Source organism: Pithys albifrons, chromosome 1, assembly GCF_047495875.1.
Source record: "Pithys albifrons albifrons isolate INPA30051 chromosome 1, PitAlb_v1, whole genome shotgun sequence".
Classification (NCBI taxonomy): Eukaryota; Metazoa; Chordata; class Aves; order Passeriformes; family Thamnophilidae; genus Pithys; species Pithys albifrons.
This window is the reverse complement of record NC_092458.1, coordinates 121206784-121278329: the sequence shown is the minus strand read 5'-3', so window position 1 is coordinate 121278329 and position 71546 is coordinate 121206784. Positions and strand designations below refer to the sequence as shown.

Below are 71546 nucleotides of genomic sequence, written 5' to 3'. Positions count from 1 at the left end.
ATGGAGTGCCCAACACCTGGCATTACCTAACCCTGGCAGACTGCTGCAGCCCAGGATGGAGGGTGAAGTATCAGAAGACAGGTGAGGATGCCCCTTATACAGAGGATTTCCACATTCTGGCCATCCACATTTCCATTTGGAATGAACACTCAGAGGATACGTCCTTGAAACTGCATTGTTGTATCATCGTGTCCTGACAGAGGGACCAGCAGTACTGCACTGCCCTGGCAAATGTCACCAGGAAGGGCAGAGAAATTTTGCAGAAGTATCATCAGCATGGACTGCTGGCCTTTGCAGTCTCCTTGGTGAATGGTTTTACAGAAAAGTTATTAGTGAATACAGTAAAAACATAATGAGTTGTAAGCCAGTTGTCCTAATAAACTAAGACAAAAAGGTCTGGGTCCTATCCTGGAGCAATGGCAGCAACTTTGTGTCACTGGAGCAGCATGAGGAAGCTGGAGGTTTGTGCTGGATACACGGTGAGAAATAAGCTGGAGCAGGGAGCAGCCAAGCCCTCCTGGGGAGGGAGGACACAGCGGGGCCATGCCCTACTTCTGAAGTTGTAAATACCAGCCATCCTCTCATCAGATTGGACAGACCAAGGAGGGACAGGCTCAGGGATGCAAGGATGCTTTGCTGCTCTTCTTCCTGAGCTCTGGTCTGCCCTGCTTCAATGTCTGACTTACCTGACCCTGATCACAGCTGGTTTCGGCAGCAACACCTGGTGTTCATTATGCTAGCGATCACTAATGATCCCCTTGCCTGTATCTCTCCCAGACTGTGCTTGTTACCTGTCCAGGTAGGAAACAACACAGGTGCATCTCATCTATGCCACAGGCAGAAGGGAACTATGTATCCCCCCGAATTGGGATCACTTGAAGCCTGTTTGGCAGCCACAAATTTAGAGCAAATGCATGAGATCCTTCTTATATGTCTGCCACCTACAGTCTCATGAATGATAGCAGGAAAGCCTATGTTTGGTTTTTTGCTCTTGCCCCATCTGGGATATGAGTTGGCAGGAGAGCAAGGAAATCAAGTGCTCACACAAGCAGTGAAGAGCAAACCATTTGCACTGGTATGTCTTGTTTGATAGGACCTTCACAGCCAGAGCTGGTCCTCTGGCCACAAGCTTTGCTCTAGATGCTGTTCCAATGTAGTACAAGTGTGAGGGATGCTGCACCTGGTCAGGTTCTGCATCTGTCCCTCCAGTGCTGGACCACTGCTTGCAATTTGGCTCAAGGCATCCTTGCCTTAGTGAGGTGACACCTACTTGGCTCCAACAGTGCATTCCTACTTACAACATGGATGATTTCTTGGAATGGCACCCCCCCAAAAAAGATAGAAAGAAGGAAAAAGAAGCTTTAAAAGAAAGGAAATCGTCAGTGACCCCTGCTGGACACAGACACAGGTACTCCTCTTGGGCTTTCAAGTGCTCCTGGTATGTGTGCCTGGCTGAAGCCCTTGGGAGTGGAACAGTAGTAGTTAGACTAGAATAAAAATAATATATTTTAAAAAGTGAAAGAAAGTAAAAAATTACAAAGTTTTCCCTCTTTCTGTGTGTGTTTCAGAGCTTTATAGAAGCGTGCATTTTCCCATCCTCCTCAATTGTAAACTGTCCCTTGTTACAGGCTTTTCCCCTTCATCACCTCTTTATATCTGCCTTCGTTTCCTCATCTGCAAAGTGTGTCATGGATCTGATCCTCCTGTCAGGAACAGTGTGTCTGTATGGCACAGGGAAAAGCTTGGACACGTGTAAAGCACTACCACGTGCAGTTGGCACAGCACCTTATCACAGAGGTGAGGGGAAAGGCTCCTTGTCTGCTCAGGTTTGCTACACACAGCAGTTCTGCAGGCACAATGTAGCAAAATTACCTTCTGCTGTTTCCCAGCAAGTAGGTTCCTGCCTGCCCAGCAGCTCCAGAGTAACTTTCTCCTGGAATCCCGGCCCTTCCCTTGTTGCTTGCTTTCTCTGCAGGCTCCATTTAACTCTAGCCTCGACTAAGCATGGGAATTTCTATGCACCTTGCCAGCTCCTCCTTCCAGGAAAAGATCTCATCCTTTCTCTCCAGGATCTCCTGACAGTAGAAGCCTTTGGAGGCTGCATGTGTGAGCTGGGAGGGATCCTGAGCTTTCTTTCCCACCTTTTAAACCTGTCTCTGGATGTCCTGGCAGGAGCAAGTCATCCCCTCCTCCATCCTTCTTGGCCCTGAGGGTAGTCAAAGGGGAATTGTTCCTCCCAGAGTTCCCAAATGGCTCATCTTTGTCTCCTAGTGGCTCCCTGGCTGATCCAGTTGATTATCCTTGAAAGCCCTTGCAGCTGTCGAGCCTTTCATTGAGTCTGGAGCCAGGATGATTGGTTTGCTCTGGGTCCGAAATATTTTAAGACAACTGCATCCTGTCCACCCGAAAGCCAACCCGGCAGGTTCTCGGGGATGGCCCCCAGCAGCTGTGCAGGGTCTACGTGTCCAGTTTTAACAGCTGTATTTTGGAAAAGGAGAAGGTTCTCCTGTAACATGGACAAATTGTCTCAACTGCCTTGGAAAGAAACAGCGTGCTGTCTGTCCTGGCCTGACTGCAAATGCCCTCAGCCAGAGCTAACTGTGCCAAAACCATAATTACCTTGTCTTCCTTGTTCTTCTGGCATTACCGAGAGCTGGTTTTTATAGGCAATAATAGCAGTGCTGCTTCTTTCCTTAACAAGCTCGTGTGAGCTGCTTCTGACGTCTCCTTTTCTTCAATCCAAAGAAATCCCCTACCTGCTCTGTAATTGTGTGCTAATTGCCAGTCACAAAGGCAGAATATTCTGCCTCATTTGAGGCCAGTTGGCTTTTGGCTACAGCATCACTCAGTGTTCAGAGGTAATGGAAGAAGGTGCACATCACCACCAGAAAACAGATTGTGTTGGTGTGGTCTTCAGTTTCCAAAGCTGCAGTGCCTTTCTGCGTAAGCAGCCCCACGCAGTCAATGCATCAGTGCATCCTCATTATTCACCCTGTGAAAGATATGAAGTGTCTGCAAAATCTAGCTGAGTGTGTACAAAGGATTTGGGCAAACTCTGGTAGCGTTCTGGGTACCCCCACAGAGGGGATGTGAGGATTCTGGCAAGGGCTGACTGCCCACCCACTAGGTTAAATTTTCTGCTCAGTGACCAGCATTAAGTTTCGACTCCAACTAATCTATGCACAAAAAGAAAACAAAAATCTAAAAAAAAAAAGTCTTTGTATTATGGGCATCTTTTTTCTTTCTAACCGCTGTGATCCAGCATTCACCTCCCTCCCCTCCCAGCTCCTGAGGAAAGAGCCTTTATATCAAACGTTTGTGCCAGCAAATAGATGTGTTTGCCAGGTCAGTAAACAGCAGTGACATAAAAAGCTACAAACTGGCTGAACTTCTGTTTTAATGACTAGAGAGTTGGAACAAATACAGGTAAAGAAAAGCATGAGCCCTCTACTTCCATCATCATCTCCAACATCAAAGGCCCTGCTGGCTCAAAGGACTGACAAACATGTCTGTGGGTGCAGACATCCTTTTTTGCCTCTACTCCATGAAGGAATGTCATGAAGGAGACTGATTCATGAAGACTTCCCTGACGCATAGTCTTTGTAGAAGGAATAAGACCCTCAGTCGTAGGTTGTGTGAAGGGGCCCAATGCAGGAAATGAGGCCCAGATAGTCAGTACAGGTTATCTGCATTAATAAGTGGAGAAGGACATGCAGACCTGTCAATCCACACTGCTTAGCTGCTGGCTCACCCTGTGGGTGTGTTTTGGACTGAACCAGCCAGCTCTCTCCAGCACCAGTCTACTTGGAAGAGGCCTAATGCTGCACAGTGGAAAAATGAGTGAGCAAGGGCTGCATGAGATCCATTTGTGGCTCTTTTTTTATTATTTTTTTAAGCACTGAGCAATTACCCAGTTTTCAGGATCTGGCCTCCAGGATCTGATGTACAGCCCAGAGAACATCCATGTTGATTCAGCAGATCCAGGACAAACTTCCCCCCTCTGCACTCCAGACATGTTTAAGTTTTGCATTGTGTTAAACAGTGAAAATGAACTCTTCGCTGATAATTGCTCTCAGGAACGAGTAACATTATAGTCAAGGCATCCTGCAGAAACACCATCAGTCAAAGGAGACGTAATTCCAAGACAATCTTGCTGTTAGCTGGGGTCCAAGCTGTGAAGATTTTGCGCAGGTCTGACAATACAGAACCCAGTAAGACTGGAATTTTGAGTCTGTCATCCTTTCTATTCCCTTTTTTTCTGCAAAGGTGTTCCTGGTCTGAACCTCAGGCTAGGCTTATTGCATTGCCTGTGTTCACAAGGGTAGAAGTACCCTTTGGATACATGGCTTGCATCATTAATCAGACTTTGATCCTTCTGCTCCTATTTCCCCTGTGGCAAGAACCCAATGTCTTTCTTTCTGAAACCACTTGGCAGAACTCAGTCCTTTCACCACCACACTGAACAGCACTGCAATACTTTCAATAGCTCCTCAGGAATCCAGTGACCCAAGTGCAGTTGGTGATGCCCAAAATATCCCAGTATGTGTCTTAATAACATCCAAAGAGTGTTGAGCAATAAAACGCAGAAGGGCTGGTGCAATGCTCCTGGAGGACTGCAGAGCCCTATTTGTGGGCCAGTCACATGAGATGGCCAGGTCTGTACCCTGTGCAACCTTTACTGATGGGTTGGACATGTCAGACAGATGGGCTGGGCACAGAGCCTTGTGCATTTAGTATGTCTCTCAGACTAGAAACTTCCTGTGCCAGGGGTTGTGTCTCATAGGCAAAGAGTTAAGCTTGTCTTTGGTTCTTTGTAAATACCACATTAACAGCTGACATTTCCAGTGGCCAGAACTTCAAAAGCAAAAGCCAGGGAGCTGGAGTTCTTTGGGCATTGGCAGGAGGGCAGGGGAGGGTGTGTGATGGTGGAGATGCATAGGGACAGGACAGGAGGCAACAGAAATGAATTGCAAAAGGGAAATTCTGATTAACTACTATAAAAATTCTTTCTCTGTGAGGGTGGTCACAGATTGGACCAGGCTGACCAGAGATGCTGTGTAATCTGCAGCCTTGAAGATACTCGCTGGACAAGACCTTGAGATGTTTGATCTACGTCAGTCATGCTTTGAGCAGGACCTGGAACCAGATGTCACCCAAAGTCCTGCCTGACCTGCACAAGAAGTGATTTTATGACTCTGTGGCCAATGTGGTCTAGTTCACAGTGATTCAAGAAGGTGCCCGAAGGATGGAGACTGGGCTAACTTTTTTTCTGTTTTGTAATTCTTAAATGACAAGGTGCAACATTGCTCTTGCCCACCTCAGGAACTGTGGGGAGCTACTCAGTATCAGGCACCCTCAGAACTATATCTCCTATTATTCGTCTCTAAGCTACAACTTTATTAACTCAGGGTTTCTCTTCTGGCTAAGATCTTATTCTCAAAAAACACAGTTCCAATCAGCCGTGGAGCACAGTTCCTGTTCAGCAGCTGACATTTCAGGGGGGAGTCACAAAGCCACTGGGACCCAGCAGCAGCATTTTGTGGTCAGGGCACAGAGCTGAGCTGTGGGAAACCCATTTGCCTCTTTTAGACCAAGCAGTGGAAGCGAGATGTCCCACCACAGAAGGAAGCCTCTTAACTCCCAGGCCATCCTGTCTTTGGGTCCTGGCTATTTAAAGAGCCTGTGGAAAGTGGAACATCTCCAGCACAAGGGACTGAGAGCAAGACGCTCTCAGAGAGTGCAGAGACGTGGTCAGGACACTGCGGAGGAGGTTGGAGACGTGGGTTTCCCTCGAGGGGTGAAACACTTGGCTCTGCATCTCCCACATCCTGTGCCACAGCCCTCAGGCAGGCCATGGAGGCACCAGCACCTCCACTCCTCCTGTCCCATGTCCTGCCACATCTGCAGCAGGATCTTACTCTATTTTGCTGCCAGAAGGACAAAGCAATGGGCACCTCCATAAGGAAGGAAGCAGGGGCACAGGGATGCCTGACACACCTTAAAATGGGAGAGCAAGCAAGAGAGAGGGAGGTGAGCAGGATTTATGGCTGTGACCTTGAGGCTTTCAGCACATCTCACTCTATATAGAGGGTAGGTTTCTTTGACTGAATTGCAACACTGCAATAATCTCCTGCACTCAGAGGCAGAGGGTGGGGGTGTGCCAGTGTACTCCAAAATAAAAATCCAGCATTAAACTGGTGAGAATTATGTGTTTAAAAAAAACATGTTAAAGAAAAGCAATAAAGTGAGAACTGAACACGAGTGTTTTCACAGGAATTGTCTGCTCTTTTCCTTTGGGTCAGTATATTTGCCCAGCACATAAACATCATCACTCACACAACTCACAAGCAAATCTGACCGGCAGTACAGGCTGCCTGGGTGGGGAGATATTTTTGTCCTAAGGCCCAGAAGAGGAACAAACAATATTGAGCAGAGAGCATAGGTGAAACGCAAGCTGAAGGAAGCCAGCTCTGGGGCACTGTGGGGAAGATGGGCCAGTTACAAGATCTCTCCTGGTCAGAGGGAGCAGTCTGGAGAGATGGAGAGCAGGAGCAGGAGCCAAAGATGACAAGAGAGGATGAAGAGATGAGCCTGTAGTGCTACCATGAGGAGAGGAAGAGCAGGACGAAAACTGAGCTGCGGTGTGGGCAGAGGCTGCTCAGACCAGTTTCAAATGTCAGGATGAAAAGCTTGACCAGATGTGGAAGGGAAGAGAGTGGGATGACAGTGAAGGGAAGGGGCAGCCCCACAGTCAGGGTGGGCATTGGCACTGCTGGGTGTTGTGGGGGGAACTGCTGTGCCCAGGCAGATTGAGAGGGGCAGGGAGGTGGCACTGCAGGGCCCCCAGGGTGGTGGGAGACATCCTGACACCCCTGAGAGGTGCTGGGTGCTGTGACAGTGGGAACAAGTGGCCCTTTCAGGGACCTCTGCAGTAAACAGGAAGAAGACAAAGCTGCAGCCAGAGAGGCCACTTGGTTTTAAGGCAGATTTCCTGTCTTAGAAAGACCAGGGTGTGCTTGCAGCTGAACAGCCAAGCCTGAGGGAAATGCAGCCCATGGATGGAGGGGAGATCCGCTGGCCCCTTGCAGGCAGGCCTGTTCCAGGGAGCATCAGGGTAGAGTGATGTGGAGGAGTGGGGACGAAGATCCTCACCCCATGTTGGCACCTTCTCCATCCTCTGATCTTACAAGCCTCTCTGAACTCACCTTGCTGCAGGAGGAGGACCCCTCTCAGCATTTTGAGATCCCAGCCACCAGAGGAGAAGGTTTCCCGGTGATGGGCTCTTCCAGGGAGCTACCACCATGATGCTGTGGCAATGCCACTCACACCTTGGGCTGGCTTCCTCTGCTTGCTCAGCCTTCATTCCATCCCACCCTATCCCACTTCATTCAAGCCCATCTCTAGGAAGAGCTGGCTGTACTGAAGCAGGAGCAAATGCAAAGATGATGCTGGAAAACACAAATTGAAGGTGCACCATGAAAGCATCAACAGATGGGGTTGCAAACTCCTGACCCCAGTGTGCACATCTCCATTGGGCCACATCTCCAATCCTGTCTCCCAGTGCCTCTGTGTGTGGGGCTTGGCGAGGCGTGGTAAAGAGTACCACATGGAAAACACACTTTAAATGATTTTGAAGAACTGTTACACAGGGGCTTCATTTGAGTTCTCATCCGAATTTGTTCTCTGACACTGACAGCTGTCTGTCCTGGGCAGCACTGGCAGGGCAGACAGGGCTGCAGGTGCCCCACAATGTAACCTGACCCAGTGTGCGTAGGAGAAGTCCTTGTCTGGCTCTATTGCTCTCACCCCTGCTGTCAGCAAGCACAGATAGTGAAGGGGAAGTGTTGGTTTTCCAGCACGGATTATTTTCCTAAGGGTTCCTATCCCTGGTGAGTCACTGGAGGTTTTTCCGCTGACAGCAAGGAATGAAATCCTATCGCTGAGATATTCAAAAAATGTGTGCAGTGGTCAGGAATGCCGCTTTATCACCTCTTAGGATACCATTTAGTTATAAGATAACTTTGATTGGAGTGAAGATACAGCTAATTACACTTTAAAGGCCACATCTTCAAGTGAAACACACAGGAATAGCTTTCTCTGTCGAAAAGATATGCAGCAACCCAAAACAAAGTGGTAACTTGGTACTTGTTTAGCCCACTGTGGGTTTAGTTAGATCCTTTGGTCCATGAGAAGCACTTGAAGTTGAGTTTCAGTGCTAGATGGTCACCATTCCACTATGAATTTCTGTACACAGTTGCTTTGTCCGTTCCCAGAGCTCATGTTGGGGTAACATCAGCCACAGCACCACAGGCAGCACCGTCTGGGAGCAGAGTCCCTTCTTCCCAGCTTCCCAGAATTCAGCAGCCAATCTCTTCCATCTCACACTGCCAGAATAGCAGGTCAAGACATTTTCAAACAAATAGACACCAAGTAAAAGCAAAGTTCAGGGCTTTAAAGACCAGCACTGTTCATGCAGCTGAAGAAATTCTCTGGGTGGTTACTGCACAGCTTTAAAATAGCTGTGGGGAAAGGGCTGCATTTACCCACAAATTTCCCTGCAAATAGAGTGCATTTTCTGGGCTTTCTTGGAAAGAGCCCTCCAGCCAGGCTCCTCTGAACCATCACACGGGAAGGATTTTCAAACTGCACTAATGTGCAGTGAGATGGAGACACTAAGTGCTGGTTTAGACATTCTAGTGAAGGTCAAAACCCTGTTTAACTTCCATTAATGTCACTCCAGTCACTTTTGATGGTACTGAATAGCAAAGGGAAAAAGAGAAAGATACAAACAATCTTAAAAGCTTTTTGAAAATACCACATTCCTAAAGAAGATGACATTTACTACAGAGTGGCTTTCAAGGGGAAGAAAGCATGAAAGAGCAAGTGTTTCTTCACTGATTGCCAAATTATGGGCTGGGCATGGGGACGACTGAGATGTGATTCAGGACACTGATACCAACCGAGTGCCCTTAGTACCACTCATGTGGGCAAAGAGATGGTCATACACCAGTGTGTGGGATGGGAGACGACCCCTGGTCCCCTTGCACCACAGGAGCAGCACAGGGTAAGCAGACAGAAAGTCAGGATCTGTGTTGCATAGCAAAGCAAAGACTCGGAGAGAAACGCCATAAGATCCTGTCCAAATGGAAGAGAAGCAGGAGCCACAAGCTCAGAGAGACCACAACTGCTTTCTGTGATGCATAAATGTCACCCTGCATTTAAAATACTTGATCAACTTCGTCCAGCCAGCTTGGCTCTGGCAATAAATACACTGTTCTGCTTTTAAATGTGACTCTCTCAAACGATGCTCTAGCAACAAACTGTCATCAGAAAAGCTCTGCAGTTTCAGTTCAAGATTTATTTTAACTTTTCAGAAAAACAAAACCTTAGAATCAAAACAAAAAGAGCCAGAAGGGACTGTGGGAAACTTTTTCCTAGATAAACGCGGAGTTAGATTATTTTGCTCTTTCTACCCTGCCAGGGCTGTCAAGATGCCACCCTGAGAGAATGGAGGATGTGTGGTCTAATGACTAACAGGGCCAGAGGAGTCTGAGTCCAGACATTACCAACAAAGAGAAGCACCTCAGGCAAATCGCTAATCGCCTGTGACTTATTCCCATTTATCCCGGGGGCAGCAGCTCACTCCCGGGAATGCGGTGAGCAATTAATCAATTAGGGCTTGATTGCTCCTTTGAAATCCTGGCTTCCAAAACATGCCGGGTAATTGCAGAAAGTCCCTTATTATTCCCAGCAGCAGTGACTATGACATGTTTGCACACACGGAGGAGACCCTTCCCAAGCCTGGTTAGTTCTCCCTGACCGTCTGGGTAACCTGCTGATGTGGCTCTTGGCTAGAACAGGATGCAGCCCACCACTGGCTGGAGCTTGCTTTGATCCCCACCACATGGAGCTGTGTGAGGTGGATCGCAGGCACGCTGGGGACAGGAAACCACAGAACTGTGACAGTTGCTACACTGATGACAGGGCAGCCAGTTTGTAACCTCATCCCTGAGGTATGACACTGGAAGGGAGCAGGGGAAATGGCTGTGTTCCTGGGAGGAAGAAAGGGACTTGGTTTGGAAATGGAGAGAGAAGGAGATGGAGATGAAGATGGAGATGGAGATGATGGAGATGGAGCAGGCTGAGGTGAATATGAGTCAACGGTCTTAAACTAAAGCCCCTCTTCACACACAGCTGTAGAGTGAACCAGAGACAGCAGGGAGCTCTGAGCTTCCCTGTGCCCCTGGCAGCACCCATCCCCTCAGCTTGGCAGTGGGAGAAGCAGGACCACCCTCAGGGACCCTGGCTGCTGTCCACAGAGGAGTGAGCCCATGTCCCCTGCACAGCAGCTGTGATGGGACACAGTGCAGCCACTGTGCAGCTGTGGGGCTGGAATGGGGTTGTCCATCAGCTGTGTGGAAGGAAGCCAAGTGAAATTTTCTCAGGCATCTCAGACAAGAAGGAGGTTAACTTTCTTTACTAGATAAGGCATTTTCCAGGGAAATAGGACATTTCAAAATGGCCCATTCCCAAACAAGCCTTTCTGAGAAGACAAAGTGTCAGAAGCCATTGGTTTGAGCTCCTCCTGTCTCTGTTTTGACTGCCCCCAGCCTTGCTTCCCCCTTTGCCTTCTTTCAAGGAAGACAGAAAAAATGTTGAAATTGGAAGGCTGCCAGCAGGACTGAAATTTCATTTTTCAGCAACCTCATTGGCCACACCAAACCTTGTGGAGCCCCGTGAGAGGGTGTGGCCCATGGGGACAGTCCTGTGGCACCAGAGGGCTGGGGACTGCAGGGGGTATGCAGAGGAAAGAGAAGCACCTGGAGGTGGCACCAAGTGGGGTGGCTTTTCTACCCACTCATGGCCAGGGGAGTTGTGGAGACTGGGAACACCATGGTGGGCACCCTCATCTTCCTCTGGGGTTTGCCCAGTCTCGAGGGTATTAGAAGAGAGCCGATGGCTCCAGAGGGACTTGGTCCTTTTTTCCCATTGGCTTCTTGTCATTTGCTGTTGAAATCAATGACTTTGGCTACGTGGAACTGTCACCCACTTTCAAGTGCCCTGTCTGCCTGGGTCAGCTTCATTTCAGAAAGTCCCCAAGGAGGATGACCCCTCTATGTACTGTGAAGTATCCTACATGACATTTTGCCATGGCCTGCTGTGTCTGAAGGAGATAGCTGAGTCCAGAGCCAATGCTGGTGACTCAGCTAGAGTCAACATGCCTTTGAAGCAAGGAGCTGAACTTGTGACAGAGGTTTTCAGGTCCAATAGCATCCATGCTCCACCACACATGGCTGGGATCTGTGAAAATCAACCTTTTCCAGGAAGCTGTTGAGCCAGGAGAAAATTGTGCCTCCCAAGAGGAGTAAAACCTCACTCTTTAAAGGCAAGGTGAGGTGATGTGGTAGAGCTGAGGTGAAGCAAACACCCTGCTGCTGCCAGTGGTTTTATGGCAGTGGTGCCTCTTAGGCTGTCAGGAGGTGCCAAAACTGTGTGTGCCTTTGAAACACCACAAACGTCAGGGCTGGGCAAGATGCACAAACGCAGCGACTTCCCGTATTGAAGTGCTCTCTTCCTGCCAATCCTTGGTCCTGCTGACGTCTGGCAGAGGCCTTGTCAGATAACCTCAGGGCTCAGCCTATGGCTGGGGGGAAAGCACTTGCAGGGTGAGTGCTTGGTCGCTGTATCACTGTGGTCCTTGGCATGTGCAAGTGCAGGAGCAGGGAGAAGTCAGTTGAGGTCTCATGGAGAATGGCAACAGCTCTCTGGGGAGCACACAGCAGGGAAATGCCATTGATTCATGTTTCCTAATGAATGGCATTGCCACACGACTGAAAAAAGGAGAAGTGGAACCCTGTAGAACTCATCTCAATACTTTCTCCCCATCTCTCCTCTTCCCTTGTTCTTTCCAGCTCACCCCAGGTCCTGTCTGTTTGGATTCACTTATTTCTCCCTCTTACCAGACTGTGGCTGCTGCTGTTTCTCATGATAGAAGAGATATGTTTTAGGATGCTGTTTGCTCCCTGTTAGCTTTAGTAATGACTCCCCAAGGTACAGAGGAACTTTCTCCAGTAATGCTCTTTATTCCATCAGCTGAGTCAGGACACCTTCACAGCCATGTGCCAGGACCCACCTGAAGGCATCTCTCTGCCGTGACCATTTTGTGCCATTCCCTCCCTCTCAATAGACCTGTGTCTTGACAGAGCCCAGTACCCAGGCCTGGAGGTGCCTGGGAGGGGACTGTGTTGCACTGCCCTGGGGACAGGCACAGCTGCTGTGTGAGGGTGGAGGTAGATGGATTGCCTGAAAACAGATGAGGGTTTTGAACTTCTTCAAAAGGCTGAATTCTTCTGAGAGCTCTAGGCAGCCTCTACATGCTTCAAAGCCTCTCCAATGCTATCTTGCCAAGGGGGGTGATGCAACCTGGGGGAAAACAGTGGCAGTTATTGCTATGAGGACCTGTGACAAAAACGTCCCAGTGTGACTGCAGGTCTTTGTTTCTCAGTCTCTTCTCTCTCTTGCAGCTCTGCTCTAGAAAACTAGCCCACCTTTTCTGTTTCCTCTGAAAAGATTGCTAGCTGCCCCAGTGGAGAGAGGATTTTGGAGATTCTTCTGATAGAAGAATGCTTTCCCTTTTAGAGGCATACGAGGAGCACAAACAGACATGCCATGTGTATGTGTATAAGATAGTTGTGCACTCAGCTACCATTTTCTTTCACCTGTAAGCTCAGTTTTTTCACACAGTGCCTCCTCCTACAGCTCTTCCCACATCCTTTAACCCAGCTCACTGTCTCCATGGGGCTCCTCTTACCCCTTTCTTATCCTCAGACTTGAATCCATAGGACCTCCCCCACACCTCCTGTCCCCTCCATAGTCTGCACAGGCCACCATGTACACTGTCCCATAGCTTTGTATCTGCACTTATGTGCTCTAAGATGTTCTCTAGGATACAGTGAGACTGAATGGAAACACCTTTAAAAGCCTTTAAGGAGTATCACTGCAGTCTGTGGGGTAAAAGAGCCCAAGTCCTGGCTTGTCATACTCCCACGTAGGTAGCAGACAGCAGAGATTCAAAAAAGTGGTAATGAAAAGCTCCCTCACAAACCCCAAGGCAGTAAATAATGTTATTTTCCATCAGGAAAGGTACTGCTAGCCTGCTATTCATGGGAGAAGACATTTACTACCCACAGGACCACCCATGGGGCTGCCACCCTGTGCTGGAGGCATCCTCTCCCAGCACTGAAAGTCATGTCCTGCCCCCTCAGATAACCTGCCTGGGATGGGCAGAGTTCCACTGTGATCCCACCAGGAGATATTGCAGGGAGGAGCCCACCACCCTCTCTGGGAAGAGGCCCTGTTCCCACAGTGCCCAAGTCAGCACTATAAAGCCACTCCTCAGGGAAGATTAATAATTTAGGAATAAACTCGAGCCTCTATTGTGTTCTGAGTAGGCTGTTGTGTTTATTTATCATGACAATGCCTGAGCCCCTTCCGGTAATGCACTCGGATATCTGATGAATGTTTGGCATGTTCTCTTGTCCTGTCCCCAAAAAGAGAAACCCAATTGCTTGGACAGCAGAAGGCACTTCCTCGGGTGCTGGACACTGTGACTCAGACAATGAGTTAATCCCATTACAGGCATTCAGAGTAGGGTCTAATGTAGTCATGAACAAGGGCCACTCATGGTCCATTGAAAGCTTAGAAATACAAACCTGGAAGAAAGAAGCCTTGTCAGGTGATTTGTTATCTCTGCAAGCTGAGATTTGTTGAACCCACATAGACAACTACAACCGATTTATCCTCTTCAGTTTTCCTCAGTAATTCCTGGAACTGTTCTTGGATAGCTTTTCCTGGACAAGCCTGTGTGCCACCATCCCTGTCTCAGAGTACACCTGTGACTCAGTTCATCCATTTTGGCTGAGGCACCCAGGAGTAGATACTGTGCTTTAAGTTCAGAGCTGTCACTAACACCAGACAGACTTTCTGTCAAAACTGAAGAGTGTCCTGAAAATGCTGATGGCCATCTCATGCTGCAGCAAAGAGGTAATAACACAGAGCACAGTTCAGGAGCATGACCCAAGCTATGAACACAGGTACAGAGAGGGATTAAGAGTGAGATGTGTGTACTTTCCTGTCAGTTAAACTGAGGGGCTGCAACTCCTGCGGGAAGTGTTTAACAAGAAAGGGAAGAGTGATTGATATCCAATTTAAACTGAATGCAGCATCTTTCACGAGACCAGTACACTGAGAGATCCCTTCTGAAAAGCCTTGAAATGGCATGAGCCAAAGCTGGATGGTTTACAGGAATACGCAGCACGTAGCAGTCTCTGCATTAGCTGGATGGAGGGAACAGCTTAGTCACCATTTAGGGGAACCATTCATGGAGAGATGAAACCTTCACCTCCTGTTGCAACAGAGGAGTTTTTTCCTTGCCCACCTCTTATGTCACCACCTGTGTGTGGCAGGCAATTCTCCCCCACTTCCCAGCAATCTTTCCATGCCACTGAATTACACGGTTCATATTCCTGTGGGGAGGTGCCCAAAAATTAATATCTCACAGGGAATGTTGCGAATACTTCAGCTGAGCAGCCGCTGCAGCACATGGGAGTAAGGTATTCATGGGGAATGATATCTGGGCAGAGCTGAAATCTCTTACTGAAACTGCAGCTCTTTACAAGAAGCACAAAAGTCCTCCAGGGGCTTGACTCAGTGGCCATGAGGTAAATGCCTTTCATCAGAGGCCAGCTGAAAAATTCCCCAAAATCAAAGGATACTCATGCTGATTTCAGTGAGTTTTTACTCAGGGGTTAAGGGTTTGGGGTTAGGTTTGCAGAGGGGTTAAGTTGTTGCTTCCATGCAGGAGTTAAGGGTGGGCTCATCCTGTCAGAGTCTTCCTGGCAGCACCCTTGTGTCCAAGGTCTTGAGAATTAAGATGTCTGAGTGAAGGGATTTAAACCCACATTTCCCACTCCATGTGACAAGGCATAGCACACCAGGGTTGGAAGAGATGATCTCATTCCCTCCCGCTGAAGCTGTTCCACTTGACATAGATGAATTAAGTATTGATGCAAGTATTGATTACTGTTGTGCTACGTATTGGAAAACTTATCCTCATCCTCTTGTGGTCGTTTTTCCATCTCACTATAATTAGATGCCCAGGCGGATATTCTTCCTCCTGAGGAGGCAAGGCTGGGTTTTCACCATATTCTGTATGTCTGGCCTAGAGCTGGTGGGTCAGGTAGCAGGAGAAAGCCCCATTGCCTTGGGGAGCAGAGGGACAGCACTGCCCAGGACAAGCTGCCTTGTGTTTAGGGTTTGTGTTTGAAGAGCACAGTGAATGCAAGGGTGAGGAGATCCTCTGAGAGGCTTACTGTGCTTTGGGAATCACTGTCTGGGACTGGCAAGTCTTTAAGTAGGATGTTTTTAAGGATAAGATGTGGTCTGCAGGCACATTTTGAAAAACACCTTAATGCTTTTGCATTTTGGAAGCCCTTCATGTGCAGGATGCAAACAAAGCAAAGTCAGAGTCCTACAAATACTAAAACCTTGAAACCAGAGCAGAGCAAAACAGTTCCTCCCACTTTGTGGTTTGATCTATGTTCTTTTCAGATTTTGCTCTGAACCACAAGGTTAATATAGGTCTTAACAGCAAAGAGACATTTTCAGGAGAAACTGAGTAGTTTCAGTTAAAGTGACATACAAATGCAATGGTTTCATATCTCTGAGGCAAAATTAAAAGAAAATGTATTTTTGGTCAAAATAGCTGACGGAGTTTTTGATCAAAAGCTGATTTTCAATGAGACTGCTGTTAAGGTACACCTGCGTCAGAGGTGAATCTGCCTGGGCCACTCCAAAAGTGTAGCAACAATCTGCCCTGCAGTTCTGACCTGGTGTGGTTGATAATCTCTGGACTTTTTGAGATAAGTGTCCCAGCACTGTTCACTGGTATGGGGGGCATTGCTTTAGAAATAAGAAACAAAAAATAGGACACATAAGAACTGTCAAATGCTATTTACAGACAGAGAAAACAAAACTCAAATAGGACATTTTTTTTGTAACATCATGTAAGCTGAAACTCTGTTGTCTGTCAATAAAGTCAACCCTGAGTAACTGCTGGCACTGAGGGAAACAGTCCTGACATTCTGCAGTTTATCAGCCTCTCTGTAGGGTGAATATTTGCAAACAGTGGTGCTTTTTTGTTTTCTTTTTTTTTTAAATCTTTCCCGAAATCAATGAAGAAATGCACAATTTCTCACTGAAAACATCACCAGTTTTTGCAATTCTGCCAGAATCAATAGGTTCCAGCAATGCCTTTGATATGGAGATGTGTTAGTGAAGCAAACTCAGCCACAGTCTGTTTTTAATGCTTTTGGTGTGTTCACACTCATTGGAGGAGAGTGGAGAGAGGGAGATGAAACAAGAACACAAGCACATTTTACATGACACCTTATCCCACCCAGAAACAGAGAAGCACTTAAAGCTCACAATTCCTCTCTGGATAGTGCTCCTGTCAACAGCTTAAAGCAACATTGCCTAAAGTGGCATTTATCTTTGGGACTCTCTATCAGATTCCTTTCTGATTCTGTTACGTGCCTGTTCCTCACTGTTTATGCCATACATGGTTAAAGAGAATCTTTGTTTCTTCTCCACAGGTTACGTCAAGGTCAGAACTGAGCACTGCACATCCTTTCATGTCCTAAATATTGGACACTTAATCCCAAAGGCTCTGTCCCAGAGGTGGAAATGCACCTCCAAGGGTATCTTCTCTCCAGTCTGCACTGAAGGTTACCTCTGCACATGAGGGATTTCAGGTAGAAATGAGCCAGTTTCTTCGTGCTTTACATTTATGTTTAAAGCTTGTTGAGAGCTGATTTATCCTTGTAGTGACCTATGCCAGGGAGCTCTGAGGCAGATTAAACAACCAGCCCTGGAGTGACCAGGCTGGTGGTCCCAGCTCTGGCCAGGGGCCACACAAGGTGCCCTTGCCAACTCACAGGCCTGCTCAGGATCCCCAGGCTGTACAGATTTGTTTTGTTTGTTGGACATTTTGAGAACAATCCCACAGTTCTTACACATGATGAATTTGCAGTCCACTGAAACAGTAAGGCAAATCTTTGCTGCCTTTGGCTTGTCAGTTTGTGAGTGTTGACTTACCTAAGGTGGCAAAGGGAGGTGTTATGATTTAGGTGTTAAATAGTTTCTTCACTCCAGCCCATCAGACAAAAATTAGGGCTTTGGTGAGCAACACCAACCATTTCATTACAGGTGTTTGCAGCCTAGGCCTCCCTTCCCTCCTTTGCCCCAAGGAGGAGGGTCCAAAGGCTGTGCAGTGTCACAGCAGTAGCAGTAATGTGTCTCAGGAGACAAGTCCCTGTCTGCTCCTGCTGTTTGAGAGGGACTGCCTTAGTAACCAGAGCCTCAGTCAGCCTCAGGAAGCACTTGGGAAAGATGAAGTGAGCCCACCCTTTACACCAGAGCTTGGTCTGTGTGTTCAGTTCATCCTCAGGAAACCTTCTGTCCTCTGCCACTAAGAGGCAGAAAAACAAAGAAGGAAAGAGAGGGACAAGTTATAGCGTCCTTCTTTCATCATAGTCATAGAATGGTTTGAGTTGGAATGGACCTTAAAGACCATCTAATTCCAACACCTCTACTGTGGACAGGAACACCTTCCACTAGACCAGGTTCCAACCTGGCCTTAAAGGGATCCTTCCAGAGATGGGGCATCTACAACTTCTCTGGACAATCTGTTCCAATGCCTCACCCACCTCACACTAAAAATTTCTTTCTAATACCTCATCTAATCCTACTCTCTTTTAGTGTAAAGCCATTGTCCCTTTGTTCTATTACTACATGCTCTTGTAAGCAGTCCTTCTCCAGCTGTCTTCCAGCCTCTTTAGGCACTGGAAGGCTGCAATAAGGTCAAGGCCTTCTCTTCTCCAGGCTGAACAACCCCAGTTCTCTCAGCCTTTCCTCATAGGAGAGGTGTTCCATCACCCTGATCATATTTGTGGCCCTCCTTTGGACTCACTACAGCACATCTGTGTCCTTGTGCTGAGGATCCCAGAGCTGGATGCAGCACTCCATGTGGGGTCTTAAAAAAGCGGAGTAGAGGAGGAGAATCATTAATGCTCCAATGGGAACTACTTGTACATAGAAAACCCATTTGTTGTTGAATGCCACCCTAGGCCTCTTACCCTTGATATAGAGACACAAAGAACCCCTTCTGTAAGGAGACCTCTGCACAAGCCCCCCCTCACCATGCAAAAGTTTGGGCTACAATGAACTGTCAGAGTGTGGGGAACTGAGTCTAGGTTTTGGGACAGAAACCAGACTTATGACTCTCCTGTTGAGGAGATGGGGGAATAACCCATGTTGACAAAAGACCTGAAGAAAGAAATTAAGAGAAAAGGAAAACACCATGCTTGGTCAAAAGCCTACGTGTTCCCCAGCCCTCAGAGCTTCTCCACCTCCTCGAGGGACCATGAGAACTTGATTGATTCCTCCAGCTGCAGAAGGGGTGACCAGGGGAGCACTTTAAATACCTTCAACTCCAGTCAGTGGCCAGTCCTGGTTTGTAACTCATAAACTTTGGAAGGAGTCTGATAGAAACAGAAGGCTCCTTTTTCTGTTTATGGGACACAAACAGCTGTTTGAGGGAGAAACATCTCTGCAGTGGATGAGTCTGCCATAAAAGTCAACCCTAGATTTTCAGGAATTTCTCACAGTTGATTTCCTTCTATACCAGAGCTGTCTGAACAAGGCTGAGTGCAAATACACACCTCTGTCTCAGACAGGTGCCTGCAAATCTGATACAGAAGGTAAAATTAACACCAGGCTAACTGAATTAACTTTAATAAAGTCACTTCTTATTTACATCTGTGCACACAGAATAAAAATAAAGCCTGTTATGTCTGTTTTACCCTGTCATGGTTTTGTAGCACTGGAGAAGATAAATATGCAGTAAAACAGGGACAAATGTCTGTGAATAAATGGATAAATGGTTGCAGTCTGGATGGTTTACAGAGAGACAGCATTACCACTGGTGGTCTGATACATGTTTCATGCTCACACCAGAGTAAACAGAAGCAAAAAGTGGCCAGCACCATTGGCCAAATAGCAAATGAGCTAAGATATACCTGTTCCATACCCAGTTGCAGAGGATAACATTTCCAGCAATTTCAGTTATTCAACCCTGAGCAGTAGACTCCAAAATAGAACAGAATCACAGGATCATTAAGGTTGGAAAAGACTTCCAAGATCATTGAGTCCAACCTTTGACCAATCACCACCTTGTCAACTAAACCACAACACCAAGTGCCATGTCCATTTTTTTCTCAAACACTTCCAGTGATAAACCTTGTAAGAGCCACAGAAATCTGTCAGTGGGCAGCTGACAGGCACCAACAGAATGGGATGACTGTTATTTCACATTTAACAACTAGGATAACTGTTTATCTCCACATGTCATGGGGAGGAATAGCAGCCTTTCTCCTACATGAGGAGTCTCTCAGGGTTTTTCTCAGCCCTTTGAAATGTCTGTATGCACACTGATGTGCCTCTATGGATGTGAAGTCATGTCTCGTGCAGAGTGGGACACTCAGTGAGACACGTCTTCATTGGAGACAGGGTCACTTCTGAAGGGTTTGGGATTTTTTGATCCCTCCCTGACCACAGGAAACATTTAAAGACTGTGAGAACTTCCTTTGCTACTCATGTGCCTGGTAAGGACACATTTGTGAAATAATAACTGGAAAGGATTATAACCCCTGCTGACACCTTTGTCCCATCAACACTCCCTTCTCCTGTCCCGTTGGGACTGTCCTGCTCTGGCCTTTTTGGTACCTGTCTTTTGCTGCTTCACCCTGCAGAAGAGTCAAGACACTGTGTTATTTCAAAGCCCTTTGCATGCCTGTGGGTGTGCAGCTGAAGGAGATTTCCTTCTGGTGGGAACTCTGAGTAGGATGGGAGCAAAAGCTGCATAGCCACATGCTTGGGGCTTGTAGGAAGGAGGAGAGCAGTGGGAATCAATAAACAGAATAGGGGCATGAATGTACATGTCCACACTCCCTGGAAATTCCCTGGCTGTCAGTACAGCCTGCCTAGGGAAGAGTTAAAAGCAGAGCTCTGGAAAGTTTGGCCAGATGACTTCCTGATGGAGTTTATACAAGTGTAGTGTGCGCAAGGACGTATGTGCCTACGTGCCACTTCTCCCGGAGCAGCCTCAGCTGAGCAGAGGGAGGAAAAAAAATAATAAAAACATCACAGATGGATCCAGGCTGAAAACAACCATCTGATGAATGTGCAGGGTCATCACACCCCTCTCATTACAAACCTGCCAGACAAATCTGTATGATGCCTCCTCTGCTATGTAGCCCCTTTGCCACAGAGCAAAAGGGCAGGGGTGAGGCAGAGTAGGGAGGAGACAGAAGAGGACCTTCGCACTAGGAGTTCACAGTATCCCAAACCAGCTGACAGTTGTTCAACTCTAAGGACATTCCCAGCAACCAGGGAAATAATGCAGCCATCTGCAGTCACTGGAATGCCAGGGTAAAGCAGGGGTGATGCAGAGCTGATGCCAGGGTGATACCAGGGGCATTCCAGCTGATGCTGGGGTGATAGCTGTAGGTGCAGCAGGAAGGGTGATGGTATGCAGCTCCACACATGCACGTGTGTTGGTCTCATAAGACTTAATGCTGGATAAAAGTATCAGTGAAACACAAGCTTGTTTGAATGGATTGTACCAACCTGGGCAGGAACCTTCGTACTCAAACTGCCCCCACATCTCTGCCAGCTGTCCATGTGCTGCCTACATGGCAAACCCTCAGGGTTACCTTAACACACTCACATGCATGTCCTGCTGTGGAGCTGTGACAGCCAGAGCTGCTAATCCTGAGGGAAGTGGGCTTGCCTATGAGCAGGAACTTAATTCTCACTGCCATGAGTTCTTCCAGGGAACGACTGGCAGAGATGGCTAATGAAAGTTTGTTCTGGCATATGCTGAGGGGGAGCTCTCTGGCCTCCCAAAAAAAGAGGAGTGGGGTCAAATCAAGGACCATACATAGTGACCTGTTTGACCTTCTCTAGACAGGTCAGTAGGAAGGCAAGCTCTGTATTACTCTCATTTAGCGGCAAATCACCTTCCTCTCAATTATGTAATTTCTCTAGAGCACATTTGCCTCCTCCTCCTTCAGAGCAGGGTGAGAGGGCACCATTTACGAAAGGATTAAGCACCAGTCCCTTTAGGGATGCTTAGTCAGTGAACCCGTGTTTCTCATTACATACTTTCAACCTGCTGTCATTTGATAATCTTGTGGAAGGGTTTGCAAGTTTGTGCTGTCTCCGAAATTTCTGCTTGTTCGTTGCAGCTGTGCTCAGAGGGGATGCTCTGTGCGTGCACAGAGACCACAGCTAATTGCATCAGGAAATCAAAAGAAAGGTCTTCTAAAGTGCTACTGTTACAAACTCCACCTGCATTCTCAGAGTCAGGACAGGCTGCTTACAGAGCACCATTACTAGCACCATTAGGTAAAAAGCTGCAGATAGAATTTGCACAAGGTAAAAAGGCAATAAATAAAAACAAACAATCCTTGTCCCAACAGTTGAGCTGACTTTGGAAAGGAAGACTTATAAATAGTAGAAATATGCCATATAAGTAAAATGAGCATTTTCTGAATTGATTTCTTTTAGATCAGAATACTAACACTGAATACTATCATTTACCGTTCGGATTCCAAAAGTCATGTTATTTTATTCACCCAGCCCCTTTTATTTTTATTTTTTTAATTGAGTCCAGAAATTGATCTTTGACTGGAGCCCTAATAAATCCTAAATTCCTGAATGCAATTCTTTGGAAGGCAATTTCAAATTTTGACTTACTTTGTCCCTCTTCTAGATATTCTCATGCCTACATTTCTATCAAAGATCTCTGCCACTTCTCATTAGAGAAGGACCTTCTTTCCCTAATGCCCAAAGCAAAAGAAACCCATTGTGTTACAATCCCCAGCGCAGGCAGAGGAATTAAAAGGAAGATATGTTATATTTTGCACTGGTAGCAAGAAGTCTGCTGAGATGATAAGCCAGGGAATTAAGTTTTGCAGTGGCAAATTCAGAGCTTTATTTTCTACCTCTTTGCATTTCAGCCTCTCCACAGACTAACACAGTCTCAAGCCTGGATGAGTAGCATTAGGATGAAGCAAGATAGTGGAAAAGAAGTGATTTTGTCTTGATGCAAACATTTCGCACTGGATTGTCTCCCACTTGAGCTGATGTGTTAAACAGAGCTGTTTACCAGCGTGTGGTGTACTTAATTTACACTGGGTACACAGCCTGCATTGCACTGCAGCCAGAAGTGTTCCTGCCCCTGGATCACTGCCTGAGCTCAGTCTGAGAGCACAGAGCATGGTTCAGACTCCCTACCTGAACGACAGACATCTGATGCCAGCCACTACAGTAGTGCCCCTGTCTGGGTGGGGAGCACAGGCAGCATGAAACAATGTGTGGATTCATACCAGGTTTTATTCCAAAACCAAAGAATCAAATCCATCTCTCCTAAGAAACAAGCTCCCTTTTCAAAAAGGAGAGTAATTTAAGGTCAAATACTTTCATCCTAAGCAACATAAAATGAAGAATAGCAGAATTTGGTTGGCATCCTGTGTGGTTTACCAGCGGTGCCTCAGTCTAGGGGAGGAATGCAACGTCCTGCCTGCACAAAGCAGAGGCCAGCAAAGCCCTGTCGCAACAGCGCCTGGCAGCTGAGTGACACCAGGTCACATTACATGGGAGCATGCCACACAGAAAAGGTCATCCCCTGGGCTCCAGCCCAGCCTGCCCCACTTGGAAAGAGGTTTCTGTACTGGGCACTGGCTGACTTGTTCTGGAAAATGCCTGCTCAGGCTCAGCTTCTGCCACCCAGGCCCCCAACAGCAGCTGGTGCCAGTCAGGGAATCTCTGAGCATGAGAGGTGGTAGGGAAAAATAAAGGAGTCTAAAGGAAGGGCTTGTTTCTTAGAAAGAAAAGAGGAACAGGCCACTCTTGGTCTGTTCAGACAGTACAAGGTGTTTCACAAACACCAGACCTACAGGAACTGCAATGGCTGCCGAGAGATGCCCAAAATTGAGCTTGACCCTCTTAGCACAGCAACAGCTGACAGCTTCCCTTGCAGGACAACTTCTCCCTCTCTTTATTCCTTTTCAAGTATTTTCTGAGCCTCTACAAGGTAAACATATACCCACAGGGCCTGGCAGATACCAATTTCTGGCATTGCCCTCCCAGCTGTAACCAGTCACATCTGTGTCCTCTCCACCTGGTATGAGTTGCAGTGCTTTACTGTGTTATAAATCCTGTGTTACTGTGTTATAAAGCCTTTGTAGGTGCCAGCTCTGCATGAGATTGCTCCAGGTCCCTCACCCATTCATAATCCCCTTTGCAGCACCAGCAGTGAGGTTGGTTTCTGCCCAGCTCCATGAACCCCTGGGGAATGGTGGGCAAAGTGGTCACCAAATTGTGGCTGTGGGGTACAGGCCAGCATTGCCAGCCCAGAATGGTCTCACACAGTCTCGAGGTGAAAATCGGCCTTCTCAGGCAGGAACTGTGCTTGATTTCACATGAGATATCCAGGCACCCTCTGGCACCTGCAGCAGCCACTATCACTGGGAGCCAAGCTGGTATTCCCTGGTGGTGCTGCACTGTCCGTGCTCTCCTGGCCATCCAAACATTGGTATCCAGAGGAGTGTGTTTTCAACCTCAGAGGGACTCTGCCCTGACTGATTTGTTAGTCTTGTACCACCAGAGGGATTGATTCAAGCTAGGCTCTGACTTAACCTTGCTTTATAAAATGCCTACCAGTTTGGATGCTTGTAGACCTGAAGGTCTTACTGTTGCAGCAGGTTGAAAAGGGAAACATATCCTAAAATTCCTTAGCTTTTGGGACATAACTGGGCTTGTGTGGCCAGCAATGAGGTCTGGTACATCCAAGGACTCTTGTGGTTCAGTGTTCAATGTGTAACATTCAAAACCCAGCTTAGGGCAGGTGAAGGAAATGCAGCCACTAAACCACTGGCAGTGTCCATCTTTAAAAATGCCCCATGGCTTCCTCCCCCACACAATGTGCAAGACAGACATTTATACCTGCTAGTGAGTGAGGCAGAGAGGGAGGACAACTGAGCTTCTCATTAGGGCACATTTTTCACCCAGCTGGCATCCACCCAAAGAGTGATGCCCTGGCAGAGTGCCAGGATCAGTGACCAAGGCATCAAGAGAACACGTTGTCAGGTGCTGGGATCCTAAAATGAGATATCAGCTGTATATGGGCCACACAATGTAGCACCTGCTTTCACACACAAGCACCTTCCACAGTCCCTCCCAGTCTTCCTCATGCAGCTGCTGTGGCCAGCACAGCATCTACACCCAGGATCCCAAATATGCCTGCCTTCTCCATACACACATTTAGTCTGGATACTTGGCTCAACACTTGGGCTGCTCAAGCTGGGCTGCACACAAAGTCCTGCCCCTACTGAATTCAATGGCAGCTTTACCTTTGGTTTCAAAGGGAAGTAATTTTGCCCACCATGATGATAACTTACTGTTTGGCAATGACCCTGCAAGATATCAGGCAGAGCCCACATCCATTCCCATGCCCATCTTGCTCTGATAAGCAATTTTTTTCATGCCTTACTTTCCCCTCTCTGTATCTAAAAGGAAACGCAAGTTGAAAACACACCTTTCCCTTCCTTATGAAGTTCTTTGATACAGAGATCTAAAATACAACATAAGAGCCAACATTGACCTTCACTTTTCTTTACTGTGCCCAGACCTATTTAGTGCCTATTTATGGCAACCTGGTCATTAGCACTATAAGAACAAATTCAACACAAAGAAAGCTTTAAATCACAGAATTGGGGTGTGCCAGGCTGTCAGAAGACTATTGTACACTTTCCTGCTTGTCCTATCAAAAGACAAAACTGCATTTGATGATTGAAGACACAGAGACAAGAATAGCAACAGGAGCTCCTCCTGCAAAAAAGGAATTCCATATTTTCTAAACCCCATATTTCTCCTTTCCTCCACACCGCTTGGTCCCCTTGGACCTCTCCACAAGAGGATCAGAGCAGGACTTTTCCCCCCTCTTTCCGTTCACCTCTTGTGGCCGCTCAAGTCAGACCTGGGCTAAGCTATTCCAGCAGTGTCAGAAGAGCTTCTGATGTGCACATTTTTTTGCTGTTTTCAGATAAACAAAGGAGCAGGCAGATGATGTGAGATGTGGACAGTCTCTTTGTCAGGCAGGGAGCTGCTGCCACTTGCTGGCATCCTGTCATGTACAAGTGAAAAGGTTTTTCCTTCTGCATTTCTTCCCATGGAAGGTTTCAAGGGAGAAAACACATTGAAAGGAGGTGATGCACCTCCTCCTGGGCCTGGAGCAATTTTTCATTTATGCTTTCAGGTTCATTCATAGCTCTCTTAGCACCCATGGGTCTTGCTATTGCACATTTCCTTTTATTTTCTCTCTGTCCCTCTTCTGGAGCAGGGCTGCTCAGTTCTAGCTCTAGATCCAGGGAAAGACCAGATGCCTTTGCCTCAGTGAAACCCAGAGACAGCAAGAACACCTGAGTTAACCAGATCTTTCACAGCTCTCCTTCTGAACTAAAATCAGGCTGGAACAGAATATTCATGTTCAGATGTGGATGACACTGAGGTTGCCTCAGAGAGAAAATGAACCTGAGAATCCCATTGTGAAAACATAATGTCCTAATGTTTTAATGAAAACAGTTGGGATAGCAGCTTGATATTCCTTGAAAACACATGCACAGGCACCCACTGTATGTACATTATACATGTATATTATATATGTGTATTTATATTTTTATAAATAGATACATAGTTACTAACCCATTTCTTGTCTTTCACTGAATTCCATTTCAAAATGCCCATCTGTCCTATGTTGCCAAAAAATAATAAAAACCATCTCTAGTCTCACTCTGTCCTAGGGATGTACCCACAACTCTGTGTAAATAACCCTGTGTAAGACATGGTCTTAGTAATATTTTCCAGCTTAGATATGATGGAAACGTAAGTCCACACCTCCCTCAAAGAGGCACTAGGTTGGGTAACTAGATACAGCAAGGAGGGAAATGTAAAAACAAGACTAGATCTTACAAAATGAGCACTTTACTTCAGGTGTCAGACCCTGTGGATGCTTGGAAGTTGCTGCGCAGCTCTTCTGGTCCCCACATTTCCTGGAAGAAGAGGCTTAGTGATAATTTTTGATTGACACAAATAAGATGTAAGGAGGGTTTGCATTCCTTACAGAAAGTGCACTACAAAATGACTGGGGAACACTTTTCTGCCCAGGAGGTGAAACTGCTGTGGACCATATAAACACAAGGGAATTCCATCCTCAGAAAGCTCTGTTTGTTTATTGACCATCATTTTAGCTGAAGATTAGATAAAGCTTAATTAATGCAGTCCACTTATGCTTTCGAGGTTAAATTCTTGACACACAGATAAAAATTATTACTGAAAGTCACTGGCTTACTCTGGCAGAAGTCAAGGGAAGAGATTGCCTTTTAACTGCTCACTCAAATGGGCCTTTTTACAAAACAAACCTTATTAACCAGTTGTTATTGGCTCCTTGCTCACAGTCTCCATTGCTTGGAAGACCAGCATCACCCTGGGAAAAGTCTCAGAAGCAATCTCTCAAACGTGCCCTTTTATGACCTCAAATATCTATTTTCTACATTCATTTGCAAATATTCTGTAATATGTAGCCAGAAAGAGAACAAATGAATGGACTTGAGCATCTTAAGATGTTTTCCAACCTAAATGATTCTGTAATTCTCTGATTCTGTGTTGAAGCTGGCCTTTTATCACTGGGAAAATGTCAACTCATTTACATGTATCTTTACAGAATAACAGTGATTTTGCAAATGTCTTACCAGAAACCTTCAGCGTCATGGTGATCTATAAATACATATCAACAGCAGACTCATTCACAAAATTGTTTACCAAAACCTCCTTACCTTCTAAGCAGATTCTGATCCAAAAAAATAACCCATCACAAGCCCTTCTTGCCTTTCACCTGATTTACAAGCACAATGCTATCCTCTGAGTCACAGAAAAAATTCCTCTTTCTGTTATACTGATCAACTGAGTACCCAATCAATCCAGAATCCAATTCTTTCCAAAGCCTGCTTATACAACTACAGCTGACCCAAACTTTTGTATGATCTAGTGGCAGTCAAATGGAAAAGAAATGTACTGAAACAGGGATGGTGACCAAGGGAAAGAATAATATTCAGCAGTAGGGATGACCACCTCCAGCTCCTCAAAACACCTCTGGAAACAGGACTAAGTAACAACAAAAGTACCTTGAGTTTGAAATATCTCAAGTTTATGAACCAAAGTAGCAATACAAGGGAGAGGAAGTGAGCTGGTGCAATTGAAAGGAAAAGCAGTTTGTTGAGCCCTTCCCCAGAGAAAGCAAAGCCCAGAACTGAGGGCTGAGGACAGTGAAGCAAAAGGCAGCAGAAAGAGATGAGCTGGAGGAGACGCTGTGGCCAGCTGATGTCCAGAGCCACGGCCACAACGTCAATGGGAGCAAGGCCAAAATGACACTAAATCTGAAGAAGCATCATCAAAATAGCATCCCCCTGACTGAAACACCACGAGTTGGAGGGTCAGCCACAGGCCAGCGACTGCAGCCGAGTCAGGCGGTTCCCAGGGGACGTGTTCCAGCACATCCAGCTGACCTGGCTTTGGCTCTGTCTCCTGCCGTCATGCCCAGTGCTGTGTCAAACCATCCAACGGGTCCACAGCGCCTTTCAGCGGGACAAGAGCATTGCTGGAAGAGCATGTCTGGTGCAGTGTGAGCCAGGGGCCATGGGAAAACAAAGTACCTGACAAACTACCCCTGCTCTAACTCTGCTGCATTGGTAGCCAAGGAGCTGAGTGTGTCCCTCCAGGCAGTGAGGACAGGTGTCCCAGGAGAAGGAGGGGTTGAGAAGAGAAAGGCACTCAAACTGACCAAAGGAGGCTGTCCATGCTACCTGCAGAGATGGTCAAGGGAGCAGAAAGGGGAAATCGGAAGAAATAACAATCAGTATTGTGTTAATTTTGTGATCAGTGTAATGATGGGATTTGTTTTACATGTGAAAGAGGAGAAATGGAGAGATAAGCTATCGCATGCTAAGATTGCAAATAGTAATTTCCATTTTTCCTCTGTAACACACAAACAAAGCACTCTGATCCCCTTACCCTACTTCAATAATTTTGAACTTATTGGTCAATTCTGATTAAATTTACATTTAAGGATGTCACAGACGACTTCATTCCTGTAAGAGTATCCCAGGCCAGACTAAGGCAAGGACTTTTCCTGCTTAAGAGACCATGTACTGGGCAATGGAGAACCCATGGGTGCATAGACCTCTACAGGAGTGAGGAAGAAAGAGGATGAGGGAGGTGTCCAAATACCAGTAACGGCTCTGGCCAAGCTCATGTGGTTGCAGACTTTGAGGACAATCAAGCACTAGACACAGTGTCATGCTGGTGTGCATGTTTGGGAGACATCCTACTTGCAATGGCAAAAAATGAGCTCTCCTTCTGCTTGCAAATAGGATAAATTGGCTTCTTTGCCTGGCCAGGGCAACTCTTATGGAAATGAAATCATCTTTGATATCCCTGCCCCTCACTGTCTGCCCTTTCTCCCTGGGGACAGAGCCCTTTCCTGCCTCTGAGGCACAGGTGAGTGGGAGGCCATTCGACTCAGGTTCTCTGCTCCTGATTTTTGGCTGTATGTAGGCACTGCTGAAAACCAACCTGCATAAACCACCAGCATAGGAACAGAAAGCATAACAGGATGATCATATGCCTGGTAGGAGGCCAAATGCTAGCAGCACAAAGCCTGTATGAGGTTGTTAACCTACTAAAATAACGTAACTCTTTCCCCACCAGCACATTCATACACATCTTCTGCCACAACAGGTCAGTAAAGATTTATCTACTGTGTCTCTGGCACAAAGGGTAGGAAATACTGTCTGGGCCCTGGTGGGAGGCTGGAGATAAACACAGCACACAGCAGCAAACTCTCGTGCTGGTAGTGAGCATAAGTGGTTTGGCATTTTTCCTCTTGCTGAAACCTCTGATGGTGGCTATAAATCTTTTGCTGTCACTTGCAATGGATATTTACTAATTACAGCATCAGCACATCTTGTACCAGTTGTGGGTCCTTGGGATAGCCTAGCAAAGAAGCAGAAATAGTTTTGCAACCAAGGCAGGTTCAAGGAATGAATGCCTCAGCACTGATATCTCCACTGCTGTGGCAGCAGCACTAGGAAGCCAAGGATCACAATACAGAAAACAAGGATGTTAATTCTGCCTAAATAACAGACCGAGTTTCCTCCACCCGGCTGTTCTGGGGAGCTAATTACACACATTCCCAAATCAAAGAAATGTGAAACAGTCTGCAAATGATTGCAATGTTGATGTGTTGGCAGTCCAAACCATGACATATGGTTCTTCACTTTGCATCCTAGAGAACAGGCTCATGAGCAACGCTCCTTACGCAAAATTATGTCGTAAATAACAGAAAGAGGCTGATTTTAGAAATGTACTTGAGGTGGCCTCCCTTCTTAGCCCCAGGAGAAGACAGCCAGTGTTTCACCAGAGCTGCTGCCAGCCTGGTGATAGGTTTCCAAATGTACCCCCCTTGAGGGGGAAGGAAGGTGAATCATATCCAGGCAGGATCCCAGCTCAGTCTATACCCACACACAAACTTTGCTAGAACAGCGCTCAGGTTGTTAAGTCAGAATTTTGGCACTAACACTCTCTGAGTATTGTGTGCACCTGCATGTGCCACCAGCTCTGCTTTGGGAACGCTCTGCAGCGCTCATCAGCAGGATCTGGACCTCAAAGTTCATCAGCTGGACCTACAATGCAGACCTCAAGGAATAAGGGATACCTGCACAGACCATCTGTAGGCCAGGAGGGGAGAGGGATGAGACATGAGCACCTCAAGGGCTTTCACACACCTCCACCCACAGCAGCCACGAGGAGGTCCATCGATCTGCGGTCCCAGCCAAGGAGGTGAGCGTCGCTCCCGGTGGCACCGGGTTTGAGACATTCCCCAAAAGTGAGACTTTCCTCTTTCTTCCTCCTTTATGCTGCCCTTGCCTTAGCATTACCCCTTCCTCTACTCCAGCAGTGCCTCACTGTCTTCCTTTATAACCTGACCTACTGCCACCACCCCATCTCAGTCCCTTCTCATCCTCTATCCCTCAAGGACACCCCAGCAGAACCCCTGAGGACCAGACCAGCACTCTCTCTTGGTAAGAACAGAAGTGACTTCCCCTGTGCAAAGGTTAAGGACAGAGCTGATTTATTTGCTCCTTGCCCTTGGGACTACAAAACTCAGATGCACAGAGCAGCATCTCTGCACTGAGCACCCTGGGGCACTGAGATCAAGATTTTGGTCCAGAAGACAGGTAACTCCGACTCTCATGCCTGCATCCTCAAACCATGCTCCTCTTGCCCCATCAGGACCACAAGGCAGCAGGAATAGGCAATGAGAAGTGTGACCTGCACCACTCCTCCCTTAAGATCATAATTTTAAGGTTTTAGCCCTGGGCAAGGGGTTATTTTTATGTGCTCAACACATAAAATTGTGCTCGGGACACAAGTCCTTTGCTGTGGAGTTTATTAGTCCAGGAAAGGCTAAAGGGGCATAGTGCCTTTGCACTTACCTGCCTTACTGCACACTGAAATCCCACATTTTGGGATGTCAAGGGCCACTAGTTGCCCTCCTCTCACTCTGCCTGTGCTTGTCCTTCAAATGGGCAAATATAACTCTGTTAATGGCATAGAGGAAAGCTCAAAGAGGCCACAGGAGCATTGTGCCTCTTGGGAAGGAGACAGCAGATAAACAGGATTAAGGAATTTTGCATAGCTCAACCTGCCAATTTCTGTAAAAAGGAAATGTAGGCAGTGCCTGCAGACCTGATCCAGAGGAAAAGCCTTTGAAATGCCTGCCAGATAAAATGTGTTAAGATACAAGCAGCTTTTCCTCTGTAACAGTGCAGGGAACAGCCCTCCCCTCCCTCTGTGGAGACCACCCTGTGCCAGGCACAGTTTGTGGTGTGTAGCTGGATGACAGGAGCTCTGGGAGCCAGGAAAGCTGTCCTGATCCTGCATCACAGGCTGCTGCTAGGGCTGGAATTCAAACAGGGAAATCCCCTGCAAAACATTCTGGTTTGGACCAGACAGAAAAATTTCACAGAGAATTGGTTTCCCAGAAAACTCTGGATTTTTTTTCACCTCTTTCTGTTGTTGTTGAAAAGTGTTGAAAACTAAAATATTGGAAATAAAGTAGGAAGTGGCAGGATTTTTGATTTTCTTTAGAGACAGTGTTTGGATTTTTCAGGTTAGTTCTGACATCTGGTCTCACAGAAGTGTATTCTGCTGTGGTTAGGGTTTTGTCCTGTAGGAAGGTGATAATAGGGGGGCCACCCTGATATCACACAACTCTACCCTCAGTAGTCTTGCTGCTCGGGAAAAGAGGATATGCCTGTAACTTGCCTCTGCACTGGGAAAAGAGTGTGTCTCTCCAAAACCAGAGTCCTTAATATCCTCTCCTTGCTCCTGGTCACAGCACTGCAGGATGAACACTGATTTTTGTGAACTCTCTGAGATCAAGCATACAGTGAAACCTGTGAGGGCTCTGCTCATTAAAGCCAAGGGGAAGATATTGGGAGAAAGGGCAGAAACACTGTAAAAATAGGTTGCTGCTGTGGGATCAGCTGCATGGACCACCAGCCCAGCTCATACGGTGTCACTGGCTGCCCTGTTGTGGCTCTGCCTTTTTGCCCCTCAGGTTTGGAAGGGAGTGGTACCTTGAAAGCACTAAGCCAGGTTTGGGCATTTTAATGGAGCTGGGGAGAGTGGGGAGAAGAAAATTAGAGCAGAAACCAGCACAGTCTAAGCACTCCCAGCAACACAGCCATAAGGGTGCTCTGACAGGGATAACAGCAACATCCATCATCCCAGCTAGAGGACAAGAACCTCTTCCTGCTGCCTCTGCCAGGAAGCCAGAAATCCTCAGCAGAGCCCTGGGGTAGGCACATGGGGACAGCAGCTGGCACAAGATCATGGTGGTGGTCTGGAGCACAGCAAAACCCAGCCCAGGGTTTTTGAGGCAGGAACAACCCATCGCTTGGAAACATGGACAAAAGGATGTGGCAGGATGTGTGTCCCCTGGGGTAGGAATGAGGCAACTGGTGCAGGGCATGGTGGTGTGAGGTGTTGGGGATTTCCTGAGTGCTTGAGGTGCTCATACAGGATTTGGCCATGTCTCTACAAGTGAGGGGAGTGGGACAGCCCTTGGGCAGCTGCCAGTGATGGAAAGTGAGGTCGGTGCTCCTCAGTGGGAGTTTCAGGTTGGGCAACCTGGTCCCATCTTTGCAAGAAGGTTGAATCTGCAGCCCCTGTACATATAGGGTCAAATCAAACCCCAGCATACATAACCACAAAAAAGTGCTGCACTCTTGGGGCATTTATTTCTAACCAGGTCAAGCTAAAATGAAGGAAAAGCTTTTCATTATTTTTTTAATTTTAGGGAGATTTTTAATTATTTATTTTCAGGTAGTGATTAAGAAAAACTTTTTTCATAGTTGGTCTGGACAACCTTTTATAAACTTTTCTCTTGCACAAGTGTCACCCACCACTAGTGAGTTATAAAGAGTTAAGTGAGGAGTCATGTCTGGTTTTCCTGCACCTTACCTGAATTTTCTCTCTTTCGCATTGTGTCACATTTTTTCTAACTCTCAGGGTGCTCCTGTCCTTGGATGAGGTTTCAGTGTGGCTGTTAAATCCTGTTTGGATGGACTTCCAGCCAGCCCCAGACAGCTGAAAGCTTGACTGCACAGCATGTGAGATAGGACCATTTTGGAGCAGGCATGGCGAGAAGCTCCTTCTCCAGACGAGGTCTGACATGTGGTGGGTGTGTTTCCAAAGCAGCCCATCCCTTCCCTGCTCTCCTGGGCCTGGGGGGCTGTGGGCAATGTGCTTTGTTGGCCCCCTCCACAGTGGAGTGTGCCCTGCCCTTTGCCCTGCCAGGTCACTCCAATTCTCGTTCCAGCCATTGCAGAATCATCAGAAGTTGGCAGCACCCAGAGACAATGCCCAGGGCTGTGAGGAGGGTGGAAAACCTTGAGTGGAGAAAGGGAAAGGGATGGTGGCCCTGACAATGCAAATTGGTGACAGCCTATGGAGATACTGACAGCAGCTGTGCTTGCTGACAGACCAAGGGCTGGCCATGCTGCCAGCAAGCTCAGCTGTGTCCTGGACTGTCCTGAGCACTGATGCAGCTGGATGGTAAATGTTCATAAATGTTGGGCCTGAAGCTTTACCTCAGATCATGTCCTGAGAAGAAACTCAACTACCTCTGCAAGTGGAGGTTGTCTCTCATCATGGCTTAAGAGATAGGTAAGAGAAGATCTAAGTTTGGAAGATTTGTCAAAGAAAAGGTTTTTGGTTTTTTTGAAGAAAAGTAGTCCAAAGTCATAGCTCAGCTGCTAAAAAGGTGGAATTAAATAGGTCAAGCTGTAGAGCAGTGCCACTTTATGCCAGCTAAAGGAACTAGCTTCTCATCTCCTAGACTGTTTCACCATTTGCTGTTCCAAGAATTCATCCCTCTGCTAGTAATGATGTCAAATAAATCTTCACTAAAATGTAAAAATGTTTATGATTATACTTACTGACTCGTTCCTTTATTAAATGAGGACAATAGGATGATGCCTTGATATTTACTAATGGGTTACTCCCATCTAACCTTTTCTTGTTCATCCAGATCATCTGTTTTCATTTCATCATTCAATGGCTGCCAATAAAATTAAGTAAATTAAATTAAAGCTCTATTATGTTCTTTCACATCAAGCTGAGGCCTTTTTTCTTTCCCCAGTCAATGCTCTGAGAAGATTTTGATAGGGCAGCTGGGAAATCTGGAGTGGATTCTCCTCTGCTGGAAATTGGTTTAACTTTTCAAAAATCAATAGGGTGGCATCAGCTTACCCCAGCTGAGGGTCTGAACCCAGATGTGTAGGAATAAGCCTCAAGCCTGTCTTTGGGCCAAGATTGACATCTGAAATCCCTCTTTAATGCAATCTCAAAGACCTTGTTGACTTATCGAAGTGCTAGAAGTTACTTATAGATGGTGCAGTTACACCATCATGTCTTCTCTACGGAAATGCCCCTATTCCAGGATAAAAATGACCTTTCATATTTGGCTTTAAATGTGAGCTATTCCCAAGAGGCATAAGTGAAATCAATAAAAGACTCTAATGTCATGTAGCAGTGTCTGCATGAATCTGTCTGCTTTGGACTTCTGATATAAAACAGTCGATTGTATTTTTTTCCAGAGTAGACAAGACCTTAATATCTCATTCAGTGATTATTTAAATAAAAGAGCAAACAGAGGAGCAACATTCTACATCCTAACAAAATCCCAAGCTCTAGCCTTGAAATGTCATCCAAGTATGTTAAGAACTAATAGTGGATATTACATTATCTATATACATTTATTCCCCTGCTTCACTGTGAGACAAAGGCTTTGGGAAGAGCTGAACCTGTATGGGGTATGTAAGTGAGGGAGCTCCACTGCTTCAAGTATTCCCACTCTGAGTCATGGCTGGTGTGGACCCCAGTTCTGCCTCATTTTCTGTTATCCCACAGTGCCTCTGATGAAAACAGGACAGGGAATGGCCTCTCATGTGGTGGAACAGGATGGATGTCTCCAGTCAGTCAGTGGGAGATGCTGGGATTGCAGCCAGGTGTTCCAACCCACCCAAGGGAGCGCTTTGGGGTAGGATGTACAAACTTCACTTGTGCCTCCTAAGCAGTTGCAATTGGTAGATAAGCCATTAGATAAGCCACTTGGGGCATGGCTTGGCAAAGTTTGGGGGCCAAAGTATGAGACCAGTCTCTCAGCCACCAGAAAGCCTTGGACTGCAGCCTCCAGCAGCTGGACATGTGGCCTGCCTGGTGGAAACCCAGCATGCAGCAAACCCAGCAGGACATGGGGATGGGGAAACTCCTTTTCCAGGCACAGGTGAGTGGTAACTGCTTGTGCAAAAGGTCATGCACCAGCACATGGTCGTGGTAGAGACAAGAAGCTGACAAAGCAGCTGAGGATAACCAAGAAAAGACTTCCTGAATGGTGTTGGCTTCTGTCCCATAGTATCCTGGTGGAGTGAAGAACACCAACTGGAACTGGCCAAACAGTTCCTTCAGTTCTATTTCATAAGTTGGGAATGAGACTTGCCTTTCCACAGCCCAAACCATCAGGCCTTGGGAAGACAAAGGGTTTTGTACCTGTCCTAGGGGCCCTGGATATTCTGACTCACCCTTTTGATGGCACAGAGAGGTGAGCTTGCTAACACTGCCCCAGAATACATTTTCCTTCTTGAGTTTTAGTGCCTTACCCTCAGTAATAAAGCAAGATTGCAGATCTATTCTGTAAAATTCTGATGGGGCTAGTGAAAATGTCAGGAATCAATCTAACCATGACACCATCACCTAGCTCAGGTAACAATCTTGAATGCCTTTTTCAACTTAAAAGTGGTGAATCATCTTTAATGCTCCAAATGCTTTGCCAGAATTCATCTATAAATTCTTAACTCATCATATCAGTGCTGCTATTGTATTTGAATCTCCATCTCTCTGTTATCAGTTATCTCAAAGTGAACAAGTAGAAAGTGTTTTGACTGTCTTCCTGAAGACTTGGTGGCAAAGTTAGTACAATCCTCACCAAACCTAGACAAACTCTGCAGTGAAAGGAAGGCAAATAGAGACCTGGAAGAGCCCCTTCATAGAGGTTGAGAGAAGAGACAATGTTTACCCAAAAACCGTAAAGCAAACTTGGGAATTAACGCGAGCAGCTTTGTGTGTATTTCCAAGTAAAGAGACTTTGTAAGCAAAGATTTATTTGACTCTCTGCTGTCACAAATTCAAACAGTGAAACAGCTCCTAACCCTAATTAACTAAAAATGTTTGACATCTTAGGAAAGCTTTGAAGCACAGAAGGGCTTTCTATCAGCCAAACCTACAGTGCAGACCAGAAGTTTCCCAATTCAAACGTCAAAGTTTTTCAGTTTGCATCCGGCATTGTATAAATTACAAGCAACCTTACACAAGAGCAAGCAACCTGTTTGGCTCCTAGAGTGCATTTTTCTAGGATTTATAGCTTTAAAGTGGTCTACAAATTTCCAACTGTATGTTGAAAATAAAAACTTCTTTTCAGACCCAGGAGGCATGAAAGTAAATACAAGAGATATGGTCAGACTGTGAAAAGGCAAGGCAAGAATGTCCCTTGCGTGACGTTTTGGGGAGGATAGAAAAAGAATTCCTCTGAGCTGATCTCTGCCACTGAGCAAGGGATGGATCTGAGATATCCTAAAGTTTCTTGCCATGGCAGTCGCTACTCAGGCTAGAGAGTGTCTAAGAATAAAAAGTTTAACACTCTATTTCCTCAAATAATCTTGTCATTCATTTATGGGTTTCCAGCTCTAAATGGTCTCTGAAACGATGCAAACAAGATTTGGTTGCCCATTTCCTGTTAATGACCCTGCTGTTTGCAGTTCCATCAGCTCTGTGCAGAGCTAATTTCTGCTGAACAATCACAGCTCAGATGCTGGAAACCCACATGTCATCAATTTGAAGAACCATAAAGGTGAGCTTTCCTCCCGGGAGATCCACACCCCTCCTGTAATTGTCAAAGTAATGGAATTACGTGGGGCTAAAAGTGATGCAAATGAAGAGAACACTTACTTGGCAATTTATGTGCTGTATCAGGAAAACGTTATCACTTCTGACATGTCAAGGGGATTCTCTGTTTACTGACACCTTTGTAACAGAGCAGTCATTTTGATGAAATCCTTAGGTAATGATTACATCAGGAGAGTTACACCACTGAAAGAAAATGACAGCATTTTCCATCTGTGCTGCACATTACATACCAGAGAAGAGGATTTCCACGGGGTTATTCCTGTGTAGAAGTGAAGCAGGAGAGCTCAGATTCCTACATTTTTGTCAAGGCAATGCATAGGTTTAGTTATTTCCAGCCATTCACACTGAGACGGCATCTTGAGGTGTTTTGCTACATTACGGCGAAGCAGTGTTAGTCACAGGTCACCTGTGCTTCTCATCAGGTGAATGCTGAGAGCCACAGCCAGGAGAGTTTGGTGTTGGTGAAAGACGAAGGGAAGGGGATGCTCATACCTGGTGTGTTCAGAGAAGGAAGAGGGTTTGGCTAGCAGAAGCAGCAGCAGAATGACTTTCCTGTATCCGGACATGCATCATGTCTGAGACTCACTGAATCACTCACAATGGTGGATTTTAAGAGGAAGGAGAAGGTAAAAAGCAAGAATAAACTTGTTGAACAAGAGACGTTTGCATATAGAAACCTTTGCAATCCAGCTACATTTTCCTTAAAAATTTTTCATCAGATCTTTAGATCAAGGTGCCCCGATGCTCCCTTTGACCAAAACTGAGGTGTTGCCATGATAAGGATTAGCCTGAGGGATGTGGAGGGAGGTGCACCAGACTCAGAGTGGTGTGCTTGGTTCATGGGGCCGCCCAAAGGGTTTGCAAGGAACGGACATCTGGGCTGCTCAGTCACAAGTGTAGAGAGTCTCTGCTGCAAGCAATGGCCAGATGGCAAAGGGACACAAGAAAAGCTGTGTCCCATGTGCCTCTCATACAGGGCATGGGATCTGGCAGGATAATACAAGCAATCTGTGTTGGAAGGGGTGGCTGAATAACTTAGTCCTGACTGATGAGCAAGGAGTGTCCATTCCTAAAAACAGCAGTTCCTATGAAGGATGGGGCATCAGCAGTGGCTCCCCGGGGGCAACTGTCCATCACCCAGGCAGCACCCCATATTTGCAGAGGAAAGTTCCTGCAGGGTATCCTTGTCCTCTCCACTGGGCTTTCTTCAGGCCAGAGCTGCCAAGGAGATCAGCTGCCTATTTGAGGAGATCTGCCTTGGCTGGTCTCCTCCCCAGGCTCAGTCTGGGCTCAGCTGCATCTGGCTGTGGGCACCTCTGTGTGGGGAAGGGAGCACTCTCCCTGAAGGCTTTCCTTGGAAGAACAGGAAAAACCCAGCAGCATTCAGCAGGAAAGCACAATTGCAAGAAGAGTGATGAGACAATGGTGGTGGGTGTCAGTGAGAGAGAAGAGCAATCATTTGTTAGCCTGATTTATTGAGCAGAGATTGCTTACAACAATATCCACAGTGCAGTGATGGAGCTGCAGCTTTTGTGGGAGTGATGTGTCTGAGCCCAGTTCTAACAGCCTGGGGGTTCCCATGTCACAGGTCTTGGCTTTCCTTTCCTGCAAGGTAGGTGAGACACCTGGGGTGCTTTTTTCCCCTCCTCTTGTTTGTTAATGGAAAGAGGAATTTCACTGTGTGAATCTGGGAGCAAAAGCCAAGAGAGCAAAAAGCAAATATTGCAGGACTGACAAAATCACAAGAGCTGGCAGCACTGCCTGGGTTGAACTGTTTGTTACTCATTCTAGAATAATTGAGAGAGACTTAACCAGCTCACTGGCATAGACAGGGACACATGGTGTCCTACAAAACTCAAGGCAGAGAACAAAATGCAGAGGCAGAATTTCAGTTTGAGAGTCTCGTGGATCCAGTCTCTCTCTGTGAATGCTCTCATTCATTGCTGTGTCCCCAAACTCCTGCAGATTGCTGTGTCCCCAAACTCCTGCAGATTTCAGCATAAACAGGTACTCCTTGAGCCTCCTACCAAACCGCAGAGGAAACAAAGTCCAAATGACAGGCACAAGAATTAAGAAAAAGAGCTTATTAACTGCAGGCAGTCGCCAAGTCAATGTGTCTAGACTGCATCCAGTAAATGCTGCAGAGCAGCTTTGATTCCCACTGCTTCTGGCATTTCAGTGGCAAGAAGCATTTTGTGGTGCAAACTTGTCCTTAGTTCACTCTCAGTTCTCTATGACTCTCCTGGGACCTGTTTGATATAACACGATCATCTCAGTGTCACCACAGTAAGGACCTGGGAGCCACATCCTGTGTTCCTCAGGCATTTGGCACTTTCAGCACTACAGGAATATCCACTCCAAGGCTAACAACTCCAACAAAAAGTTAAAGATGCCCTTTCAGAAAAATATCACAGTTGGAGGCTTCAAGTTTTTCTCAGGTTGGAAACTTCAAAACCAGTTCCCCACAGGGAGTCATGATTTCAAAGAGAGCAACAGTTTGCATTTTCTTTCTAGCCAGCTGTTTATTAAAAATGCCAGGACAAGCAACTTTCCAGGGTATCACATTTCTGCCTGCTGAAGGACAGCTGTCTTAACCAGCCACTGGTCAGACCTTTCCCTGTGGAAGCACACCAACATCCTGCAGCATCTGGGTCTCCTCTCTTTCACTCAAGTTTGGGACAGAAAGCATTGGAAGAGGGTTGGCTGATGTAAAAGTGTAGGAAATAAGATATTCTTAAACACAGTGATTACGGCAATAGGGTACACCTTGCGGGACAGAAATAGGGCAATTTCTTTTGGCAAGAACTAGTAGCAATCCTGGCAAAATGGGAGTGAGAGCCAGAGTCAGAGCTGAGTAAAATACAGCACCAACCAAGAGAACCCCAACGATGTGATGAGTAAAACAGAACAGGCTTTTCTGTGTCTACACACACACACACACACACACACACACACACACACACACACACACACACATCCATCCATACAGATACACATCCAAGTGTATGTATTCAGGTAGGAGCATTATACAGAAAGAGCTTAATTTTAAGCTGATGATGCCCATCAGTGCAAGGTGTAAGCAGCAACTTGGAAGCACTTGGTGGTGTTTCCTTTTGTAGGTGTAGAGCTGCTAAATTGCATTGTAGAGACAGCAATGGCTCTCAGGGACACTGCTCAGCACAGCCCCAGAAGGAAGGCTGGTGCCTCCATTTCCCCACATGCCTTTCATCACAAGTCAGAGCTGGGCTGCAAGGAGGATTTGTTGCCTTATCACCTCCTCCTGCATCTCTCACTGGAGTTTATATCAGGCTGAATCTGGCCTGGCTCATTTAAACAAAGCCATTAAAGAAAATATCCCTGTGTTTTCCTAAGCACAAATGGATTTAGAGAGCCCAGCATAGCAAACAGCCATGTAAAACTCACTTGCTTGACAAGCACAATCTCCCTGATGCAAACCAAAAGACCTATGCCAAGGGAAAGTTTAATAGTCACCTGGAAAAAACATTAACTTGAGTTACATCTATTTTTCTAATGGCATATTGTGCATGTAACAAAACACCCACAAATAAATTTGGGACCAGAGATGTTCCCCCTTCTAATTGTTTTCATCTTGGGGGCTGAGAGGGCTCTTACGTGCGCTTTCGACTGCTGCAGTGAAATATGTGTTCCCTGTTTGTTCTTGTTCTGCCTCTGCAGGAAATCAGAGACTCTGGCTTCCTGTAGGCTGCAGATGCTTTATTCTTTGTATTCCCCAAATAGGAAGTCCTGGGGTCATTCTGCCAAATATATGGAAACTTAATTTCATTTCAACACAGGATTAATCACTAGGAAGTGTCAGGACATTGATGGTCTGATAACAAGACAGTTACAGCAGAAACCTTTTATGGGCACCAGGGTTAAAGCATCTGGCAGCAGAAATGAAGCTTTAAGTCTCTGCATCCACTGGGGAAGGAAGGCTACCTGATGAGCATTAACACCGACAATTGTGAGAGCAGTGTTTTCTTAGTGCCCTGTAAACCTTACCAAACTTTTAAGCCTTTTTATATTTTGAGAGGAAGGTGGATTGTTTTTGATGACTAACCCCTGTTTTTGATGACTAAGCTCTGTGTTTTCACTCTACAAATCAAAACAGTCTGTGATAAACGTCCCCTCCTTGCCACAGCCTGGCAATGGCACAGCTCCACTCAGCTGAAGGAAAGGCTCCCGATTAGCACCCTTGGAATCATAAAATCGTTAAGGCTGAAAAAAAATCTTTTAAATCAAGCCCAGCCATTAACCCAGCGCTGCCAAGTCCACCACCAAGCCATGTCCCTAAGCACTACATCTCCACATTTCTGTAAAACTTCTGGAGTTAGTGATTCCACCACCTTCCTGGGCAGCCTGTTTGGGTGACTGATGACCCTTCCACAGTCAAGAAATTTTTCCTCATATCCAACCTAAATTTCGTCTGCTGCAACTTCAAGCCATTGCCTCTCACCCTGTCACTTGTTAGCTGAAAGTCACAGATCAGTCCCCTACTGCCACTGCATGTCACAGTGGGTTCAGATTTCTCAGGTTAATGGATGGATTGGGAAAACTGGAAAACCCAATTGCTAAATTTAATGCAAATGGAGTTCCACTAAGCATGCTCAGACTTTCTGTTTAAAGCACTGCTTAAACACAACCAATGCCACACTGCTGTGAGGTTAACAACTATTATTATTCCCATTATAAATGTGGGAAAATTAAGGTACAAAGACTCAGAGCTTGATCTGTGCCCCCAGAGTTGGGCTCTTTGTCAGCATCAGTCATAGAATCAAAGAATCATAGAATGGTTTGGGTTGGAAAGGACCTTAAAGATCATCCAGTTCTAACTCCCTCTACCGTGGGCAGGGACACCTTCCACTAGACCAGGTTTGTCAGAGCCCCATCCAACCTGGCCTTGACCACTTCCAGGGATGGGGCATCCACAACTTCTCCAGGCAACCTGTGCCAGGGCCTTCATGACGATAATGTCATCTTCTGCCGCAGAAGAAGAGATCTGTTTAAATCACAGGACTTTATGAAGACAGCATGCTTCCAAAAACATCATCTGTTCAGTATTTTCTACAATGACTAAACGAGGAGTGAGGAATCTCCTTTACAGAAAGGAAGATCCCCTTCACAGAGGCCAGGAGGCATGTGGTGCTCTGCCCAAACTGCTCTTGCTCTGGTATGAGTGGAGTCATCACCTCCTCCCCTTTAAAAACACACTGCAGCCTGCAGCAAGTATTTCAATTTCTACCCTTTTTGAGCTTGTGTGACGTCTGCTATGGAAAAGCTGGTGGATCAGTCCATTGTGCTTTGCGTGCATCCCCCATCTCCACTGTCTGAAGCCAGAGATGAGAAACACTGGGTGTGTAGAGGGATTCCCTCTGCACACCACATGAGATCACCCAGCTGCCACCACCCTTCCCACACCAGCGGAGCTGAGAGGTTCATGAAGGTCCTGAGCAACCTCGTAGGCCATTTAACCAGGCAAATCCAACACTACTAAAACGTATCTTGATGAACAAGACTAAAATATTGACACTGTGCCCTGAGAATAAAATGTGGATTGCACAGCTGGTGGAGAGGGAAGCCTTGGGGCAAAAGTGCACCATTTTTCTGTCTCAACCCAGCTCTGCAAAGCTCTGCTTTCCTTGTAATTAATCCCTGTCTCGTTCAGTGATGTAGTGTGGACATGCACCTAAATCCATTAACAAGCCAAGGGATTTGAGCATGAGTTTAATATTAAAGTCACAGTTAAATGTTCTGCTGAATAGAAATAGAGCCAGAAATTGGCTTATGTGCTTTCCTGAACGGGAACAGCTTGCAGCAGTTCAGCATCAGTGGCAACGGGAGATTACTCTGTGAGAATGATTCACTTCACTCAAGCCCAGACAACCCCAAGTTCCACAAGCCAGATCCCACCCTGCTTGTAAAGAGACCTGAGAACACGAGAGGCTGGAATTGAGCAATGATGCATATGATGAGTGCTGCCAGAATACACCCAGGACGTGAAAATAACAAAGGCAAAAAGGTTCACTGCAGAGCATCTCTCCCTTGAGGGTCTACATGAACCTGCAGAAATGCTGCATGAAGAGAATGGTGACATTATTGAGCTGATGTACAGCAACTGAGTCAAACCACCAGCACTTCAGCCAGCCCCATTTAGGAACACTTGTGTACAGTACAAAGCTTTTACCGGCTGCTAAGCTGGCTGATTTATGTCAGCAGACTCAGCTTATATTTGGAAGGGAGTTATTTGGAAGATTTATCTTAATGTCCTCCCTGAACAAAAGAAGCTGTGTTCTTCTGCTGGTCTAAATTTTTACTACTCTGCTTACTTTCCTGATCCACCCAAACTGATTGGGGAAATAATGTCTTTTCCCCAGAAAAATTTTAGAACATCAGCTTGACCAATGTGGTGGTAAACACACATAAAGAGGAGGATCTAGGAGAAATGAAAAACAAAGGTGACAAGAGGCAAGAAATTTGGGATAAAAAACAGGCAACCAAAGGTTTCCCAATGGCAAATCAATTTTGTTACAGGCAAAACCCAAAGGAAAAAACCCCAAACAGCTTATCACAGAAACAGTCATGCTAAAACCTGCCACAGACTGAGTTTACATTAGTGGACTAAGAAAAAACATCAAGAAAGGTGTAAAATGTGGCCCTGAGGACATGCTTTTCACAGAAATGGCTTGGCTCTGGAGGAGAGAGCAGTAGAGGATGAGAAGGAAGCTCAGAAACCTGGATCATAGAGTCATAGAATCGTTCAGGCTGGAAAAGACATTGGAGATCATCAAGTCCAACTATAAACCAAACACTGCCAAGCCCATAACTAAACCATGTCCCTATGCACTTCATCATCACATCTTTTAAATACCTCCAGGAATGCTGACTTTATCACTTCCCTGGACAGGCTGTCCCAATGCCTGACAATCCTTTCCATGAAAAAATGATTCCTAATATGCATCCTAAACCTTTCCTGGTGCCCCTTGAGATAATTTCCTCTTGTCTTGTTACTTGGAAGAAGAGACCCCCATCTGGCTACAACCTCCTGTCAGGCAGTTGTAGAGAGCAATGGGGTCCCCCATGAGCCTTCTTTTCTTCAGGCTAAACACCCACAGCTCCCTCAGCTCACCAGACTTGTGCTCCAGACCCTTCCCCAGCTCTGTTGTCCTTCTCTGGACTCTCTCCAGCACCTCAATGTCTTCCTTGTCATGGGGGACCCAAAACTGGACCCAGAATTTGAGGTGTGGCCTCCTCAGTGCTGAATACAGGAGGACAACCATTGCCCTGGTCCTGCTGGCCACACTATTACTGATACAAGCCACCTGGGCACGTGCTGGATCAATTTCAGCTACTGCCAATGAGCACCCCCAGGTCCTTCCCCACTGGGCAGGTTTTCATTCCCCCTGCCCCAGCCTGGAGCTGCAGGGGGCTGCTGTGACCCAAGTGCAGGACCCAGCACTTGACATTGTTGAACCCCACACTGTTGTCCTTGGCCCATCAATCCAGCCTGTCCAGATCCCTCTGCTGAGCCCTTCTACCCTCTAGCAGAGCAACACTCCCACCCACCTTGGTGTCATCTGCAAGCTAATGGTGGCTCAATCCTTTTATCCAGATCATCAATAAAGATATTAAACAGGACTGGAACCAGTTCTAAGCCTTGGGGAATGCCACTGGGACCAGCCACCAGCTCAATGTAACTACACTCCTGACCACAACTCTCTGGACTCGGCCATCCAGCCAGTTCTTAACCCAGCAAAGAGTGCACCTGGCCAAGCCATGAGCAGCTGGTTTCTCCAGGAGAATGTTATGGGAAATGCCTTTATTGAAGTCCAGTAAAGACAACATCCACAGCCTTTCCCTCACCCATTAAGTGGATCACTTGGTCACAGAAGTAGATCAGGTTTGTCAAGTAGAACTTGCCATTCACAAACCCATGCTGGCTGGACCTGATTCCCTGGCTGTTCTGCATGTGCCATGTGATGGCACTTGAGATAATTTGTTCCATAACCTTCCCAGCACCAAGGTGAGGCTGACAGGCCTGTTTTTCTTGAGATCCTCCTTCTGGTCCTTCTTGTAGCTGGGCATCACATTCACTGACTTCCAGTCACCTGGGACCGCCCCAGTTAACCAGGGTTGCTGGTAAAGGATGGAAAGGGGCTTGGCAAGCTCCCTCAGTACCCTTGGATGGATCCTGTAGAGACTTGTGTATGTCTAAGTGGTCTAGTAGTTTGCTGATGATTTCCCCTTATATTGTGGGGTCTTCATGCTGCTCTTGGTCCTTGTCTTCCAACTCAGGGGACTGGGTACTCAGAGAACAATTGGTCTTACTCCTAAAAACTGAGGCAAGGAAGGCATTAATTATTTCAGCCTTTTCCTCATCCTTTGTCATTGGACATTTCCCTCCACATCCAATAAAGGTAGGAGAGTCTCCTTAACCCTCCTTTGGTTGCTAATATATTTACAGAAACAAATTTTATTATCTTTCCAGCAGTAGACCTATTAACTTCTATTCAGGCTTTGGCCCTTCTGATTTTCTCTCTGCATAACCTCACCATATCCTTGTAGCCCTCCTGAACTGCCTGCTCCTTCTTCAAAAGATCATAAATGCTCCTTTTTTCATGAGTTCCAGTCCAAGCTCTCTGTCCAGCCAGGCTGGTATTTCTTCCACTCTGTCTTGTCTTTTAGCACATACTAATGGTCTGCTCCTGCTGTGCCTTTGGGATTTTCCTTTTACAAATCTCCAGCCTTCCTGGACCTCTTTTCTCTTCAGGATGGCCTCCCATGGCTCCTAAACTGGCCAAAGTTTACTCTCTGGAAGTCCAAGATGGTAATTCTGCTGGCCCCACTCCTTACTTCTTCAAGAACTGAAAACTCTACTATTGTGTGATTAAAGGATCCTACTGAATTTTGTTGGGATATATGTTTCAGTATTAAAGTCTGAACTGGAATAGCCCCCTCAGAAGTGAATAACATCATTTCTTTGAGTGAAGGGTTTTACCAGAAGCCCTGTGAAGGTTTATAGTGTGCACATGCGTAACCCTGTAGGGCTACAGCCCCCAGGGGAGGGTGTCAGTGGGCTCCAGTGGAGCTCTGAGCCAACCAGTTGGAGCTGCAGCAAACAGGAGATCTCCTGAGCATGGGAGTGGCCTGAGGTGCCTTCAGGGCCAGACCAAGCCTCAGGGGAGGGCTGTTCTTGCAAGGTCACCGATATCTTTGTGCAGCTGTGCAGATCTGGGATCAGGCAAAGGGGCAAGGCAGCCAGCAGGGGAGTATACTGAGAATAAGATGACCAGGGAGCAATAATTGCATTTCACATGAAAAAAAAAAGAAAAAAGAAAGAAAAAAAAAGAAAAAAGAAAGAAAAAAAAAGAAAAAAGAAAAAAAGGATTTCGACACTTATTCCTCATTCCTTGTCATAGCAGGAATTCAGTTTTGCATAGCCCCATGAGGAGAGGAGGGAGGAGAAGGGAATGGGAGAAAGGACAAGGGAAAATGTGGAGAAAGCTGGAGAGAAGCACCTCAGTAGCAGGCAACTCAGGCTGGGGCAAAGCCTGCATGCCTGAGGTCAGATGTGGGGAGCACTTAATCCTCAGCACGGCTGTTCATTTCCTCACTGTTTTAAAAAAATACACTTATTTACAGGGCCTCTCTCAGGGAAGGGAAGTTCTGTGAATCAGTGTCTGACTATTAGTTGCTGACCCAGATGAAGGCATTAGCAACTTGGAGTGCTCCTTTCACGTCGGCTCCCCAGGCATCCTGTGAACTGTGTGCCATTAGATCTGACCTCACCTGACCCTGCATCACTGTTGTGTTGACACTGTACTAGTGATGTATTTCATAGACCTGAGCTGACCTTGGCGGCCTTCACCTCCTGCCCTGAAACTCTTCTTTCAAGGTTCTCAGTTTAAGTGCAAAATTTTTCAGCCGCATGAGAGAAAATTCTTAAAAATGAGGTGTTTTCTCTCTGTGCTGCACTATCTTTGGATCTTCTCACAGTAACCAAGCTACAATCATAGAATCATAGAATGGTTCTGCTTGGAAGGGACTTTAAAGATCATCTTATTCCAACCCCCCTGCCATGGACAGGGACACCTTCCACTAGACCAGGGTGCTCAGAGCCCCATCCAGCCTGGCCTTGAACACTTCCAGGGATGGGGCAGCCACAGCTTCTCTGGGCAATCTGTGCCAGGGCCTCACCACCCTCACAGTAAAGAATTTCTTCCTAATATCTCATATAAACTTACTCTCTTTCAGTTTGAAGTTCCTGCCCTAAGGTACCTTGGAACAGACAATTAATCTGCAGAGCATCTCCAAAACATATACTGCTGATTTTCAAGCCCTATGGATTCCTGAAGGAAACCTTGAGGCTGCCCACTTTTTGCTAGGTATTAAAGTGGCCCTCCTTTCCCCTGGGAGCTGCTATTAGTTTCCACAGTGCTTGTCACTGGCTGAAGTGTCACATTTGAATCCAGCCTTAGCCAGTGGTGTCTTCCCTGTACACCACAACCCTGAGCCTGGGCAGGTGAGGGCTGGTGTTCAGGCAGCTCAGCCATTGCAGATTCCCTGAGTCCCACATCCCTGCAACCAGGGAAACCCTCAGAGGAGAAGGAACTATGAATTAGAAGCCCTCGTGAATTAGGCAAGTCCCATGTTTTCTTGATGGCATCTTCCAAACTGCCAGCCAAAGGCATCCGCTGGAGGATAACCAGGTCAATGCAGTCCAGGAAGCAGGGAAGCACAGGGCAAGGTGATATTCTAGGGGTGTGAAAATCAAGGAGAAAGGTCACAATTTAAGGGGATTCTGGTGAGAATTAGACACAGGACACATATTTGTAAGGCCACACTGTGGGGTCTTTGAAAGATCCTAATCTCCTTATGCCTTTATTTCAGTGGAGGTTGGGGACAAAGGGGCTTCCCAAAGCCCAAGTGCTCTTCCTGCCACCTGAAGCTCATCTCACACTTGGCCTTCCAGAGCAACTGGCATCACCCATCAGGAGGCTTTTGGCCCTGTGGGCTGTGGCTCCTCTGCCACCAGCATTGGCTCTCTGGGCTATCAGGTCACCTGGCATGACAGACCTTAGCTGAGCAGTCACACTCACGCTGTTGCCCCTCCATTGCATCAGCCACAACACATGACCCAGCATCTCTGCAGCTTTTCTCCATCACCCTGGCCTCATGCCACCTTCAGGAGGATGTGGAGCACCTGATCTAGCACGAGAGCTGCTTTAATAACCCGTCCAAAACCATGTTGTTGGGTGGATGAGGAGCAGCAGAGGGATTCAAAGTAGCAGCTCACTGTCTTGTGTTACACAGTTGTAATGAATTTGGGTCAGTGCTAAGTGCCCTGGAATTTGATTTATGACCTCATTGAGCCCATGGCCTTGGCTACTTTGGAAATTTGAATAACATTTCCAGAAGTACCTAAGTGCTCCTGACAAATATTACTGCCAAAAATTAATTTTTCATTTCCTCTTTTTTGCCTCCCACTTTCTCACCTTAGTCCCATTATTGTTTGAGGAGTAAGGAATTGTGTCAGTGTCACAAAGAGCTTTAAAGTCATCTGCGCGCAACTTTTTTTGTTTGTTTGTTTTCATCTGAAGTTTTTATTGCATTTATTCTCTCCTCCCCCTTTCTTGCACCTATGCCCAGGCTCTACTTCCCTGCACCAGCATTTCAAGACTCCTTCACAGATTCTCTCCTAATGGAGGCATCACTATTGAGTCATCCCTTCACATTTAGTTCATGGATAATCCGCCTTTTGCTGTTTCCTTCACAAACGTTGTTCATTTCTTTCTCACATCCATCCTCAGCAATCCATGGGTTGGGCATTTCCACCCTCAGTCACTCCTGTGACCTCCTCTCTGAATTTTCTCTCCTTTCTCTGGAGTCTGCACTACTGAAGATGGTGCCCATCCCTTTCCCCTAATCTGCTGTTTGTGGGAATGCCTTCCTCAGATGTCCTCCCAAGCTTCTGCCCTTCACACACACACACACAGACACCCTTCCTTATCCTCATCTTTACAGCCACATACATCAGGGATGGGTTTGACAAGCTTATGTTTTGCTAATTTTCCATGGGAAATAGATTTCCCTGTTTTGTTTTAGCTTTTGCCTTTCTGCTTTGGCCTCTGGAGGCCTAAGACCTTCTCCTTCTTGTTCTCCTCCTCTTCCTTCAGAGGAAGGAGGTAAAGAAAACAATAAATAGCACGGAGGAATAAGGACACCACGCACCAGACCGAATGCCATTTATTACACACTGCACATGGTTTATATAAGGTTAAAGCTACGTTCTATTGGCTAAATTGAATCTCACACCATCTAACTGCAAACCCAATTGGTTATAATCCATATCTCACTTGTCCAGTGTTTTGGTGAACTCATCCTGACTTGTTTTCAGGTACACCTCCGGAGTTCTGTGGGAAACCTGAAGAGTTCTCATGAGAAACTTATGGGGAGTTGCTAAGACCTCCTAGGGAGTGATTTCTCCTTTACCGGTCTGCAGCAGCTGTGCCTTGATTATTCTTAGCTGCTTTAAATCTCACAAGATCTATATAGATCTGAATTGGTCACCTTTGATTTTTCTGTACCAACAAGGAGGGTCAGCAACTCTTGGAGGCTGGAGATACATGTATTTAAAACCCCTTGGATTACCCACCTTTCCAAGAAATGAAAGGACATCAAAGTCCCTCACTCCTCCAAGTATTTCCCCCTTCACCTCTTGTTCCCACAGGCTTCTGCTTGTGAGTCCATCTGTAGAGTTGGGGACACCAAAGGTTTCTGCCTAGAGCTGCCTCTGCTCAGGGGTCTTGGAGCTCAGAAATACCTGGGATGAGCAGCACAAGAGCAGGGAATCATACCAAGTATCTTTCAGAGACAAGCTGGGGCTCCTTTGAAGAGTTTGAGACCCCAAATCAGAAGCTGGTTGTTACTATCACAGGTGAAACACATCCAAACATCCCGTACTAGCAACCTCACAGTTATCAGTGGAGAAGTCCAACATGAAAAATGGAGGTGGAAGATGGATGGAGAACAGGACATGCTCCTATTCCAGCTCATCCAAAGACCTTTCTTTCAGAGGTATATGAATACAGTCCATGTGTCCATCAGCTGGCAAAATCAGTCATACAAGTGAAAGGGACAGTTATAGGATGTTTTACCAGAAAAAAAAAAAAAAGAAGAAGAAAAAATTAGGTTCAAGTGGCAACAAATAATTCCACTAACAACAGCAACAACCCTTCAGCAACTTGCTGGTGATGCAGCAGCTTTTGGTGCCATTTTATTAGCCATATAGGATGGGGATTATATGATACTCTTCAGGTAACACAGTTAAACAGAGCAAACTAACCTTTTCTGTGGCTTAATTACATGGCCATGATCCAAACTCCACTGAAGTCAATAAGAATCTTTGCCACTGACTTTAGAGCCTTTACATGACTGAATACTCCCAGCAGGGCTTTAATGGGGAAAAAGGCCAAAGTTTAAGCTGCAAAATAGAGGATATAATCCATACAGCAGGAAAGCTGCTGACATACTTCCATGGCACAGTGGAAAAAGGGGAATTTTCATGGGAAAAAGGAGATTCTGAGCTAATGGGAGAGCTTTAGTGTTTGCACCTTCATTTTCCGATTATGGACTTAGGGAATGCTTTGAGATTTACATTAAAATAGACAGAGAGGGCCAAAATGCATGTCTGTGCATCTGGGAGAGGTTGGGTATGTTGATATCAAGAAGTTGTTTTCTTTTCATACCAAATCTCAATTTGGTTGAAGTGAATGAAAATGCTTTCACAGGCTTCAGACAGACAGTAATTTAGTTTTTTCCTGGAAAGGGCTGGTCCTGTGGAAGGAGCACTATTGCACACTCAGGACTGACTGAGTCCTTTTTATAGCTGCTTCTTGTTTATAAGCAAAAGTACTTACATTAATGTTGCAAAAACAAATAGTCTAATGTTACTACATTTTATGGGCACATAAACTTGACAGAGCGGCCAAGTTTGTTGACTAAAATGATTTGCACAACTCTAAGGCCACTAAACAAGTATTTCTCAACGTCTCAGCAGCAGCTCAAGGGAGTAGAAGCTAAAAATGCCACAGCTCAACAAACAGTTCTATGTTCTACTGTTGATAAGTACACCATGTTTCTTTGCAAATAAGACTTTCAGAGATTGCTTTAAGGAAAAAAACCCAACTAAAAAAACCCCAAAAAACCCAAGACATAATTAGATAAATAACATGAATTTTGGAGTACATACTGTCCTTTTTCCATCCTTCTTTGCCTTATTTTACTGCGTCACAACAACCCCAACAAATCACCTGCATTTTGTCCAGGATTACCTAATTGCCTTCAAACTGGTTGCTGACTGGCCAAGAGGAAACCCCTGGGGTGGTCTGTTGAACATAACAACCCTTTTTTTGACAGGGACAGCAAATTCCAGGTGTCAGTAAACTCCATTTACACAAGCTGATCATCCAAGGGGCACAGGCTGCCTGAGGGATGCTGAATGTCCACTGCCAGCAAATGTTGTGGAGGGAGGTCAGCATGTTCAGCACCACACAGACAGGATAAGCATCTGACTGGAGCCAGCCCTAGGAGCATAAAGCCCACACTTGGCCATGGGGCATTAACCATGATTCCAGTCACTTATGGATCTGTCAAGCTGCAATGGGAATAGATCCCCGTAAAAGGTCATCATTGATTAGGAGTTTTGTCAGGATCTCTACACAGCTTACCAAAGGGAAGTGTCCAGGTGCCTTGCCAAGGAAGCCATAGAAAGTGGAGATAGTTCCCTCACAAAGCAGGCAAGGGAGTAGTAAAACAAGCAGTTGGAAACTGAATTCAGGAAAACAGTATTCTTAAAGATGTCTAATACTGAGAGTAATCAGTCAAGGGCTTCATTACCAAATCACAACATGCAATCCCAGTTACTTGATGCCTTTACATCTAGACTGACGAAACTTCCATAAGAGACACTGTTCATCCAAAAGTTCTTGTACTTTGTTTTTGGAACTGGAGGGCAAAATTCAAAGTCTTCCACTATACAAAGGTCAAGCAAGGTGATCACAGAATCACAGAATCTTCATAGAATGGCCTGTGTTGGAAGGGACCTTAAAGAACAACCAGTTCCAACTCCCTTGCCACAGGCAGGGACCAGGGACACCTTCCACTAGACCAGGTTACTCAGAGCTCCATCCAAGCTGGCTTTGAACACTTTGAGGGATGGGGTATCCACAACTTCTCTGGGCAACCTGTTCCAGTCTTGAAAGATTTAAAAGCATTGAAGACTATGATTGCAACAATTTAAAAGATTTGAAAAGTTTTTGTCTCTGTCAACAGTGCTGAAGAAGCAGAATAGGAAAGTGTGCTCTGCAGCTGGACCACAGACAGGGAAAAAACCAAGGAGCACTACACTGTACTGTCTGTTTTGGCAATTTCTATGGCCATGGTTTCCAAATAACAGAGATCCTCGCTGATGTGTTGACTTCCAGCAGGACTAGTGAAGCATGAACGTGGCCAGATTTCACAGCTACAGAAAGAGATGAGAACCAGTGGTTTATGTCATCCAGTCACATAAAACATAAATATGTCCTAATGGAGGCATGCAAAGTACTTGCCTTACTTCCTCTCCTAAGCCAGCTGAGAATATGTTTTGCTGTTGCAGTAAAAATGGCCAAACCACTGAACGTCACATTCCAGGAATACATCTTCCATCATATATACCCTGTCTATTCCCCTGGGTTTCCTTCTTTCCTCTGCAAGGTAGCAAGAAAGCCTCACTGTAAATAGACAGACATCTTACAGACTTGATTCTCACTCAGGCCCTTAACATGCATATTCATCACACACATCTATCCTGCCATAAGAAGATGGCTGGTCTTTTGCCTGCAATATGATCATTTGCCAGAAATTATTTTAAATAGAGCAGACAATTATCCTTTTACTTATAAATGTTTTCTGAGAATTCTGTTCCATCCTGAGCCAAAGTGATATAACATCTGTGCTCTAACAGTTCCTACACAGATGCTGCCTGAGCTCCATTTTTCCCTCTGAATATTTGGTGAACAGTGAGAGACAGGGAAGGAAAACACCACTTGGAGTAACACTGGCAGTATCTCTGTGATGCAGGGAGAAGTCCATGAGCTGAACTCTCCTTACATAAACACCAATAGGGGATAAGTCAGTACTCTTGAAATCGGCGTGTCACCTTATTTCGACATCACACTAAAGTTTGATGTGAAAGTTCAGTCAGAGAGGAATCTGGCTCCGCAATTTATAATGTTGATTTAACTTAGGAGCCAGCAGGATAGTAAAATGTCTCGGATACCTCTTTAATCTGGATAGTTTATGTCCAAAACTACATTTAATTTTTGGAGTATGGGAAGGAGGCAGAGTCACAATTTGAACCAGGTTTTATTTGGTGTATAGGGAACTGCCTCTCAGATGCCTGTCCAGGGAAACAGGACACAGAGAGAGGCTTCAGAGCAGGGATGAACTCTGGCCTTGGAGGCCAGTGGAGATGCAGAAGAGGAGTGGGGAGGGAAAAACAGAAGGGCAAAGGCACTTGGAATTCCCCCAAAAATGTATGCTACAGGGCAGAAGGCTCAAGTGAGAACGGCTCAGGCCAAGCGTGGCACAGGAGTCTGCACTGCCCTGGAAGGAGACAGGAATGCATCCACAGGCAACACACAGGGCCTGCACCATTCAGCTCCCTCCCCTGCTCCCTCCCTCTGTGCCTGAGGACACTACATTTTCTCTGCAAAGGGTGCAGCCTAAAACCCAGGGGCCAAGCTTCAGAACTGTGAGAGCACATGACCTCTGCTTCCAGAGAGGCTGCTGGGCATGAGTGGCACTCAACACCCCCAGCCATTCAGCATCTGCCTACTGAACCACACAGAACCCCTGATGCAAAGGTCACTGTTATTGTAGGTTCATTAATGACTGGGCTGAAATCTGCTTCAGCACAGAATTATATCCAAATCATCTTCTGTTTGGGGTGGGGAGGCAGCAAACAAAATCTCAATAAATTTCAGACTTCCCTCTGGGACACATAGCTTTGCATTTGAGGTTTTAAATACCAATTTGCATGCTATCTACAATAAAAACATCCATTTACACATATATGTATATAGAACTCATGAACACTTCTTTAAACATTGAAGCGTCAAGGAAAGTTGTCCCATTTCCCTTCAAGCAGAGCCCTGAAATGCCTCTCATGGCCATATGGTATTCCCTGCCTTTCCCTGCTGATGTGTGGAGAAGGCAGTTGAAGACTGTCCTTGCTCAAGAGCTGGATCCCCTCAGGAACTGCCGAGGGAATTGTGCTGCCCACCTCACCCAGGATCGGCTGGGGATGGACCTGCCAGGGGTGACACTGGCTGAGGTGACCCCAAGACAGAAGTGCTGCTGTGTTTGGCACAAAAACATAAGGTTGTTATGCAGAGTGTGCTGCAGCTGAAGTATTTGGGTTTAATATCAGGGGTGGCACCTCTCAGAACAGCCACAGACCCTGACACAGATGTGCCATGGGTGACACAGATGTGCTGTGGTTGGGACAGGCACAACGGTGGGCTTGGACCAAACCCACACCCACCCACAGCTCCATGTTGAATGGTTCGGTTCATTGGGATGTTGACACGAGCTAATGAGGCCTGAGGCTTCGCTTTATCCATTTGCTTGCTCTTAGTTATCCAGAGCCAAGATCTTCTCCAGGACACCGTGACAAATACCTTGTCTAATGGCTCTCCCTGAAAAGCCAGGGTTTTCTGCGTCATCACCAGACGGCCTAGGAGGCAGATCCGAGTGATTCAAACAGCGAGCAAATGCCAGAAAGGGGATGATTTCACTGCATTATTGAACACATACTGGACAGATAAGCCTAGCAACAGGGCCCCTGTCTGCAGGCTGACTCCCAACAATCAGCCACTGCTGTGGCTCCCTGTCACTCAACTGCATGAATAAATAAATGAACTCCTATAGCTTTTCTGCAATAAGCAGAATATTAACAGTGGCTCTCAAAACGACCTTTATCAAAAGAAGCAGAGTTTATACTGGAGAAATTGATCTAAAAATAAATTATTATCACTCATGTATACATAGAAATACCAAGGGCAAGATATGACTTTCTATAATGTGAAATGACTCATTTTCCCCCTGAAGTTTTAGTGAGTGTTGAAGATCGTACTTCTAAGAGTGAATCACTCCAAACGGCCACTGGGTGATTGGCTGGGTTTGAACTAATCTCCGGGACGAGAGCTGACACAAGGGCCAAGGGCCCTGGGATTTGGAATGCCTCAGCTATTTGCAGGGCAAGGCTGGCAGACATTAGCACTCAGTTGTCACTAGCAAATCTCAAATTGCTTTGACAGGTGGCAGATTGCGAGAAGTGAATGGCTACAGCTTCCAGGGGAACACTTCTTTCCATGGAAAGTGGGATGAGGTCGAAGGAACAGTCCATATTTCTTCTTTGTATACATGTGCTTGCGTGAGCACTCACGCATAAATAGCTGTAAAAAATAGGGCACCTCTTTCATGGATCAGTCAACTAACTTGAACTCTCACTTATACTTGCTAACTCAACCACTAAGTAAGAGTTCAAGCTTTCTGGGATTGTAGCTGAAGTCTCAGCCTCCAGAACAAGCCCAAAAATGTTCTGGTGAGTTATCTTCAAATTTGTCAGCATGAGAAAATTCAGCAACTCTGCACATATTCTCGGGAGTATGTGGAGCCTCCTCTCACTGGGTTCAAACAATCAGTGACCACAGTATGATGCCTACAGGAATTTTTTTTTCAGTTACGCTAGTGAGGTTTGTCCTCTGTCTCATTCCCAGTTGTCTGGGTCGTCACGGATGTTGGTCAGCCCCCCAGGAGTTGGCATGAGCCCTGGGGAGGGGTGGCATTCCCCCTCTTCCTGTGTGCAGCCAGTCTGGCCAGCATATTATTGTGACAACACCAGGGAAAGTGCTCCCTTCACTCTTCCCCGTGGCAAAAATGGAAATTGAGCGTGGCAGAACTGAGCAGGAATGGCTGCAGTGTGCTAACTAGGCACACAAGAAATTCCTGACTCACTCAGGAGTGCCTCCCCCAGGGCACAGGCATCACATATACAAAAATATCTGCTTCATATTGGAGACACATCCCGAGGAGGGAAGGGAAAGAGAAGAAAGCCATGACTTTACGGATTAGCTCACAGCTTTTTGCAGTCTCCCTTTGAACTGTGACTACAGCAACCTGATTGCTGAGGAGGGAAAGATCCCCAGAAATCTCTGGCTTACAGAGGAACTCTGCAGTCTCCGTAAGCAATATCATTATAACTGTACTTGGGAATAACAAATGCCAGCCATGCAACATGTCACAAGGTTAGAACAGGCTGAAACAGCAATGTATCAATGCCTTGGAAATACCTGCACTTGGAAATTGTCCTCTGTGATCCTGTGGTACAGATCCCAGTGCCAGATCCCAGCTCATGGATACAGATCCCAGCACCAGACCCCAGCACATGGATACAGATTCCAGCACCTGCCTGTGCAGGTTCCTCACACTCTCTGAACTCAGTTGATAAGCCAGAGTCCCACATAGGCTTTAAACCTTGCAAAGGGACTGGCTGTCTTTCATTTTTCACTCCCAGAGGGAGCACTCGACACAGCTCGCCCTGTGTTTTATAGGGAACATCGTGAAAACTGGTGGCACTGGGATAAAAGTTTCACTGTGGCTAAAAGGCAAAATGAAAATCAAATTAAACCAATTCCAGGAAAACCTGTTTTGAAGACATGTTTCCTCGGATGACAGAGCTGTCAAGCAAAAGGTCTTTCATACAACAAGAGAACCCTCTTTTGACTAGGGTAGTCTGCCAGAAAAGATGAAATCCAGGAAGGATTTTGAAAATGAGAGGGAAATGTGGATATTTCCAGTACAGCCACAGAGATTTTGTGTGTTTAGTGTAAGCAAAGTGGTTTAACTCCCCCTTTGATCTCTAACTTCTTCCTTCCTCCAAAGGCAGAGAGATGACAGAACACCTGCAATTCCTCCCACTCCTAAGGGGCATCAGTAACTCTAAACATCAGACAAGTGGGGATTTTAAGCAGATGTTATTGCTAGAAACATTCATTCCACTTTGCTAATTATTTTCATACCTACTTGGATGACTGTAAATTTGTTCATGATTATGAAACAAGAGAGGGATGCAGCTGTAGTTCATCCTGTATGCAAACCCTTTGCACAACAAGGATGCAGTCAGGCCCTCTCCCACTGCAAGAGCTGTGCAGCTGCACAGCCACAGCCAGCTGTTTTTAGGGCAGGGAAAAGGGTTGGAATCTCTTAGCCTGCCTCACCACTCATTTTTTTGCTGCCATAGAGTTTCCAGTTGTACGTCCTATGGTACTAGATGGCCAAAGCTACAAGGAAATATCAAACTAACCATCCAAATATTGATATATTTGCATTTTACCTTCTTGAGAACAGCCTCAAAAAAAAAAACATACAAACTCCTCTAGTTAGTGGAGGCCTCAATAGCTAGTAACTCATGTGGTTTTCAATGAAATTAAGGTTTCTGGGTCCTTCTGGGACAAATTTAAACTGTTCTGCTTTTACAGTGATGCAGCTTATCTAGAAAGAAAGATACTGTATAAAAACACAGATGAGCTGGCTGCAAATCCCACTGCACTCTGGCTCTCTGTATTTTCAGAAAAACTGGGTAAGTGTTAACTACAGTTTCATTTTCCACCAGAGGACATTCAAAGGACGATCATACCAGTAACTGAGAACAGCTCATAAACTGCACAGGTGAGATCTATTACCATTGGCACAGATGACACAGGACACTTCAATGTACCATGACTTCAATAGAGACAGATTTCCTTTCTTATAACAGGACATAGTTGATACCTGAAGAGCAAATTCCTACATGAAGAATGTTGCTAAATATCCCATTTTTAGTGGCTGAGATTCTTCTTTGGAGAATAATTAAGTATGCACTATATGATGTAAAACAGCCAGGAAAGAGATTGAAAATACAGAAAATAGAAAGGAAATTATTTCAAACAGGAGTGCTCTGGAAACTAAGTTATAAATGCTTTTGAGAACCTGCATTTATTACTTGCAATAAATAACTTTTCTTCCAAACACGCCTTTGTGTGAGAGATTAGCAGTGCAAGTGGAGCATATTTCTGCTGTGCAGAAGTTACTTATTTTAGAATAATGGACGTCACAAATTGGCCCTGCATAGCAACACTCATTGGAAAAAGATCACAGCTCCACTTAACACAAAAGTGCAATCTTGAAGCCCATTGAAAGTGAAGTCTCTTCACAGGGCAAACACTGAAGTAGCTCCTCATTTGCGTAAAGCCGGACAATTGTTCCACTTCCATACACAAAAAAATGCTTAGATATCTGTTATGCATGGGGAAAGGCTCATTAATCACATTACAGCAAGTGAACATCCCAAGGTTAAATCCTACTGCTGGGGAGTGCTTCAGTGGTTTATAAAGTCATCTAAATGGGATTTATATCTACAAATCTTCACGGTGTGATGAAGATTTGGAGCTTACCTTAAACTCGAGGCACTTTTTTTTCCCTGTAAGAAAAACACAGATCTGAAAAACAAATTTAGCTACATAAGGTCTGATTCTCCACTACATTAAGCCTGTTTCACAGCTGTGTCACTGCAGTGAAAATCAACCAAGTAGCACTGGTGAAAAAAAAAAACAACAATGGAATGATGATGAGAACTCGTCCAGGCTTTTTTAAAGGCTGCTCCTGCAGCCATTCCCTTAGGTTTTCTTCAAGTCCCTTTGGATAGCTGCTATATGGCAGAAGGATGTAGGAAAAAAAGGCTGTGAGATGGCAAATATTTCCACTCTTGTTTGCTTGTTTTATAGCATTCCTTTTTTGCTGCCTTTGCATCATAACTCTGCTTTCCTTCAAGGAAACAAAAACAATGAGACCAAGATTTATCCTCACTAAGAGAGATGCCTTTCCTTAAAGTTTTTTTTTTCTGTGAAAAGCAATTACACCTGTATTTGTTCCAGTGCTGCTGACTGCCAGGAGGATGGCTGGGAGCATGGGCTGTTATCCAGCACAGCTCTAATGGGACCAAGGGGACAGTGCTGATTTACACCCACAGAGGATCTGTCTCAGGAACTTTGCTATGGGGCATGTTATTTCACTTGTGGAGTCTCCACTGGCAGACACCAAGTTTCCCTACAGAAATCAGACAAAAGTGCTCAAATTCTCACAGACCACTTCAAAGTCACCTTGAAATAGCCCATGAGCAAGAAGGGGGCAGCTCCTCTGCCTGTCACCACCCACATGTGTCCCTGACAGTGCCCACTGCCTCCTACCCAGCCCACACCAGCTGTCCCCCGCGGTCCTCTACAATACCCTGTGTGGGGGTCATATCCACTCTGTCCTGGACAGAGCCAGCTGACAATTCATCACCCCAAAAGCTGCTCTTATGTGGCTGTTCCCCAGACACAGGAAGTCTGAGTTGCTGTTTAAAGTTGCTACAGACTCCCTGCATGAGATTACAGAAGACACTTGAGCCCTCTGGCTCTCAGTTGCCCTTTTCCAATGCTGACACCGCAACTTGTCCTCTTATCCACCCTCTCCCTGGTCCATCTGCTTTTGGGGACACAGGATGTTTTAAGTGGCACCCCTGGTAGGACCTGCTCCATCCCAATTCACTGCATGGAACTCCATTCAGGGCTTAAAAAGCAAAAGTGGGTTGCACACCAGTGCCTATATTCAGTTTTCCAGAGTTTGGGTACAATGAGGCCAAGTGGCAGGAGAGCAGAAGGAATGCTGGGGCTGTGGTCATTAAGACTGAGTCATCTATCCTGTCCAAAGCACATCTGTGGTCCTTCAGATGACTCCCAGGCATGGCTTAGAAGCCAGCAGGGCCTGGAGACCAGTCTTGGTAGACATTTGAGATGAAACTGCCTTATTCCGGCAGATAAGAAAGTTCAATAGCCTGGAAGTGGAGTATCTCATGCTGCCTGGCCTTAGTGCCAGAGGACAGAACTGGGTATATGTGATATGTTATGGACATAGCCTGGATGTCTCCAGCTGCCTGTCCTTAGGATAGAAGGCTCTTTTGTTTACAGAGGGGTTAGAAAGGGTTGTAGAGTGCTTTAAAGATCACTGCTGGAGCTGCCTATCCAACTAAATACAACGAAATACGACTAAATACAATACAGAGTAGCTTGATGGGAGTTGGTAAGGAAGGAGTGGGCTAAACTCACTTGTCTGGCTGCTTCCTCATACATGAGGGAAGGAAATGTCTGAATTAGAAATGGATAAACTGTGTTTACCTGTAAGGAATTACCTGAGCCAGAGGAGCATCTGAGCAAATGAAGGTGTGTGTGAGCACAAAACTTCTTAAAAGAGAATGGGCCACATGTGAGACCATGGCTCTGCAGAACTGAGAAAGAAATGGAGACAGGATGACTGAGCAAAATCCAAAGAAAGAGTCAAGATCCCTGTAGGCACAGTGCAGTGCAAACACCGGCTTGAATTTTTCACACCTCTCTGATTTAGCCGAGAAATGTTATTCCTCTGAAGCACTTGGTGTCACATGGTTGCAGTGCTCTTTTGCCTGGGACAGAGTGCTCCAAACCCAGATTTGCCACCTCCTGGACACATGACCCTGCAGCTGGGGCTTTGCCCAGGTTGGACAGCAGCCTGGGAAGGGGGAGAAGGGGTTCCTGCACTCAGGGTGGGACTCTGGTCACATCTCCATCAGACAGTGCTGCAGCTGTGATGTGTGCGTGTGGCTGGCACAGCTCAATCACCCTTCCTTAGATTAACAACCCACGCAGCTGTTGTGCCATCCATCCCAGTCCTGAGGGCAGACTCTTAATTTTAGCAGCCCCACATACCTTCAGGGCTACTTACAAGGTTAGAAACAGGGGGTTCCCAAGTGAAAGCTCTGGGCGGCCAAACCCACCCTGAGCTTCTTCATTCCGGAGGTGACGCAGCAATAACTGGACATCAGCCACTGGAAGACACAGAGGGCTCCATGAGGCAGCTCAGAGACATCTGCCTGGGCTTTCTGATTTGGTTTCCCTTTGGAGGTACAAGGGAAGTGCCATGACTTCCAGGAAAATGACAAAGCAAAAAGGTGAATTGCAGGGATTCAGCCAGTGACAAGGTAATGAATCAGGTAGGGAAGGAACTCTGCCTGGAGGACTCTTCTGTTAATCTGCAGCTGAATGAACTATCCCTCCCAATAACACATCCAGGCTGTCCACTGACAACAGGGTGGGCTTGGGATTGTCTTCAATGTCCAGCAAAGCACATGATTCAGCACCAGTCTGCGGGGATGTGGGGACAGGTAAAGGAATTAGGTGAATAAATTACGTATTAGGAATAAAAGAAGGTTAAAAATTAACTCTGTCAGTGGTGTGGACAGAAGAAAACACAGGTAAATACAGTTTATCCATTTCTAATTCAGACATTTCCTTCCCTCATGTAGGAGGAAGCAGCCAGACAAGTGAGTTTAGCCAACTCCTTCCTTACCAACTCCCACCAAGCTACTCTGTATTGTAATTAGTCATATTTAGTTGTATTTAGTTGGATAGCAGTGATCTTTAAAGCACTCTACAACCCTTTCTAACCCCTCTGTAAACAAAAGAGCCTTCTATCCTAAGGACAGGCAGCTGAAGACATCCAGGCTATGTCCATAACATATCACATATACCCAGTTCTGTCCTCTGGCACTAAGGCCAGGCAGCATGAGATACTCCACTTCCAGGCTATTGAACTTTCTTATCTGCCGGAATAAGGCAGTTTCATCTCAAATGTCTACCAAGACTGGTCTCCAGGCCCTGCTGGCTTCTAAGCCATGCCTGGAAGTCATCTGAAGGACCACAGATGTGCTTTGGACAGGATAGATGACTCAGTCTTAATGTCTGGGAATGTGCCCTGGCATAATTTAATTAAGTAGCAGAGAAGTAGCTTGAGGTGCTGAAGTACTGCAGTTCCAGCCAAAACCAGGGGAGAGTTTCAGGCAGCCCCTGGCAGTCAGTTCTTCAGTGGTTTGAGCATCCCAGAACATGAGAACAAAGCAGCTTTCTAAGGATGTGTCAACATCAGTGCCCCAGAGCATGTCTTGGATATCTCTTATCTGCTACTAGAGAAGGGTGTGGGAGGGAAATATGCTTTCTCACATCCCCATTGCACCCTGGTTCCCACACAGAGGAAACCTGAGTGCACAAGCTGAGCTAAACCCATGTCACAGCTTCTGGAAAATGTAGATGCAGCTGCAGCTATCCAGAAGACAGACTGGGAAACATCCTCCTGAGAACTCTACTTCTCCTCACATCCTCCAAAGAGCCCTACCTCCCTCTGCCTTTTGCCTCAACTTTCTGGCCAGTCATCTTCTGTGGCTGGGTCGTGGAATCAACCTTGAGCTTAATTGCAGAGGTGACAGCAAGCAACTCCCTAATTAATGTCAGCCATGTCGGGCTGTTAGCAGGGAGCTGCACACATGCCATGCATTTTTAACATCGCTCTGTAAACACTGGTGATGAAACATGATAAAGAATGCCAAATGTTTAGCACTGATAGGATGCCCAGACAGGTTTGAGTGCCTCTGGCAGACAAGGGAGAGGGGTGAGCTCCTTTTCTTTGCCATCACAATAACCCAGCAGACTCACTAGAATCGTATCTGCAAGATCTCAGAACTAAGCAGGATGTCCTGTTCATAAATCAAGTCCCAGCAGACTTCTCCCTCAACAGGCTTTTCCCTTCCTGGACTGGACTTTCTGGAAACTTAACATTTAAGATTCTAATCCTGCAAACATTGGTACGCATGTTTTCCTACCCAGAGGCCCCATTATTGAAGTTAAATCTATGACACAAATGTTGACAGGACAGTCCCATACTTAGGTTCAAATGTTTCTTTTCAGTAAGTTACCTATTTCTAAACAAGCATCTTCATTTTTCCACATGACCTCATAACTCTGGGGCAAAAAGAGAATGGTATACACCCACTGAGTGACTTTATAATCAGTTGTCTTAGCTGCCTTGCCCTGCACCAGATTTGGGATGTGCCCTATGGAGTGCCTCAGATATTTTTTTGCTCAAGTCACTTGCACTTCCCTCCCTATTATTTAAGCAATAATAGCCAATGGGGAGGGTATTTCCTGAGAGTCATCTGGAGAAAATGAGGTCTCTGCCTCAGGCCCATAATTCAGCAAGGAATGTACTGCCAGGATGTAAGTCCCACCCTGTCCCCCTGTGCTGGACCCATCATGTTACAGCAAGAGCCTGCTTGTTCTGGGGGTTTCAGGTGCAAGCAAATATGTCAGACCTACATTTGTGTTTTCTTCAGCGAGCTACTTCTCGTGTTTCCAGAGGGTGTGATGATTCTAGAGACACAGAAAGCTGCTACACTTCCAAAGGGAACTTTTGTCCTGATGGGTCAATGGATCATGGGATGTGAGGCTGCAGAAGGGCAGATGTACAACAGGCACTGTATGCAATATACAACAGAAGAGATGCACAGCTTATGTAGGATTGCTCTCACGTGCCATGTATTGATTGCTGTGGTCTCTACAGGATATACAGGATGGCTCTGCGAGCAGAGGAGGCTGCACTCTGTACTTGAAAAATCTCTGCTTTAAATAGACACAAATTTATCAATCCAACTACGCACTCCGAGCCATAAGCTGCCATCCATAAGCTGCATTTCTGGCTTTACTGAATTCCCAGGAAGCTGCATAGCTATTAGAGCTCACAGAGGAAACTGTGCTATTATTTTATACCAGCATTTCTTTCACTAATACGTTCTTTGCTTTTTACAGAACCTTTCCTTGCTTAAAATTGCTGCGAGAGCAGGGGTTATTCTTCTCAGGATATATATATACACACATACACATGCACACACATACATAGGTATGTATTTTCTATTTTCTTTTTTCCTAACAGAGAAATAAATTAAAAGAAGCCACATGGATTTTAAAAGCCTTGGATTCAAATCTGGAAACACAGCAGTCATGGATAAGCTGGGGAGAGTTTTATTAGCTTTATTCATGGGAACTGTGAGAAAGAGAAAATATTTTTACTGATCTGTACCTGTACGACTACAAAGAATGTAGAACAGCTCCAGCAGCCTACAGAACTCATTGCCACAGGATTGGAACCTGTTCACTGGCTGGGTAGGATTGATGCGGAGTATTAGGAGTTATGGGATATTTTCTAAAATCACTGGTTTCTGCTGCAAATTAGCACACTTTTCCTAACTTTACCAGAGGGCTGCTGCCATCAGATGAGGTTTTAGCTGCAAAGGTTCCTGTGGGCACAGGGACACCAGGACTAAGAGGCCATGTTTTCACAATACAAAGCCATCAGCAGCAATGTTGGCCCAGACAATTAACACTGCCCTCCCTTCTTGTCCTCTGAGCCATCCCCTCACACTACCCAGCACAGTTGCCTGTGAGGCCACATTTTGAACTGGCTTAGGAAATGGATCCAGCAGAAAAGTATTTAAAAAAACCCCTCACAGCAGAGACCCCTTGGGTTTTGACCCAGTTTAGGTGTCCCACCTGCTTGAGAACACTGGCCAAGAGCAGGTGGGCAGCACAAGAGAAGGCAGCTGAGCCCCAATGTGAGGCAGAGGTGAGAGTTGAGAGTTGAGAGCTACTGCAGGAGTTGAGCTCCAAAAGATGCCCCAGTGCAGCCTAGCTGAGCTCCCCTGGCTCACCATGAACAGGTAAGATGCATATGATGCCTCTCCTGAGTGACCTTCCAGCCTACAGCCAGCTGTGTCTCAGGGATTTTCTGAGCCAGCTGTGATGTCCGTAACTCTCCTGGCAATGCTCAGTGGATTTTCCTCCACAAACTTGCCTTAGCTCATCATGGATCCACACAAGCTTCCTTAGCATCTACAGCACCCTCATAAGGGACACAGCTGCTCCATCACTAGGTCATGGGATGGGACCACAGTTGTGTGGCAGAGGAGGGTCCAGGCAGAAAATGTGTTTCTTCTGGCATAGAATCAAAGAATCATAGAATCGATTGGGTTGGAAAGGACCTCCAAGATCATCAAATCCAACCCTTGGTCCAACTCTAGTCCATTTACCAGATCATGGCACTCAGCGCCACGTCCAATCTGTGTTTAAAAATCTCTAGGGATGGTGAATCCACCACCTCTCTGGGCAGCCCATTCCAATGCCTGATTACTCTCTCTGTAAAGAATTTTTTTCTGATCTCCAACTTAAATTTCCCCTCGCAGAGCTTGAGCCCGTGCCCCCTTGTCCTATTGCTGAGTGCCTGGGAGAAGAGACCAGCCCCCACCTGGCCAGAACTTCCCTTCAGGTAGTTCTAGACAGTGCTGAGGTCACCTCTGAGCCTCCTCTTCTCCAGGCTAAACACCCCCAGCTCCCTCAGCCTCTTCCCATAGGGCTTGTGCTCCAGTCCCTTCATCAGCCTTGTTGGTCTTCTCTGGACTCGCTCCAGCCCCTCAAGATCTTTCCTGAACTGAGGGGCCCAGAACTGAACACAGTACTCAAGGTGTGGCTTCACCAACGCAGAGTACGGGGAAGGATCATTTCCCTGGTCCTGCTGGCCACGCTATTTTTGATACAGGACAGGATCCCATTGGCCTTCTTGGCCACCTGGGCACACTGTTGGCTCATGCAGGACTCAGCAAGGCTGTGATGAGGGCAATGTGACACAAACCATGGGTCGGGCTGGCCCCTCATGCTGCGAGTGATGGTGGGGGTTGTTATGGGGCAGAAGAGGTGCTGCAGTGCCTTCTCCTGCCAGAGCAGGAGGTAGTGGCCAAGGAATGTTTGGCAAAGGCCAAGGAATGTTTGCAAAAGCCAAGGGGCCAGCTCATGCTTCAGAGTATAGATCAGAACAAACAACAGGGATCAGGAACAATTGTTCTGCTCCCCTTCTCCTTACAAGAAAAGCACCTATTCCCCAGACTTTCAGCACTTTCTTTGAGAGCATCTCCTCTGCTGGAGACATGATCATGGCCTGTGGGTTGTGATCTTGCCAGAAGCAGCTGCCACTGTCTTTTCACAGTCCCCACCACAGTGGGAGCAACCTGTCTGTGGAAGACACAATTCTGTTTCTTTAGCACTGATCGACTGCACATTTTTGGTGGGAATGTCTGGATTGCTGCTGAAGTGAGTTATGGCAGAGTGTCAGGTTGTTAAGCATCCAGAAGGTTTTGACTTCTTGCACCTGCCACTTGAACAGCAAATCCTGGCACTTCACATTTCCACTAGACAAAACCTGAAGGCCTTTACAGAAGCTGCATTTTCAAAGAGACCAAGTCCCCAGGCATGACAAAACCACCAGCATTTCTATATGCCCTTCAGTTTCTCTTTATTTGAAATTACATTTACACCCTAGAGTGGCTGAAACTCTGGATGTACAAATCAATTGAAACTGAGTCACTGGGCTTGATAAAAGCAAACAGACGTCATCATAATGGGAGCAAAGCCCTGCTTCAAGCCTCAACCACCCTGCTGAGTTACAAGATTAACTAGAGGAATGTATGAAACTGAAATGAATAAAGTAACCATTAAACATGTTGCTAATATTTGAAGAAACTTGGCCAAAAAGAAAAACTGGATAGTGGACTAACATTTGCATTGCAAGATGTAAATTTATAGTGTCTACTTGCTCCAGAATGACCAAACATATATTTTAGGCAGGCAAGAAAAAATGCACATACTTTCAGCAAACATTGACATCTTCTTACACTGGGGAAATTCTTGTCATGCTTAACCCAAGTGTGACACAATGCCTTGTAATAATTATCCATTACTGACGCTTATCTGGGCTTGCTGACAGCCTGGTGTTGTTGTAGCACATATAGAAGTGCATATTTCACCCCATTTATCTTGGACACCAAGTGTATTTAATCCACCTGCCCCCTTAGGAGGCCCAAGTGCCTGTGTGCCCAGGATAAACCAAGAAACATTTGGGTGCTTCAAATGACTCACTTGAGGCTATGGTCAGTCTTTGCAAAGCTGACAAATCTATTGACTCAGACACCTAAAGTAGGGCAGGGGTGAGTATTTACTGAACATCCATCTCAGGAGCTGAGGGTTTGGTCCCCCACTTCCAGTTTCACCATCAGGAAAGCCACTGTAAGTGACTTCTCACACATACTCCAAAAACTACCCAGGTAAGGGGGCAGTGCTTCTTTTAAATCTGTAAATCTCTGTTGCCTCACAAGTTCCAATACTGCTGGAAAGTGTGTCCTATGCTGAGACTGGGGAAGAGGAAGGGTGGATGGTGACAGGGAGGATAAAAGCTCTTATCTGTGGAATTGTAACACAATACCAGTCTCTGCTTTCATACACACAGGGAAAAGCAGACAAGGTTTTGTCTTAAGACCACCTTCACAGAGCATTAAGACTGTGCCAGTGCCCACAGCTCCTTTCATGGTGTGGACACCCCACCTTTCTGGAAAGGACCAACATGGGCCACAGGAGTAGGTTTTACTGGCAAAATGATGCTGTGCACTGAAGTTGTGGTGACACCACTGTTCTGATCACTAGGGATTCTCTTCAGGGCAGCTGGAAGACTTTTTCTAGACCAAATTAAAATGTATCAGTGACCACACAATACTTGGGACAAAGAGCCAGGCAGATGTTCATGTTCCAGCAGCCTCTCCCCATCACACAACATGGCAAATGCCCCCCATGAGGCAGAGCTGCTCTGGTGACAAAGAAGAACAAGGGCCTTACAGTCCCTCGCTCACATTCTTCTTGTTCCTCAAATCTAATCCATAGCAAAGTGAGTCTCTGTGTGTCTTTTTACTAATTTTCCTGTCCTATTGCCTGTTTGTGGCCATGGATTCAGGCTTGCCTTCACAAGCAAAACACTGGCAAATATGAAATTGTGATTTAAGCATAGTGATTGATGGAATATACTTGTTCCAGTGATAAAAGTTTTATGTGTTTCTTCCTTTTTTTCATTCAGGGCATGTTTACATCAGGTTACATTAGTGTGCCAGTCTTTTATACTGATGTGGAGAAGGGAAAACCCTTCCCACTCACCACACTTCCTTTTACTGGGAATAACAGAAAGTATTATTTATCCTCAGAGCAAAAAAAACCCTGTTATAAAATCTCAGCAGTAGAACCTGAAGGCCTTTAGTTATACCTTGAGCCCTGGTCTGTACTCAAAAAATTTAAGAATATTGTTGAACAAGTCAAAAACCTGAAGCATGGGGAACTACGAGGAGATAGGGAGGAGAATAGAGAAGGGAGAACAATGAGGAGATAGAGAAGAGAATAGAGAAGGAAAAACAATGGGAAGATAAGGAAGAGAGTAGAGAAGATAAATAGCTGTGTTATACTCTTCTCACTTTCAACAGATCCACATTTTTAAGCCACGGAATGTAATTTTCATGCTGTCTCTAGACATAAGGATAACTGCTCTTCAGGAGCTACTTTGTGTGTTAAACAAATATGACATTTACAGATTGTTTTCTCTCACTATTTATTTGTTACGTCCTGAGCTAATGACCTTAAAATTTGCTCTCTCTGATGGCGTTAGTGTGAGACGATTTCCAAAAAGCATGAAATTGCAATAAACTGTCAAGTTTGCACAGGTGCATTAGAGATTAAGAGATCAGCCACAAAGCCATTAAGATCTATGGCAAAACGCCCAATGGGACCAAGATCAAACCTTGAGAGTGTTTTTAAAAATGTCATCATTAGGAGAGAGATGCCTTGCCTGGCAATCCCAGAAGCTCAGTGCAATGCTGGATTTTAACCATACCCTTCTGCAGCTGCTGAAATTTCCTATTCATCTCAAAATAGATGAAGCAAGGATCACATCCCCTCTGAGTTGCTGGCATACACTAAAAAGAAGCCTTCAAATTCTTCTTCATCTGCAGGGAGAGGGCACCTTACAGGTATAAGAAGCCCATTTGCATTCATTGCACAGGAAAATATATTTACCTACTATGAAATACTCTTAGGAGCCAGGTCTTGGGAAAAATCACACTGGCCACCAAAAGGTGGTTTTTCTCATCAGTAACTGCTTTCTCTGCAGTCACACAAGTCTCATTCTTAACCCACTATCTTTCCACATGGAAAGACTCTGCTCCCTTTCCACAGGGAACTTCTGCTAAATGGTGTAGCCAAGGGCAAGGGGGATGCTCTGAGCTGCTGGTTTACACAGGGAAGGTGTGGAAAGAAATCAGGCCTTGTTCAAAATCTCCCACTGCTTTCTCTGTATCTTTTCCTGGATGGACAGGCAAGTTTCCTTTTAACTACCTGGGAAAGAGCTCCAGAGCATCCCAGCCCCAGGAGCCTTCAGGCTTGCACAGGCACATGCAGAACCCTTGGCATAGCAGGAATGCAGGGAGAGATTTGCTGAGCGGTGATCACATGTGGGGTTGACTCTGAATACATGGTAGGTAAGGAACAAAGTGTTTGTAAAGGCTTGGGAATTCCTTTCAGTGCTTCTTATCTGGAAAATGACATCATTGATGCTGAGGTTAAGTGTTGCTTCAGTTTTCTGTTGGCCAACTCCCATTTCTGTCCTTTTGTGCAGTTGTTTTTGTTCTGTGTCATAAATTTTACTCCATAAAGGACAACAAAGAGAAAAAGAATAAAACCTAATCCAGCTTATTTTCCCCAAAAACTATTCACGTTGTTTTTCTCAAGAGAAAACCCGGATGTTCACACAAACTCACATTCTGTGTCACTCTGTTGAGCATATACTTTCAGTTAGTTCTTCAAATATTTTTGTAAGATAGAAAAGCCAAGCAGGAGGTGGGAAATGACCAGATCTGAGGGCACACATACTCAGCAAGCTGAGTCACCCCTGGATCCAGCCAACAGCCTTGCACACAGCTCCTCTGCTCCAAAACTGCAAATTACTTCTGTCCCTGTGCAGAAAATCTGTTAAACAAGAGGTAATAGGTGCTAATTCTGTAGCATTTCATTGTTATTGATGTTGTCCTCATCTCCTGCCGCTGTCCACAGGCACCTGAAGCCCTGCACTTGATAGTGTTACCTGCATGGCACTGAAGGGGCTCTCTGCATGCCCATCACAGAAGTCCAAACCAGAGCAGCATCAGGTCTTGCACTGCTGACAAGAGACAGCTCTATCCCAGCCAGCAGCAGTTTTCAGCCTTTTGTCAATACAAAGACCCAAACACATTTTCTAGTGCTGAATGGCCAGAAAAGGAAGAGCAGAACTGAGGGAGGTGCCTGTCTTTACAGAATAGAGTAGAAAGGGCAAGAAATGGAAAAAGATTCCCATCATAAGACAACTATAAGAACTTCTTCCCTGTCCCTGTTGTTGCATCCTTGGCCTTGGCTACTATTCTGAATTCAAGGACAGTGAGATTTTCAAGGTAAAAAAACCAAAGCATTCTCTGCAGGGCAGAGGAAGGAAGGGAACCACAGCAAGACCTTGGGAGAGGGTCTGAATAAACAGAAACTCACCTGTCTGCCTGCCTTCCCTTCCTCTCTCTTAGCTGTGGCCATGGGTTACACAGAAGGCACCCTGCCACAGCTGGGCAGCTCCTGGTGCCTGGCTGTGCCACTCAAGACAGGCCAGGTAACTTTATGCAGCACTCCGGCCACTGTTGCTCTCCCTTCTCATTCTGCTCTATCCCCTGCTGCAATCACATGCTTCTTGCTGATGCAGAGAAGCTGAAATATCAGCCTGCTTGGTTAGCACAGGATTTTCAGCCCCTGCAGCATACTCCCTCTGAAATCAGGAATGCTCCAACAGAAACTCAGCTCCGGAGCAAATTTTGTCCACGAGCTTTACTGGGATACACGGGAATTCTATGACTACACAGGGAACTGAATCCACATCCCCTGAGTCCCCAACAAGCCCAGCAGCTGAAGGGCTGCACCTCAGGCCTCAGCAGGAACCATAGAGACAACATCTCCTGGCCATCAGTGGAGCACAAGCTGTACAGTCTTCTTGTCCCCACAGAAACTGAAATGCAGGTTTTAAAATGCAGAACACTTCAATGGAAATAGTTTGTGTAGTACTGTTTCCTTTTTTGGTGGCATTATAGCAGTACCTTAGAAACATTTTCCTGCCCTTTCCTCTGTGCTTCTCTTGTGGCAGTGAAAACCTTTTATCAGTGAGAAGGTTGCCAATGGGCCAACCCCTGCTGCAGACAGCCTGTACAGTAGAAGCTCTCTATCACTTCATAACATTCCATTATAATTAAAAATTAATGGCAAATGCACTTTCTTCTTTTCTCAGTCCTGAAAAATGTGTATCATTCCGGGGACAAAAGCTTGTGGGATACCAACCCCTTTCCGTTAGAGGCTCAGTACATCCCTCTGTGGCAGCTTCCACATCAGTGTCACTGTGCTCTCATGCTTGTAATCTGCCCTTGAAACCTCCCCTCTCCCTACGCCACTGACAGCAGCACTATTGTTTTTAGCAGCCCAGCTTTTCAGCTGACTGTAGGATCCCCAGAGGCCATCCCTTTTTTCCTGACTGTGCTCCAGGTTGCCATCAGTGCTTGTGAAATGACTCCAGCGCCGTTTGGTCCCTTGGCATTTACAGCTAAGAGGGCACCTCCTTCCCCTTGGCTCCCTCACCCGAGATCTGTCTGCTGCCAGATTAGCTGCCTGGGCACTGGAGAGGCTGGCTGTGCCTGACAAGCAATCTGTGAAGGTTTCCAGGGCAGTATTACATGCTGTCAGCATTGTGAGAGCTGAACAGCTCGGCAGTGGATCAGGGCTGCACAGGACATCATTGCTAGAGAGGCTTCCTGAAGGGGCTTCCTTGCTGGAACACGGGTGACTCACCGCACTCAG

At 46.1% G+C, this 71546-nt stretch overlaps 1 long non-coding RNA gene across 1 annotated transcript; it reads left to right on the top strand.

Moving 5' to 3' along the window:
- Positions 1 to 29805: 29805 nt before the first annotated feature.
- Positions 29806 to 33300, top strand: LOC139680737 (uncharacterized). Its single transcript, XR_011699402.1, has 3 exons — positions 29806 to 30075; positions 30272 to 30317; positions 32812 to 33300. It is a non-coding gene; the product is annotated as an uncharacterized lncRNA (long non-coding RNA).
- The last annotated feature ends 38246 nt before the right edge of the window (positions 33301 to 71546 follow it).